The following is a 55,632-nucleotide window of genomic DNA, read 5'->3' as shown; positions in this document are numbered from 1 at the left end:
ACGTTAAAAATAACGTTAACTGAGTTTTTACCGGTAAAAAATATAACGGTAAAATTGGTGAAAAATACCGGTATCTAAAGTATCGTTACTCCAAAAATAACGTTATGCCGACCTTGGCAAATTAACGTTACCGAATTTTTAACGGTATTCCAAGCCCTAGTGGTAGTAAGCATTAAGAGCAATATTTCCGTTTTGTGAACGTCTGCGGTTTGTTAGCTGATGTTAGTTAAAAAATTTGGTTGTTATTTCTTAATTGCCTAGCCGCATTTCTATCAACCCTCATTTGTAATGTAATTATTTATAGTGTTATTTAAATGAAAAATGAATTATCCTTAACATTCTGAGGATTACCATTATATATCAGATAGCTTTATGCTGGTGAAACAAGCCCTGATTCTCGTTAGGTTTTTCTTACATTTTATTATTTAAAGGTTAGAGAGTTATCGATTCGTTTACTATATTTGGAGTTTATAAAAATTTAATTGTAATATTAAATAATAAAAAAAAAAAAACTTAACATTTACCATTTCCCTTCCGCTTTATCTTCATTACTTTAGTAATTAAATACGGATTATTTGAAATTGAAAATTGTGGAAGATCGAGAGCACTAAATTAATAACCTATTCGAAGAAAATTAACTACCAACACTGAGTTTCTTTTGATTAAAGTCGCAGTAGTTGCAATTATGGCTAGACCGAGTTAAATTTCTCTTGAGAATACCTTCTCTTCTATTGCGTATGTTTGTGGAAATTAATGTTTGATAATATTTCATATCTTACGTAGTTTAACGATTAAATTGAACAGTGTGTTTCATAATATGTACCCTAAAATTTAAAAGCTTAGTTTCTAAGAGAGAAGTTTAACGATAAGGAGGCCAGGTAATGTTTAACATTTATCATATTGTTAAATTATTAACTGTGTAAAAATCTTCGTGCTTATTTTTCCGAAAATTTTCAGTTTGGTAACATAAAAATGCAGAAAAAAATATATAAAGAAAACGGCGACGCTTATGATGAAAAGTTCGTGATATAAGTATAGGCAATAAGGCAATTAACGTTACTGTAACAAGAAAGGCCTTATGACATTATAATTTCAATAGCAGTATTGTAGTCAAATCGATTGATTTGATTGCGTTATCAAGAGATTGGTAAAGCGAAGGCTTGATTTAGTATCCGCAGTGAATATTACAATACAACTTCCTCACAGTTTAACGGTATTTCATAACTCAATGAAATTGTTTCTGTCTAGAGTAATTTGCTTCTCTTAGTTGTAACTATTGTATGTAATGTTGCGGATGAAAAAATGCTTCAAATCAACACATGATGAATGTTCTAATAAACAGTTTCGGGGATATAACATTCCTTTATCTACTGTATCTTTGCAAGAAATATAATAATTTACTCCGACTATAATGGGATTTTCTTAGGGATTTTATAAATACTTCAGTTTTTGTAATGTATGTAAATTTTAATAAAATTCGAGTTTTTTTTTCGTAAATTACAAATGCTAAACAAGCCCCTCCCCCTTGTTTGGCATTGGTACTGAGTGAGAAAAAGTATTGTGTGATTTTATACAATTTTCTAAAAATACTAAGATTGATCTACAATTTAATTTTCCACTTTTTGCTATCTAAGGCTTCAAATATTCAATTACATTGATGAAATTATTTGATAAATTTTTTACTTATAAAATTATTTAACTTCATACACTAAATACAACAAACGTTTAACTCAGAAACTCATTGCGATTTTTTTATCAATCCTTTTATAATAATTGAACAGTTATGTATGTTGATTAACAAAATTTTCATGAAAATTTACTTTTTATCCGAAATGAGTCTTAGTCGCGCCATCACGCGTGAACGGCTGGACCGATTTCGCTAGTTCTTTTTTTGTTGTGTTTTTTTTACTATCAGGAGAAGGATCTAATAAAAGGAAGGATTAAGAAAAATGCGCGGATAATTAGGAAATTTAAGAACCACCATACTACACCACCTTTTCTTTAAATATTTTTTTTATTAATTAACCAACTCAAATTAAATTTCACTCATCATCATTGGCCTTATTCCGTCTATTGCAGAAGATTTAGACAGTGTCAGATAGACGCTGTGTCGGCTAAATTTCACTAGTTGTGTGGCTACGGCATTAAAGAATATAGCCCCCTCTCTTCCCGTGGGTGTCGTAAGAGGCGTCTAAGGGATAACACAGTTCCACTACCACCTTGGAACTTATAAAGCCGACCGATGGCGGGATAACCATCCAACTGCTGGATTTGAAATAGATAGGCCGATGACGGGCAGCAGCGTCTTCAGAGCGACAAAGCCAGACCTGCGATCGCCAACCCGCCTGCCCGGCGTGAAGACTATGGGCAAGACACATGAGCTCACGCCATTTTTGGCGCGAACTTGTGGATGCCTATGTCTAGCAGTGGACTGCCATAGGCTGAAATGATGATGATGAAAAGTACACACTACGTTGTTCATACGTACTCTTGTAAGCTTTACTATAAACAGTAATTTTTACGAGGATGCACTTCATTAGTAAGATATATTATACTTTGATTATTGTTTGGCAAAAACTATTTTTTAGATATTGTTCTGCCTTGAGCGCCAAGAAATTTCAACTTAGAGAACAGATCAAGGAACCGTTATGAAATTTAAGATACAGCATTCTACCGCAAAACATATGTTTATAAAACTAAGTTCGCTATTATTTGTAAAAGTTATGATGTTTAAGGCATAGGCTTATCGTTATATTGACAAAGAAATACGCGTAGAACACGTACAAAAGTAACGTGGAGATAATCATAACACCATCGAGCATGTAAACCAAAACTGTTTACTTATCTAAAGAATCTAATTGCTGTCTATTTACGAACTAATGTATGGAAACATGTAAGCGTATATGATAAGCGACATTTTCATGTTGTAAAACCTACATTTTAGATTAATGCATTTGTATTAAAACAGTTCTGTGTGAAATAATTCTTATTGCCATTATTTACTTGCTTAATAATCTAAGAAAGAAAAAGAAATTAAATATATTTTAGGAAAACGATTACAAATTATTCATATTAAACTGATATCGCTCGATTAATCGGTTTCTTTTAGTATATTCCTCTCATTAGTTTCACTACTTGGTATAGGTTAGCCAAATTGGTTGCTTGAATAGCCAGAGATAATAACTAGTGTTAGCCTGAAAACGTGGAGTCGGTTGTCATGGTGAGTGACTTCAACGCACATCCTGGTGAAAGATGTTCGAGGAAGCTGCTAAGTACATATGCAGAACAATCGTGGTATTGTATGAACTCTGAATTTTTTACCTTGTGATACACAGACTTTCCTTTATCAGGCTAGTGCGACTCAGCGGTAGTTAGATCACTGTATAGTAACGAGTGCAGTGAGAAATATGTTTATAAAAGCGTCTGTTTTGTATGGAGTTTATAGTACATAACATTATGTGATCTGATTGCTTGTTTACGAGAAATCGTTTGTTATAACCCTTAAATCGATTCTTTTAATATAATCCTCATTTACATTGTGAATTTTTGTACACCTTGATGTGAAAACGATCGACGTTAAAATTTCCAAATAAAACTAAATCCTTTAGTATTTTCTTATTTGAGACACATATTTCAGCTAGTATTTCAAACTAAACATTTTTTTATAAATAGTCCTTAGACGTTTATAAAATAAACCTACCGTAATCTGAAGTGAGTTAAGCTTTTGTGACATTTCATTTTAGTTTTATCTTCAAAGAGAACTTCAAGAGCGCGCAACGAATTAAATTATAATAATCAACGAAAGCTATTTCATTTTTGAGAGAATTAATTACAACAATGTTTTAAATAGTCCTCGATTTTGAATTATAGCCAATCATTTGAGCTAGTTATACATACTACTTCAGCCTGTAATATCCCACTGCTGGGCATAGGCCTCTTTTCCAATGTAGGAGAAAGATCAGAGGTTAATCCACCACGCTGCTCCAATGAGGATTGGCGGATATATTCCCTACTATGAGTAAAGATCGCTATCAGTTGTACATGATAACAACCGGGACCGACGGTTTAACGTGCTCTCCAAGGCATGGTGGGGAGACCTACAAGGACTGCACAAACACACAGACCACAGCAAACATCTGTCCAATATAAATATTTGTCATGTTCGCGGATCGAACCCACAACCGCCAGCACAACAGCCGGAAACTAATGCTGTGACCGTTGCGCCAACGCGTCGTCATAAGTCGTTAACTAAATATATAAAGTTTAGATGTGAATCGTGTGATGAATTAGTACGGGAATAAAACGGTACGTGGGGTGCAATCTGTCGTCTACTCAACGCCATTTGAGCGAACATTTTAATATCACACTTTTTGATATCTCTGAGCGGAATCGATTTTATGCGATTTGATCATTTATATTTTCGTTCGTTTTTGCAAATATTTTAAAGCTTCAAAACATTGAAAGAAACTTTTTTGAATATTTAAACAAATAATATAGTATTTCATATTGTATAATATAAAAGGCTTTTGTGTATAATATAATCCACAACTATTTTATTAAACCTACATATCATAGTTACCGCTAGAAATCGTATCGGCTATCTACATATTTTGAAACTATAAAATAATTTTTAACAAAAAAAAAAACCGACTTCAAACAGGAAATTAAAAAGTGAAAAATAAATTTACTTAGTACAAAGTAATTCGTATTTTGATTTAGTTAATCAGAAATGATTAAATAAATATTTTATAATTTTGAAGTCGGTGCCAAGTAAAACAATAACTACTCTAGTATCTACTCGTAAGTTGTACTCAGTTTTCTTTCGTAATTTGTTTCATTGACTATTAGGTTGAATACTGTTATTATTCTGTTATTGTTTTGACATATCTAATAATATTTTTTGTACTTGTTTGTTGTGTGTGTGTTGTTTGTATTTGTTATTGTAACCAGGTTGTTGTAGTATTTACTTGGCACCGACTTCAAAATTATAAAATATTTATTTAATCATTTCTGATTAACTAAATCAAAATACGAATTACTTTGTACTAAGTAAATTTATTTTTCACTTTTTAGTTTCCTGTTTGAAGTCGGTTTTTTATTTAAAAATTATTTTATTTTACTATTTTTAGTGATGGGTAGACCTAACAAGGATGCTTTTTCTCTTGTGTCGGGGGACCGGAAACATACACAATACACAAGCACAAACACCCAGACAATGACAAACATCTATATGGCCAATACAAATATCTGTCGTGCGCGGAGATTGAACCCACTAACGCCAGCGCAACAGCCGGTGCTGTGACCGCTGCGCTAACGCGTCGACATACTATCAGTAAAGTTCGCTATCAGGTGTACGTAATAACAACCGGGACTGACAGCCTAGCGTGTTCTCTGAGGCTAGGTTGGGAGAACCACAAGGATTAACAACTAAACCGAAAATAAATATTTGTATAAACATAAATATCCACTCCGAGCGGGAATAGAACCCGCGACCGTCGGTGTTTAGGCGCCGCCGACACGGCACATGCACCATTATATCAAAGCGGTCGTCAAACAGCAAAAGGTAACTGCTGTAAATTGTTGAGAAATTCCCTCGAGTGTTTATGGGCTCCATCATCAAACCTGGTCCTGCGACACAGATGCTATAAATCGTTGAAAAGTTCCCTCGACTATCTTTCGTCTCCATCATCAGACTGTAATGGCACTTGTAACTCATATAGGTGCAAAGTTCTCATCAATAGAAACAAATTAAGTTCAAACAGCAGGTAATTGCTATAAGTCGTTGAAGAGTTCCCTCGACTATCTTTCGTCTCCATCATCAGACTGAAATGGCACTTATAACTCATACATATGCAAAGTTCTCATCAATAGAAACGAATTAAGTTCAAACAGCAGGTAATTGCTATAAATCGTTAAAGAGTTCCCTCGACTATCTTTTGTCTCCATCATCAGACTGTAATGGCACTTATAACTCATACAGGTGCAAAGTTCTCATCAATAGAAACGAATTAAGTTCAAAAACCAGGTAATTGCTATAAATTGTTGAGGAGTTCCTTCTACTATCTTTCTTCTCCATCATCAGATCAACTCCAGACCTTTATTAAATAGTAGTGCTTTATAGTACTTAATGAAAACATGATTAAATTTACTACTCACCCTTACGATTTTTGAAAGTTTCCCTCGATTCCTCTGGGATCCTATCATCAGATCCTGGTTTCCTTATCATGGTACCAAACTATGGATATCTCCTTTCCAACAAAAAAAGAATTATCAAAATCGGTTCATAAACGAAGAAGTTATCCCCGAACATACATAAAAAAAAATATATATACGGTCGAATTGAGTAACTTCCTCCTTTTTTTGAAATCGGTTAAAAAAAGAATAAATGTTGACAATTAATTTTAGTTTCCTGATCGCTTGAATTCCCATATTTCTCTTTTACTGTAACAAAAGACAATACCTTTATAACATTAAAAGGTATTACTTTTATTTTTCTTTACTTTTAATTAATTGAAATAAAGTAAGCCATTTAATCATGGAACAAAATTAGTAAGTTACTTGAACTTTTAAGGAATTCGGGAGTTGGGGAAAGAATTATTGATCGGTCTCGAGAGAGGAAGTGGGTATTGGTTTTATTGAATGAAAGATTTTGCTCAATCAACCAGCGAGAGACTAATGGAATAGTCTGCTAACGAACATGACACAGTACTTTATAAAACATATGTACATCTATCGAGTTCAGATTAAAGTTAAAAATCTCAAAATTGTTTTCAGCGTCTAAATGCTTTATGATAGAAAGAATTAAAATATTTTGTACTTTACGTTATTCAAAAAATATAGCGAATTAAATATAAACTCTAAAATAAAAAAGCCTGGAGAAGGCTTGTGCCGTATAAAAATTTCTTCTGATATTTACCTACTAAGCTTGTGCAGTAAAAATTAAAGACAAATGAGTCTCATTACTTAAATAAAATTGTCACACGTTTATTAACTTTTGAAAAAACATGAAGAGGTTCTCAATTCGACTCTATTTTTTTTATATATGTTACCTCGGAACTTTTGACGGGATGAACCGATTTCAATGATTTTTTTTTAAAAGAAAGATGTCATGTGATGCCATTTAAATAATTCAGATATGAAAAGTACTTTTTCTGTTATGCTTTATTGATTATGTTTGACTACATTTTGTTTGATACACCTACAAAAAATGCAGAACTAGATAAAATTTTAATTTTTTGATAAAAGAATAATTTTTCCTGTTTCATAACGTATTGTTATATATTATATGTACGGATATTACAACAAATAGTCTCTGAGGTAGGGCACAGCAGGAATTTCCTGCTCAAAACCTGGACGAGCCCGACTGGGGTAGCACCTCGACCTTACAGAAGACCACAGCTAAATAATACTGTTTTCAAGCAGTATTGTGTTCCTGTTGGTGAGTAAGGTGACCAGAGCTCCTGGGGGGATTGGGGATTGGGTCGGCAACGCGTTTGCGATGCTTCTGGTGTTGTAGGCGTCTATAAGCTACGGTAATCTCTTACCATCAGGTGAGCCGTACGCTTGTTTGCCGAACTAGTGATATAAAAAAAAATAGTATAATTTTTCTTTAGCACCGTATAGAAATTAGTTTGGTTGATGAAATATGATGTATGATTAGTTTATATACGAACACAATCGCAGTCATATCGTGTTCGATAGTAAGTGATTATTCGTGTTTCTAAACTACGCTTCTACAATATCGTAGATACAGTAGTAATCATATATAGAGCATAGGTTTTTGAAACAATGCAAACATGAAACGTAAAGTGAATGTCGTGCATGTATCGAAAATAGTCAAATAGGTTACTGTTATTTGGTGTTATATACTAAGTAATTTTCTCTGATACATAATCTAAATATAAACACGAATAAAGTACCTTCCACGAATAAAAAAGTCGATAGTTTATTTGTTTACGTGCACTTGTAATGTTTTATTTTCTCATTTGTGTTTCACAGTATGTCAAATCGAAAGAAAATTTCGGACCGCAGTCCTTCCATACACAGTACACAGTGGTGATATGTAGTAGATTTTTCTTATTTTATAAAGCACGAATAAATTGCATGTTTTCTGTGCATTTTACCTTTTACTTTAACGCAATTTTGAATACACTATCGTGCTTATTCTGAAGGTATCTAAAGAAGATACAAAATTCAATTTATTATCTTCTGTGTGATATACATATAAAAATGTCAAAAGATAGCAAGCAACAGTCTGACGCCAGGGTATTGAATGATTTATGTAGAAACAGTGTTAAATTATTACTAAATGTAAAGCTGTTTGTAGTTCAGCAAATACTCAACAATATTTTCATAAAATGTTAAAGGCTTTATATGTAAGTTCGATTCCACATACGAAAGTAATATGTAAACGTAACATAACATGAGTTTCATCGATTAATTTGTTTGTATTTCAATTATATATTTATATATTATTAAAAACAATCATTTATAATAATTATTATTATTTCCAACAAGTATTACATTAGTAGATTGTACCTATATATCTCAATGATATCTGATTTATTGCAGTTCAAAAGAAATTTATTATAGCATTATCTCTTCTATCTACTTATATTGTTGTATCTAATATTAAAAAGCTGAACATTTTGTTTGTTAAACACGTTACTCTCAGGAACTGCTGGCTTGGATTGAAAAAGTATTTTTATGTTAAATAGTCCATTCACCGAGGAAGGCTTAAGGCTATATAACACCACCCAACGACCAATAAGAGCTGAGCATAAATAAGAAATATTAAGAAAACGGGAAAAATATACTTTTTTAAAAGCTTCCGTTGGGTACGCTGCATAAACGGATAAACATACCCAAAAACTTATTCATGACAAAATTGATTTTCATTAAAAGTTATAAAAAGGTCTACGACAGCGTCTATTAAGGTTAACTCCTTATAAGTTTATTTGTGGTAATCAAGTTTATTCTAAATGTTTGTTCTAATGCACTATTTGGGAAGGTGGTTTTAGAGACATGATATAAATCCTTATTCAAATAAATACGTTTACAAATATACATAAGTTTTTTTAAATAAAACAATACCAAATACCAACATTTTTATTCTATTTTTCGTAACTTCGATACATTTCTTTTTTTTTTTTCTTTAATTTCAAATTACACCAATGACACGATTACTTAGAATTTTGATAAATTTTATGTTACTGATTTATTCATTAAATATTATAAATAATTTGTCTTTAATTATCTTTTAAAGTAGTTAAAATATTCTAAGTCATTTTAATAAAATAGTGGTAAATTGTTTATAGAATTTATGTATTTGTGGTGTGTTTTAACATTTTAGCCGGAGTACTGGCCTATTAATTACACCTTTAATAAACTTTGATACCCGTTATCCAAAGTAAGCGACAAAAAACGAGAAGCGACACGACACGATAAACTGGCCAAGTGCGAATCGGGCTCGAGGACATGGATACCGTAACATTGTACAGCATTGCATATTTTTTAAAAATAAATAATAATACTTAAAATAACTTGAATACACGGTATCATACTATGCCTTTATGATTGTACATTGTTTTGTTTTAGATTTGCCATATTTGTAGCTATAGTATCACATATTTTAACAAAATTTCAAATGTTTACCTATTACGATCTTCAAGAAACAGCCCTTTGATGCACGGACGGGCAATGGAATCTTAATAGAAAGGTTTTTAGCTACGGATTCCTAAAGTTCACGACGTGAATTATAACGGCAGCGTAGGATATATGTTCGGTGCAATAACTGTTGGATACTTTCGCATAGCATCGTGTCCCATCTCATTACCTCGTCTGTTGCTGAGCTAAGAATACGAATAAAAGTTTCATTTACTTTGGCATCTTTATCAATTTTCAGACTATTTTATTTCATTAAATATTGTGTTTTATGATATTTTTAAATACATATGAACTTATGTTTTTATTTATAAACTATAACTGAACTATAATATGAACACGTTCTTAAAGGAAATTTTCAAACTTGAGAAACTTGAGACAAACTGCTACCGTTATTCGGGACATGGAAGAAATATCTTTAGCCTATATTCTCTATGCACATAGCTCTGTATCCAGATTATGAACAAATCTAATGCACACAGTTAGATATAAACATTTATATGTCTACAAACATTAATGTAGGTATCCGTATATTTATTTTCTTAACAAACCTTTTTTCTACAAAATGTATTAATGGAATATACAAATCAATTTAGTATAACATTAACTATAAAGGTATTTTATATCTTTATAATTGTATCATTACTAACTAATATTATAATAAATGCATATAGGATAAAATTAATTGTTTCCGAACTTTTGATTTTATGAGTAAGTTAATCAGTCTTTGACAAGGTTACATGTCTAAGATAGGTAACCTATTTTTTAAATTTTACAATTTTATGAGCTTTTAATTTAATTTATAATATTTTTATATGATCAATAAATTTTATAGACACGTTGTATCGTATCTTGATAAGTGAAAATAATAATATATATATATATATATTGTACATCACATTTTCTTAGGCACCTACTAGTTACATAAATAGGTTACATACTAATTATCGTTTAGTGCAATACATTAAGTTTGGCCATTTAGACCTAAAACTATCTTATTTACAATTTTCATAATTACTTTAACCATAAATGAACAAGAAGACAATATCTACTTAGATATGTAATATGAATTTGTACAATGTAAAAGTTTAAAAGAAATGATTTAAGTCTTAATGTGTAAAACTTAGTTAAACTACATTTTAAAGAACTACCGAATACTGTATAAAAGTAAGGATATAAGAGATAAAAAACGCCAAAATCCGTATGAACCTGAAACAATATTTTTTCATATTATTTATGGGTTATATAAGTCTAGTAAATAGACTATGATTACTCTTATAGTACTTCTAAGAACAATTTATAATTTTGTAGGTGGTAATTTGTTATCGGACAGTAACTTTACGTTGTAAACTTTGCTAAATTTAATAACACTTACCTATAGCACTATTACGGACTCCCAACACCGAAGCAACTTCTGGCTGCTCCATATCGAAAATTAGTTCGGAGCGTGCCGCATACAGGTTGTATATACTTGCTATGCAGGTCAATCTCAGACTGCCTCGTACAAATGCTTCGTTACGAACTACAAATAAAACTTCGCCTACAGATGGCAATCTGTTATCGGGTCCCGATCTTTCTAATACTATCTTTGTTTCCTCTTTTGGAGGTCGTCGGATTTCCTCTTTATGAAGACTTATATATGACTCGTCCAAATACTGAATATTACTTTCATCATGGAATATGTTGAAATTGATATCGTCTTCGGGCTGCTCAGTCGTGGTCGTTTCTGATTTCGGCGGAGGATCCCATTTAAACCAATCCGGTAACTCGTGCACAAACGATTCCATATCGATCTGAGATAGAAGACAAAAATGAATAAGGAAATAATAACTTTAGGTAGAATGTATTATTTGTAGGAGATATTGTTGCCTGAAATAGACTTGTATTGTGTGTTATAGATATTGACTTGTTTAGTAAAAGCTAATGTTAGTTAGAGTTGCTTCGTGATTAATGACTCGCCTACACAGTAGGCAGCAAAAACTGTGGCGCCCTCAAAGCGAAGTAGAAAAGTACAGCTTCATTGTTCTGCAAACCTATTGGCATCTGTAGGTCGGACGTTTGTAAATTTTTTGCCTTTATTCTGTACCTAGAGGAACTTTTGTATAGTTGTGTTAACTAGATTTTTAAATGTATTGTATACTAGTATTTATATATTTTTGTAATGAATAAACAGTATAACTTACTTCTAGTCCATTAAGTGCAAAGGTAAGATTTGCTGGTGGATGCGCAGGAGGAGAAGCACAAGTTGCTCTTAGAGTCGATCCTACTCCATACCAAGATCGATCAGAGACGAGCTTTGGACCCCATTCTGGAGATTCTATAACAAAAGAACTATTTAAATATCTATAATATTTATTTTTATTATATAGAAGGTACTGATAAAATATAAAGATAAAAAATTTGAGCATAATATTTGATGCTACTGAATATTGTTATACATTTAAAAAAATATCCCTGTATTAATATTCAGGCTACTATATGCGTCAGAACAGTTCAATATACCTGGTAGACATAGCTTTTTAATTAGTCTGCTTAGACCTATTCAACCAAACTCCTTAATGGCCACTAGCTAAGTGATTGTATACAATGCTCATTAGACGGTGTTCAGCTCACTTGCCGAATGTCAATTTGTAATACATAATATGCGTTTGCTCTATTTGTATTATAATTGTGTTTGCACGCAAACGAAGAAAAACCGCCTTCAATTATATCGACAAGTAATACAACTTAGGTAGACAAAAAAAATTGTCGAGTAAATACGCATTGTCAAAGATTACTCCAAAAGTTGTAATCAGATCAATTAATTATTTTAAGTAATTTACTCAAGTATCTCGACGTCTACATACTAATATTAATATTATTCAAATAGTTGAGATACACAAATAACTATAAAACGTTCAAATAATAACATGTATAGCGAGTAGGTAAAATACGATATTTAAGTATAAAAATTGTCTTTGTTTTAAATTTAATTGACACGTATGTATTAATTAAAAGCTAAAACAGGTCGTAAAATAATATTTTTTTTCCATATTCTTTCATAATTTTAACCGTCCTAATTTCATGTTGGAGTTGTAAAAATTCGTATCGCCGCATTTTCGCAACACGGTAATACTGTTACCGTTTAATCAAGCATGTACAATCACATTCGGGTTTTCTCTAGAGGGCCTTTAAATTTTAAATTCGTAACAAATTTAATCAACCAGAAACGAAAAAAATAAAACATAAAAAAGGAAAGTCAACAAAACGGTCGTCTAATTCCTAAAACTTATATTCTCTTATTAACCATGGCGTTCATAGTCAACTTAACTCGTATAATATTTTTAAGTTTGCAAAACTAATCTATCAAGGAGGTCTTACCAAGTTTAAAATATCGTATCTGGGATAGAGTTACATAATGAAACCATCGATCTTCATCGGTTACGGAGCCAATATCGTCTGCTTAAATCCAAGTAACTTTAAGATAACTTTAGTTAAGTTAATATCTAATAATAGATATATATACACACTAGCTGTGCCCGCGACTTCGTCTGCGTAGAATTTATTAAAATAGTTATTGTTCAGTTAGCAGTTATAAAATAATAAAAAATCTAAAATAAAAGTGTTCTGTTTTAATTAAACTGTTCTAAGTTACTCCTTTTTACATCAGTTATCTACCAGTGAAAGTCTCGTCAAAGTCGGTCCATCCGTTTCAAAGATAGACAGACAAACAGACAGACAAAAATTATAAAAATATGTTATTTTGGTATATGTACCGTGTATAACATCCATATGAATTTAGTAAAAAGCGGTTATATTAACATCACGAACAGACACTCCAATTTTATTTATTTGTATATGTTGCAGTCAAAACTCTTAACCAGTCAAAAGCACCATTGACTAGCAAAATCAGTCAGAAGTACTTTTGACCGTTTGCTTTAGTCAATAATACTTTTGACTAAAATAACAGTTAAAAGTACTTTTGCCCAATGGAGCTGGTTAAAAGTACTTTTGACTAAATAATTCCGTCAAAAGTGGTTTTGACTGGTTTTATCAGTCAAAACTCTTAAAAAGTTAAGGTGGTCGATAAAAATAACGACAAACGCACATATAAACTTTTATATTACTCATTATTAGTGACTACGAAAAGAAAGAAGGCTTTTTGCAAAGAATTTTAGCGATGGAAGATATGAAAGATAGTCATTTCAATGTGATGACAAAAGAAAAATTTTAAAAGTTTGCAATGGATGTGGAAGACGCGAAATTTAATGAAAAGGAAACACCATTACAGTACAGTAGACTACAACGCTTTAACACATTGGAGTTTGTGAAAGAAATGATTAATATATATTTATCAATGTGCGAAGTATGCCAAAGGAAGAAAAGCAAGAAAAGGATGGGTCAGGTTTAGAAACTGATCCTGCACACTGAAATGAACAGCTGCTGCCAAGTCGCAAAAAGATCGCGGCTATAAATTTATTATGGTTTATCAGGATCATTTGACTAAATTTATTCACATCTAACGAGTTAATAGTGCTTTTGACTGACGCTTTTTTGCAGTTAAAAATACTTTTGACGGAGAGCGTCAGTCAAAAGTATTTTTAACCGCGAATTTGCAGTCAAAAGTACTAATAACCAATAATTTTCAGTCAAAACCACTTTTGACCAACTTGTCCAGTCAAAAGTACTTTTGACTGATTTCGCTAGTCAATAGTACTTTTGACTGGTTAGGAGTTTTGACTGCAACATATATATATGTATAAGACAAACATATTTATCTATAATATAAATAAACATAAAATATTATTCGAGGTACAAATTTTCAGACATGTTTTTTTTTAAATATGTTTATTTATTGTATATACTATTTATTTAAGAGCCATTTCACAAAAATCGGTAACAATCCGCGAAATTGTAATATTTTGAAATATAATAAAGCAACCTTTGTTGTAGTCCATAGTCGGATCAGAATTTTGATTTATATTAAGTGTATAAAATTATTAACCTTTTCATCAGCCTCCTCCCTGGGTAAACGGTCGCAATGTATACTTTGAAGTCCTACTTTTCAATAACCTCTACGTTGAAACCATTTTTAAAAAATATCATAATATGTGAAATATAATTTTGTTGCGCACTATCGCAGATTTTTATTCCATTTGTATCTCTATTAAACGATAAAAAAAATTTAAAGTTACGAATATTTTCCAAATAAGTACAATTTTAAAAGCGATATTTTTCTTAGAAAACTAAGAAATTTTAACGAACTATCTTTACAAAGTAAACTTACATTATTAAGGAATACAAAAAAAAAATAATTAAAAGATGTAATCATTTTTAATACATTTTATATTAAATAATAAAAAGATAGTATATATTACCACGCATCAAGCCCAGTAAATCAGTCGAGCGCTAGCGCTCTTAGAGGTAAGGTCCACGCCAAATTCTGCGGAGCCGTCTCTTTCGCTCACACGCGGCAATCGCCTGTTGTTATAGCGGATAAACCGCATTTGATACTTTTATAATAAAATATAAATAAAATAAACATATTACGAAAATGACTGTAAAATAATATAATGATAATTTCTGTAAACAAATGTATAATTTAATTTTCTTTTCTCACATTATCAATACAAATAGGAATTTCAATCTGTTTGTCTTGTTATTTGTTAATTAATATGTTTGTCGGTGTCGATGTCATAAAATGCTATTTTATTCATATCGTAAATATTAGATTCATTCGTAAACTGAAAAAACTAAATCAATTTTAAAAAATTTGTTTCATAAAATTGATTTTTTATTTTTATTTTAAATTTATTGACTGTTGTTATATAACATACTTGAAATTTTTAACAAATTAATTATGTAAAAAACATTTTATACCATAGTTATAATTTTTATTATACATCAGAAAATGATCAAGATGATCTTTTGGTTGTCACACTATACTTACTAGCACAAAGATCGCGAGGCTCGTACGACTCGCGCGATGCGACCAAATTTACCTAAACTTGCGGAGCGTAAAATTGTGAAATGGCTCTTAACGTTCAAAGAGTATCGCTTTCAAATTAGATAGGTACATACTTATATTTTGTACTTTGTATTTGTAAGTAACCGCGCAGTCAGTCAGTTCAGCCTATGGCAGGCCACTGCTGAGTATAGGCTTCCCCAATTTTGCACCAGACATCCAGGTTTTACGCAATTCTCATCCAGCCTGCACTGGCAATGTTACGTAGAACGTCGGTCTAGCGGACCGGAGGACGTACGTTGCGTTTGCCAACACACGGTCTCCACTCTGGGGCACAATTGCTACAGCGGCCATTGGTCCTGCGATACAGGTTACCAGCCCACTGCCACTTCAACTTGCGATTGTTTTTGCTGTGAGATATGTCAGTTACTTTCGTTTTCTCGCGGATAGTCTCATTTTCAATCCCATATTTGAGAGAGACTTTAAACTTGTAGACTAGTCCCTTTGTTAGTGTCCACATATCAGCACCGTATGTCAACAAAGGCAGGACGCATTGCTCGAAAACTTTTGTCTTCAAGAATTGCAGAATCTTTGAAGTGAAGACTCGAAAAAACCTGACAAACGCCGCCCAGCCCAACTGAATCCTCCTATTGGCTACCGTCTTGTAGTTATTTGGGCTAGTTAAATGGTATGGTATCCTACGTCTTAGAAAGAGCCTTCTATTTCGGTGAAGCTACTTAAGTGGCGCACATCTCGCACCTACATCACTTTTTTTTCGATTTCGTAGGCGAAAAGTGTTTGCGACTCAGTATACACACCGACTTCAACACGTTGTCGGTCATCTCGTCCACGTCACTAGTAGTTTCCAGTGTATCAAATCGATTTTGGAGTGACAGTTGAAATTCACGGAACCACATAATATTTGGAGCAGCGTAGGTTGGAGAGTAAATTTCATCAAGCGGGCTCGCTCTTTGCGTAGCCTGCACACGTAATAGCCGGTGTTAAACCTATTAACTGCCTTAAATTGCCTTTTATCTGCTATGATGAAATCTATTTCGTTTTTCGTCACAGTATTCGGGTTCTTCCATGTCCACCGCGTTATAGAAGGCCGAAGTAGTGCCATGTAAGGATCTCATCGTCAGAGTGTGCCGAAGTTAGTGCATACTTACCTGTATCACTTTCAGGGATATCTGTCAGCGAGCTTAAGTATAAGGTACGCTATCCGGGTCGACACACTGCTGACTTGCACTACGTTGCTAGTGAGAGTCTCATGGACAGAAAACCGACGCCACTTTGGGAAAGCCTATCACCTTCAAGGAAGTAAAACAAGAGCCCGGAGTCCAGAATCATCGTATCCCGAAGAAGCTGCCACCTTCTTCGGTCTGGGTATTTGAAACGCAGCACTCTTCAACAATCTTGAACAGTTCCAAGGTGGTACTGGAACTTTGCTGTGTAGTTACGGCAGTAAGAATATACCCACCCCCTCTCTTTCCGTAGGTCGCGTAAGAGGTGACTAAGGGATAACCATTACCGCCTTTGAATTTAAAAAGCCGACCGATGGCGGGATAACCATCTAACTGCTGGCTTTGAAATACACGGGCTGAAGACGGGCAGAGTGGTGACTATGGGCGAAACACATAATTTCACGCCATTTTTGGCATGAACCTGTGGAGGCCTATGTCCAGCAGTGGAATGTATTAGGCCGAAGTGATGATGATGATGAGTGGAACTTTATTATCCCTTAGTCACCTCTTACGACACCCGTGGGCAGAGAGCGGTTTGGCTATATTTTATATTGACGTAGCCAAACGACAAGAGTATTCGTAAGAGTAATCAAGCAGAAAATAAGTTTAATATCGCTAACATATCGAATTGAGTTTTATTTCTCTGGCTTTATTCAATCAATTTATATTGGCAGGTGAATTTTATTGCAATGGAGTAATGCGGAGCAAACCTATGTTCGGCACGTCCGTTTACATTCCTTTCGCCGCATTGTACTCAACATCTTGAATACAGTGGTATAAATAAACAACCACTGTAAATATCTTCAACGCGAATGAACATTTAATTTAATGTTAATTGTTTGGCTACGAAAACAACAAATGTTTTCAGACATTTATTCGTTACATCTTGTTAATAGCATTTTGTGCTAAGATTTAACATTAAAAAAAATCAGGTTTAAATAATTTTATATTTAAAATACATTATAAGTTATGAAGTTAAAGTAATTTGCTACTTTGATGACACTCCGGTAACTACCGTCATAATTTATTTAAACCACGGCGTTGGTCATGATGAAATGATTATATATTGTCAACGTCGTTTAAAATACCCTGGTTTTAAAAACCATCATTTTTTGTTTTAGTTTAAAAATGTGTTTGATTTTATCTTTGTATTCGCTCTAACGCTTTTTATAATTGTATAATTTACTTATGACTAAATTTTTGTTAAACACGGTCGCGACCAAGAAACTAACTTAAGATTAAATTATAATTTTTAATAAATATATTCTAAATTAAAAAGAGGCTATTCACATCTAAGCATAAACTAAAGACGATAACAAAGCATTGCCATAATATGTTCTACATTTTCGTGTAGCAGATTGAACGAGTCTTGTTTAGATCATTAGATGTACAACATTCTTGTACAACGAGATTTATATAATATATCGCAAACACAGTCTGATCTTGTAGCATTGCTACCCACAATCATTAGTATCGTATTACACAAGTTGTTATGTCCGTTCCCATTCTTAGTTAAGTATTGCGGTACAATTTCACGACTACCCTTGTTGTATTTGTTTTTGTAAATGTGACTGTTACAGTTTTTATATAGTGTAAATAGTGGTCGATTTATCGATTGTTTATAAATTTTATTCTGCCCATAAGTTACTTATATGTTTTATAAGATCTAACCGGATCTGATCTATTTTATCTCAGCTAAAAAATTGTAACTCTTATACTCACAGGTTGCAATTTAAAATGTAATAAGAATGATCTTGTATGTCCCTTGTTTTAGTTATTATTAAAGTTGTTACCCGTAAATCACTCTTATTTATAGTTACTTACCGACTACATCCAGCGGTGCGGAGCGTATTTCCGTATGGAAGGTAGGAGCGTCCGCTGACACTTCACAGCGGAAACGACCCGCCATCGCCGGCGTCGCCTCTTGCAGGACGACCCGCCTTGCTCCTGACCGCGATATCTAGCAATTTATTTCCATAATGTTCATTCTAATATGTACTTTAGTTAATATTTCGAATGTGATCATTTAATTTTAATATTCCAGTTTGCTGTTTTAATCATAAATGGTATAATTACGACAATTGTAACACCGAAAATAAAATTTAACGGAATGTTAAAGAATGTTACAATGCATAATTAGTAATATAAATATTTAATAAAGCTATGTATGTATTCATTATTTAAAAGACGAAAAAATATATAACTGTTAAATAATATTAATGGTAATTTTTAAACTTAATATAACTGTTACACCTTTCCTACAAATTTTAATGTAATAGAAGATATGACTATGAAAAACCAAAGAATAGTAAATAGATTTCTAAGAAAATATTTTATTAGTCACAACTAAGACTCACATCAACTTCAATTCCCGGTAAGGGAAAAACTCTTGTATGCGGTAGTTCTTTTGGTATGTATCGATAAAACTCTTCTCTGCCCCGGTACCATTTCACACTATATAACGTCTCTTCGTCTTCTAACTGCCATGTGCATTCCAGGGTCACTGTTTCTCCTACTAGAACAGCATTTGGTACGTTGATCTCCAAATTATGAAGTCCTCGAACACCTAAAGAAAATTTTTCTTGTTAATGCCATATTAAAATGTATATTAAATATGTTTTTTTTTATAGTATTTGAATTTTTTATAAAATTTACTTCTTAATTCTAAACTCAAAGTGTTTAATTTTTATTTATCTATATAAAATTCTGTAGGCAAACTAGTCCAAATGTCTAAGTATGTTGATTACGTTAAATATACAACTTCTACTAAGACAAGGAAATATTCTGGAAGTAAAAAGCTTCGACCAGAGAAAAACAATATATTATTGTCAACGCTATTCATTTCTATACTTCATTTTCTTTTGTTCCTATTTTTTATCCGAAACAACATTACACAGCATTATAAGCAATATAATTTGACAATATAATATAATCTGTATAGTGTACGTGATCACGCGTTTTTGAAAAATTATTTTTTTCTTCAGAAAAAAAGCAGCCGTGTCACTTAATGTCAATGATTTGATTGAATGAATTTGTCCCTTACTTATTTATTTTAGGAAGTAGAAAAGACCTAGAATATGAACAGGTCGGCTTCCAGCTCTAACGCTCGCTACATAAAATGCACATAAATAGCTAATTCACTCTCATTTTTCGCTTTGTTCTAGCCCATATTTGAGTTACTTTACTATAAAGAAACAATAAATACGAAAAAAAACGATTGAATCTGCAATATCCCACTGCTGGGTATAGGTCTCTTTCTCCGTGTAGGAGAAGGATCAGAGCTTAACACACCACACTGCTCCACTGCGGTTTGATGGATATACTCGTATTATGATTGATGTTATGAGTAACGATCACTATCAGGTGTATATGATAACACCACACTGGGACTGCTTAACGTGCTCTCCGAGGTATGGTGGTTCTCGTGACCCACAAGTACGAACATCTAAACCGGAAAGAAATATGTGTAAAAATATAAGTATCCATTCTGAGCGGGAATCGAATCTGCAAACCGAAGATGTTTTAGCCGCGTACATGACGCACGCACCAATACACCAGAGCTTTATTATATTGTCAATTAATTTAGATATTGCTCGGTACACGCTTGAATCGAGTCCCAGCTTAAGATGTTATAGTACAGGTTTTGCGTGGAAAGTTTTACAATTCTGTGAAACCATTATGTAGCCTTTCGATCGTGAAATCAAACTCCTATATATTTATATCTGAAGTCGTTTATGGAATATACGTAATACGCACGAAGTTCGTTCGATGAGTGGAATTAATAATGATAGTGTCATATTTGACCTAAATTTTATATTTTATAGACAATACTTTACGAAAAATAATAGACGTTGATTAAATAAATGCAGTATAATCCTCACGATAAACCTTCGTCTAATGATTAGGGTTAAACAAAAATAATCTTAACTCAAACGAGCTTTTGTAAACTCATATATTTAAGAAAGTCTATTTACATAAAACGTGACACATGTGGTCCCAAAAGCTATAAAAACTTAATAAATACAATTGATCACTTTCAATTCATCATACACAGGCCGAAGACCGGCATCAGTGTCTTTGGTGCGACAAAGCCAGCTGCGATCACCAACCCGTCTGCCCAGCGTGGTGACTATAGACGAAACACATTAGCTCTCGCCATTTTTAGTGCAAACTTGGGTAGGCCTATGTCCAGCAGTGGACTGCGATAAGCTGAAGTGATGAATTCGTCATATAAATTAAGTTGCAATTCGTATTTTAACTTTGTCTGTATGTCTACTTTTTTCATTCCAGCATCATACCAAAAAATTAAAAGGGAAAATACATTAAATTTAACCTTTTTATTATGACTGTGTCACGAATATATTTGTGTAATATTTCATAAAGAAAATTCCCAACAGTGTTTAACCCGAAGGTCGGAATTTTTTACTACAGTCCATTGCTTTTTTATGTTGATTGATTCTGTTTTTATCAAATTAACGTAGCTGTGGTCTATGTACATTTTTATGAACGTATGTGTACGTGTATATATTTTCACCTTCTTTATAAACATTTAGTCGTTGTTCAAATGAACTTACTTAAGTTAAATTATAAAAAAAAAAAAAGATTTGAAACTTAGTAAGTATACCTATTTATTATTATGAATATATGCCACGTTCTAAACAAAATAGATTTAAATTGTAATAGTCTTTAGTGTCTTAACTTTCCCGAGCTTCAACATTTCAGTAAGGGATGACAAAATCCCTTTTGTCGCCACAATTTAATTATTCCTTAAACTAATAACAAAAATCAATTACTATTATTAAGGTTGAATTTCACAATTTAGGTGTAAATTTAGCCTCATATTCTTAATTAAACAATTGGAATATTATCTTTAAAGTTTAGTTCGTTAAAAAAAACTCTTTATGAAAAAATAACTTGAAGGATAATTGTAAACAATGTTAGGTATAGTTACTTGAAAGGACTGATTAGAATTATTCAACCTTTGGATAAATATTCACATGTATGGTTTTGTTACGGATTAAGATGTATTAGTCTTGTTATAACGAACGTGCCGCATTTCGGATAAGCCGTAGAACTTAATAAGCTAATAATTACTAAACCCGTACATTTATTTACACAAATATTTTGTACTGAATTTTTCACGTAATAATTTAATTTGTAACGAACACAAGTTGTTCCTGTTACAAATATATAAATGTACTGAGTTACGTTAACTTGCATATGTAATTATTTAAGATTTAGTTATGACGACATATATCTACAAAGAAGATAATATGCACTTAACATACTGTATGCTAAGTGTTGCGGTTTGTGGCAAACCCTAACAACATTGTGTGTGTAATAAACACGACAATGAGAGACAAACAAGTAAATGGGCTGATAACTTGTTTAAACCACAATAAGATTGCTTACAGAGTATTTTTTTAACCAACTTCCAAAAAAGGAGGAGGTTCTCAATTCGACTGTATTTTTTTTTTTTTTTTTATGTATGTTACATCAGAACTTTTGCCCGCGTGGACCGATTTCGACAAATTTTGTTTTAATCGAAAGGTGGTGTGTGCCAATTGGTCCCATTTAAATTTATTTGAGATCTAACAACTACTTTTCGAGTTATATCTAATAATGTGTTTTTACTTGACGCTTTTTTCGTCGACCTACGTTGTATTATACCGCATAACTTTCTACTGGATGTACCGATTTTGATAATTCTTTTTTTGTTGGAAAGGGGATATCTTTAGTTTGGTACCGTGATAAGGAAACTAGGATCTGATGATGGGATCCCAGAGGAATCGAGGGAAACTCTCGAAAATCCGTAATAACTTTTTACTGGGTGTACCGATTTTGATAATTTTTAATTTAATCGAAAGCTGATGTTTATCATGTGGTCACATATAAATTTCATCGAGATCTGATAACTACTTTTTGAGTAATCTTTAATAACGCGTAGTAGCTTGACTATTTTTTCGTCGATCTACGTTGTATTACTTGTCGATGTAATTGAAGTCGGTTTTTTTTTCGTTTGCGAGCAAACACAATTTTGTATTTATCAGTGAAAGTAACCCAGTTAATATGATATTTAGGTATATATCATCTTACGAATATTTAATTTTCAATTCGGAATGATGTAATAGAGAAATAAAAACTGATCTTAAACCCTATGTGCAAAATTTGAAAAAAAAAATTGATATACATTTTAGTGTAAGAAAAGGTTTTAGTCATTCATTCTTCAGTTTCATTCAGATTTAGGAGATAGTCAACGATCATCGGCTTTCGTCAAACTATCCAATTTCAAAAACTTTTCAATGCGTGATCGGGTACAGGTATATATATCTGTGTGTGTGTGTGTGTGTATTGATGTGTGATTGATCAATTTTATTACGGTGTTCCGTGCTCTATAATTTTCAGATAAATTAGATTAGCATATTCAAATACTTACGCTTTACTACTTACTACAAATATATATTTTAATAAAAGGATAAATATATTTTTATATCAAAAACGGATTGAAAAATTATATTCATAGGTCAAGCTCGCTTTGTAGCTAAAAATTAAAATATAATAAATATTTAACTTGTAAGTAATTTTAATTCTGATTCTGTTCTTTTGACAATTTTTATACAAAAAGAAATACATTGATATTTTGTCTCAGATAAGAATAATTTTAACGCAATTTAAACAAAAAAAAAACACTTTACCCTTTTCCTGGTACGGTTGTCTCTAACCGTCTCACATATTATTATATTACTAAATATTAATATTAAAATATATATACAGGTTGTTGCCGTCAACATAACTATTTTATTAAAACGTCCCGAAGATATTCCTAGGCTAAATTTTCCCTTATTTCTCGCAATATTTATTGAGAATACTGTGTATATATCCATTTTCGAAAATGTTACTATTATATTAATTCGTTACTAGTTACACGCCATAATTAAACTAATATATGTATACTAGCTCACTCGGCAAACGTTGTCTTGCCGCTAAACGCTATTTAAAAATAGGGGTTGGTGGTAGACGTGTGAAAATTTAGGGTTGTATGTATTTTTCAACGTCAAATCATAATAAAATAAAAAATAAATAATTTATCTAAAAATAAAAATAAAAATTCTGGGGTGGACTACCCTTAACATTTAGGGGGATGAAAAATAGATGTTGTTCGATTCTCAGACCTAATCTATATGCACACAAAATTTCATGAGAATCGGTCAAGCCGTTTCGGAGGAGTTTAACTACAAACACTGCGACACGAGAATTTTATATATTAGATGTAATAAATATTGAATGTAGAAAATCAAAATGTAAAAAAAATATCGCCTCTACTTGTCAAATACAATGCTAACTTCATAATTAGCTTATTAGTTTATATGGCTTTTAGGGCACTGAAGACACGTGTTTACAAGATTATAATTATAATATATTAGCGACTGGTTCAGATTTCATCAAGTGATACTCCTTGTAGAATGTTTTATTTCATATTATTTTATTAACATAATAATCAATCACAGTTCCTTGCCAAGCAATCTCTTCGATCGTCCTCATCAATATCCAATATACTTACCCTTTCCTCCGAAACTCTTTCACCATTTTCTTGTTCCCTATAAATTTGTACGTTTGTTAATATATATTTAATACATTGTACATACGAATTATTTTTGATTCGATGTTTGTCGTGTAATATTTTTTTTTACATAGAATAACATTTTTTGCTTTACCATAACTATCACGCCTGCGTTTTTTTGTGTAGTTTAAAAAATATATAAAACTAACTTTGTGTAAAAAATTTCTGTCTATATATTAGTAATAAAAAATGTATTAAGAACAATAAAATAGTAACACTGTTTTACCGCATTTTTTTAAATTTAAAAATTTACATCCACGGTCTCAAAATGCCCATGCCTTTTGTTAACATGCATGCATTATTACTACCACAGGCTATTTTTCATTACAACTACAAATCGACAGTCCTGTGACTGCCTAGTAAAACTAGGACGTGGTCCGACGCTGACGGTTTTTTCCCCCTTGGAATTACTGTTTGATGGAAAAGTTTACACATCATTCATTAATTCGTAATTTCTGAACATATTATTATTTGTCTTATCTATGTCTATATTTGCACTTATTTGTTAGATATCATATATGTGCACTTATTTCCTAGTTACCATATAATTATGTACACTATGTTCTACTTACAATATCCACTTAACCTATGTTACTGTTAGTAAGGGTTTTTTTTTCTTATATTGATTTATAGTTATTATTAATATTTATCTATTTATTATTTATTTATTTCTGTTATTTACTTAAATTTTTAGCATACTTACCTAAATACACTTATATATTATATATCCATGTCTACTTTATTTGTATATCAAACGCCGCACTGTGTCACTACGCCCCACGCCTGCCCCCAGCATCTTGAGCAGAGCCCTTGCTAGCGACATATCACGCTTGTAGATGGGTCTTTTTAGGTTATGCTCCACAAGATGGTCTTCGTCGAGGCACCCAGCGCTCGGTTAACGAACCTGCCGATTGCGTCATCACCGTCGTCAGTGTAGTAGACACAGGTGTTAGAGTGTCTTGTCAACGCTACTACCGTATGAAGCACGCTGTCGTGGATTTGTAGCCACTCAGTCTTTGTCTGGACGATGATGACCTCGCCGTAGGTTTGCCCTTGTGCTTCATGAATGTTCATGACGCGCGATCCCTCTTCAGTGCCGTATCCCTGTTGTATCAGAATTTTTTTCTCTTTTTGCGTATAGAGCAAGTATAGGGTGTCGTTTTGAAGTTTAGGTATTTCCGCGCCAGTGTATCCATTCATTCTGAGGGAGTGGATGGTAGGATTTGACGAATACATATTTATGTATACCTCACAGATGGCATATACAACGTCCATGGGACTCCAGTATGTGCGGGACAACTCTCGTGACATGTTGATTGTTAGATAAGGTCTACAGTACCTCATTTCGAACCGATTTTCTCTGTCTATATAAGGCAACTGGTTGACATCTCTGATGAGAACAACTTTGTTTGCCCCCAAAAGTCGTGCCGCCATTACTTTAGCTCCAAAATGGTTCATAAGACCTTCATCTACTGTTAAACGGTTACATTTCGTGCCCTTTTTAAATCTATTTGTTAAAATGGAGGCCGTCATTGTAACGACTATTTCTACTATATGTGTTCTGACTATGTGTGTGGTTTTTCCGCAACCCAGAAATCCCATTTATCCACTTCACTATGGCAATTGCCGGCCCATGAGGCCCGCGTCGACATTAAGATCCCGTGAAATGGATTTCGCTATCTCAAGCATCCCGTCATCCAGCATTACTCTCGTGGACTTGGCAACCACCAAAACCGGGTTTCTCACAGGTGTTAAAAATTTTGGTGATGCGTTTTCTCGCCCCGCAGCCTCAACCGAGCCTAAAATGTGCCGCTATATGCTGCTTGACATAGAAACTTTAATAATCTGGGACGTGTCTGTATATGGCTGCCTCCGCCTCATCGAGCAGCACCATAAGTAGATTTTCGCTGCCTCGCTGGTAGGCCTGCCAGATCTTTTTGCATGTGGCCAATTTGACTTTACCGCATATTAACTTTTGCTAGAATAATATTTAGAATGCCTTATTACTTTGTATTAAAAGTAAAGGATTTCAATGTGATACTGGTTGCACTATATTTACACAACAACCTTACATTACCTAATTGGCTTATCATGACTGTAATTCCTTGATGATATGTTTTTATTATTTTTTGCTTTATTGCACTTTACTTTCTTTTTTTATTAATTAAAAATGCAATAAAATAAAAAAAAATTAAAACATCACACTGAACGGTAGTAGGATAAAATTCTTTGTTTGGGATCTGGAAACGTACGTGACATAAGTAAACCACCATAAACACCCTCATACAAACAACATGTCAAACTTAGTTTTAATACAACTAAGTTTTATTATATTGTTTACACAACGTTTAATGCTGTCAAAGAAGTACTGTCTTACACTTCTGTACTGTGTGCGCTATTCCCTAAATCGATTTTTGTCGTAAATACGTGTTTAATGTTCTGAAATATTCCGATGTTTTTTTAATAAGAATAGCTAGTTAAAATAATACAAAACTTGATCAAAAGTTTTCTTTTGACAATAAATTTAAAAATGAAATATTATAAGCTCTCATAAAACAAATATTGCGGCAACAGTAGTTCAATTAAAATATATGGTATGAAACATACGAAGATAACAGATTAAACCACAGTCAAAAGCTAATGTAATGTGAATAACACGCTATAAAATTGAAAACGTAATAAACGTTAAACCGGGTCATCAAATAACTATCGAGTTTGTGCGAATATTACACAACAATCTAGGGTCTTCAATTTGGTATTAAACAATGAAATTTATATACAGAAACCATTTCAATATTATCTTTACTGAAATGGGCAAAACCGGCGGTAGCCTTCGCTATTGCTATCTGCGCTATTATTTTCGGTGATTTCCTATAAAATTTATAATACTCTTTATTTCAGTTCGATATAAGAAATCACTGTGCATTTTTATTCATAATTATATCTTAAAAATATTTTGTTAATAATTACTTCTTGTATAGTTTGTATATTTAGAAATAAGATGAAATTTACACATAATGATTTATTTAGAGACACAAGTAACAACACACACGCAACAAAAACGCAATTACGGGCAAAATTTTATTTTAACACTCCCAGACATATAAAACTAACTTACAATTTTATAGTACATTTCATTAAAACTATTAACCAATACCATTGTGGAAGTTGAGCCTTATTACTCAGTTTCATATTTTCGTGTTTACTGTCGAGCCGGGATTGAGAATTTTAAGAAAAATGTGGTAAGAAAATTAGTAATAGCTTTTAAATATAAACTGACTACCTATTAATTATTAGTATATATATAATATTTAAATCGAATATAACAAGCGATTTTCTACCTATGACAGACTATTATTATCCGACGTCCGGATATTTTCCCCAACCTAGTAAACATCTTATTGGAGAGCCTTTCTCTGTTCGTCACTCCCGCATTGGTTGTAGATTGGTCCTTTGTAATCTTACTTTGTTTTTTGAAAAAATATTATTTACGTCAAAAAATTTATGTTTTATCTTTAAAATTAATTAACTAATAATGAACTATGGTGGTACAAAAATGATTTAATTGTAGCACATATTATAAGGCAAAAACGGTTATATAAGAAGAAATATTAAATACTTTATCAGTATAATTAAAATGATGCACCGATTTTTCAATTTACTTTATTACAAAACTTTTAATTAGTACATTGCAAGTAACATGTTCGAGTTGAAAGTTACCAACTAGGTACATGAAGCATCATTATTTTTAAAAATGGAAGCAGCTGTTGATAGAAATAATTTTACATCTATCTCATTAAGTACTAACTAATAATTAATTACAATGATAAAATATATAAATTTAATAATGATTAATTATGATGATATGAAAATGATTTAGTGTGAGCACGTTTTATATAGCAAAAACTAGATAAAAAGAAATATACATACTTTTAATTAGTATAATTAAAATAAGCCACACATCACTCATTTTTTTTAATTATAAAAGTTTGAATTACAATATTCGAAGTGACATGTTCTAGTGGAAAGTAACCTACTAGGTACAGGAGGCATAATTATTTTTAAAAGTTGCAGCAGCTACTGATAGAGATAATTACCCGACTGCCAAGGAAGGGTTATGTTTTTTTTTTACATCTATCTCGTCTTACTAGGTGTTAATCTAATTGTAAGTAAATCTAAAGTGGTCATTAAGTGGCGGTTTCATGATCTACATTTATTGCACACGTCTTAATATTTTTATCTTTTACTAGACGACCCTGTGAACGTAGTAATGTAGTAGTACGTTTGTACTTTAACAAGAAGTGGTTATTTTTTCAAAAAATGATGATTTTTCTGAAACTAACTGAGGTAGGGCACAGCACGTATTTCCTGTTCAAAATATGGAGCAGCCCGACTGGGGTAGTACCTCGACCTTACAGAAGATCACAGCAAAATAATACTGTTTTCAAGCAGTATTGTGTTCCTGTTGGTGAGTAAGGTGACCAGAGCTCCTGGAGGGATTGGGGATTGGGTCGGCAACGCACTTGCGATGCTTCTGATGTTGCAGGTGTCTATAAGCTACGGTAATCGCTTACCATCAGGTGAGCCGTACGCTTGTTTGCCGACCTAGTGACATTAAAAAAAACTACAAAAATTATTATAAACAAAGTATGAACATTTTTTTTTTTACTTTTATGGCGTGATGTTGTTAATTATGTATATAAGAAAGGCTTCCAAGGGAAGCAAAAATTTCTTACGACAATTATTTAAACATTTTTTTTTATTTACAATTGAGACGGAAGTTCGAGAAATTTTTTTTTAATTAGTAATTGTTTAACTTGTTGAAAAATTAACTTTACGTAAATTTTCCAGCGGGAATTAAATATTTAAGTATTCAGAATACACCATAATTTTTTCAAATTAAAAAAATTTAATACCTTAAATAAATTAATCAATGTGTCGTACTCGTTTCGACGCGCGTGCAACCGAAAAATGTCACGTGGAGACCCATTTTCAGCATTAAATTAAAATTATAAATAATTCAGAAATTTTTTATTCTCTTCTTTCAGAATCTTTTTTGAAATTTCTTAAATATTATAATAGCTTATGAAATTTAATTGTTTATAGCTTTTGCAATTTTTTATGTGCTAATACACGCTTATGGCACATTTTTTAGGCGTCCATCCGGATCCAATGAGCTATCAGACATAATTTTATGAGCAGTATCTCTATTATGGAACATTTTTAACTTGTCGACTAGATTATTACTTATATTTAAACTTCACTTTCATCATTAATTTTATCTATTTTTTCTGTTATTCAGATCTCAAGTTTTTCAGGGCCAACATCGATTAAACTACTCTCAACAAGAGAGTACTTGACGAGTAATAAATTAAATTTATTATTTTATGTTTGACAAAAAAAAAAACTTTTTTCTTGAATTGTGTTTATAACTTTAATAGATTATACTATTAAAAACAATCATTATATTTTTTGTTGTATGTATAAGTTTGTTTAATAAAATGTGTTGAACTTTACTTTGTAATAAGTATTTTATAAATTTGTATAATTCTCTGACGCTCTCCTGATAGTTGATTTCTTAAGCCAAATGTGTTAAACTAAATTTTAAATTGGCAAGTAATATTAGTCTACAACGAGGGCCGATGTGTGTTGTTTAGTGTGTGAGCTTTGTTTAGAATTCTATAAAATAGTAATTAAAATGACTAATAGAACAAATGCACTCCAGGTTTTGGAAGTAATTTGAAGCTGCACCCGTTAAAGTTTGACAGTTATAGTAAACTGTGTTGTACGCTTACGTAAGATTTATTTGCTAGAACAACAATCGGGCACGTAATTTAACTACTTTTTGTTAATTTACTACATCATTTTACCAGTGTTTGGTGTGCCAGTACTTATTATAAAATGAGAGAGATTGAGAACTTTTTCGAAACATTATTATTTATTTATTTATTTAATATTCGGAAAACCAACAGCACAAATAACAACACATAGCAAATTGAACTAAACAACATTTGGCTAATGAAAGGTCTTCACGTATAAGAACTAGTACATAAATAAACATATCATGCGGACAGAGTAGTTGCACGTCAAGATATTATTACATAACCTTTTTTGAACATTACATATACATATATCAACTAAACAATGCAAAGAAATTCTGGTTCAATAATCGCCTCGCCACCACCACACCCGAACAGAATACATCAAAATCGCTCTGTCTACACAAATTATTTAAGCCTTTACTCGCGCGCCACAGGAAAGCATTTTGACAGTAATTTGTGGATACCAGAGGTAGTTGAATAGGTGTGTAGTGCCGTACTGATTTCAATGGTACAATGAAATTAATTTTAGAAAGTAGTTCCGGAGAGTTAATTTTATTAGTAATAAGTTTTATTAAAAAAATAATGTCAGCAATTTCACGACGTTTGTATAAAGGAAGCAAGTGGAATCGTGCACATTGATTAAGGTAAATAGTAGAGGAGTACGGTAGCTTTAGACGAAAACACAAAAACTTAACAAATTTCATTTGTAGTTGCTCGATTCTATTTGTGTACTTTTTATAGCGGGGATTCCAGATCTCTGATCCATATTCTAAGATACTCCTAACAAACGTGCAGTATAAAATCTTAATAGTTTTAATGTCCTTAAAATTTTCTGAAGTTCGCATGATGAATCCCAGTGCTTTCGAGGCTTTCTTAATAATTTCATCAATATGCTCATCGAAGAGAAGCTTTGAATCGTGGATCACCCCAAGATCCCGCACTTTCGTAAGTCTCTGTAAATTCTGACCCTTTAGTCGATATTCTGATGGAATGTGGGCTGACTGACGACAGAATGACAAAAGTGAACACTTAGATGGATTAAGGTCCAATTTATTTAATTCGCAATAATTGCTCAGACGTAATAAATCCGCCTGAAGGTCAACCACGTCGGATCTGGTTGCGATTGTCTTGTAAATCTTCATGTCTTCAGCAAAACATAGCAATTTAGAGTGTCGAAAGCATGATCCAATATCATTTACAAAGATCAGAAACAGCAGTGGACCTAAGAGGGAACCCTGGGGCACACCACTAGGAACAACAACCCAACTAGATATGTAGTTGTTGATAACTACAGCCTGGGATCTGTTAGAAATATAGGACTCAAACCACCTAAGTAAGTCACCACAAATTCCAATATTTTCGAGCTTACGGATGAGGATAGGATGATGTATTCTATCAAAACATTTGCTGTAATCCGTATAAATAACATCCACTTGCCCTCCCCTCACCATACCACTAATTATAAATTCGTTTAACAAGATAAGGTTAGATACAGTTGACCGTTCTTTCAGAAAACCATGTTGGGAATCGGAAAAAGAGTTTTTAAGTGAAGAATATAATTGTTTATATACTATTTTTTCGAATACTTTAGCTACAACGCATAATTTTGAGACTGGTCTATAATTTGAAACATCGGATTTTGATCCTTTTTTGTGTATTGGTGTTATAAAAGCTGACTTCCATATGGATGGAATATTATTTTCTGACATAGATTTTACGAATAATAAATGAATAGGCTTAGAGATAGATGCGGCGCATTTAACAAAGAAAATAGGAGGCAAATAGTCGGGACCAGCTGACTTATTAATGTCCAATGATAAAAGAAGCTTAGAAACTTCATTTATGTTAATATAAACACTTAAAACGTTAGTTAATGCCGGGATATTACTGTCTAGGGCTTGATTTGTATATCCCGATGAGGAAGAGGGTTGAATAAAAGTTGAATAAAAAAACTCTGAAAAAAGATTAGCAATAGAAGTCCCATCTGTTGCAACCATGCTGCCAAAAATATTTAGGGTTGTCTTTAATTGATTTTTCAACACATGATATATAATTAAGATAACACTCAGATTCAAGGTGATTAACTCTTTTTTTGAGTAGCTTATAAGTGAGAAAGTCCGAAAGGTTACCATAGTTTTTAAACTTTTTATAATATTTATACTTTTCTTTTATACATTTTTTTAAGGACGGTGAATACCAAACAGGATATTTATTTTCTCGACAAATTTTAGAGGGTATATATAAATCTATTATTTTATTTATGAGTGAGTAAAAAATATGTACCACATAATGTCAAACATCAATTGTTTAACATTCGTACTTTTAGGCCAAAAACGTGCCAACGAATAGTATTTAAGTGTATTAATTAAATCAGTGTAGTAAGTAATATAAAAAATGTCAAAGCAATGATATACCATTGTTGATATTTATTTTTAACGTATACAAGTCATGTTAAGTATGTGGTGCGTTGTGCGGTAGTAATACATTATATCGAGAAAGTCATCCTTTTTTCTCCCTTCATTAGTGCCCCAAAAACATTTACAAAGGTGATTTACTAAATCGCACAAGCAAACGGCACATAGATTTTTTTTCCGCGGGTAAATGCTTTTACGCACCCCGCCGACAAGGCCGGCGGGAGTGTAGGACTCATGGACAACCCAAACTAACCACTAAACCCCAGCAGTGCCCTCATCGCCATAGCGGGGCGCTACGGTATCGCTTTCACACGCTACCGCGACGCCCCAAGGTTGGCCCGCCATGTGCGGGCCGCCTTCGTCCATAGAGCGCCCACGGGCACTGTGAGCGCTCTATCACCCCAGCGGCGAGTGGCAGTAATAGTGGTGCACTTCTCCCACTTTATTGCGAAGGGTGAAGGAGCGCATAACGGCGTCTTCTTTCCCTTAGTCGTCTCCTGCGGAGCGGGTTGGCGTGAGCGTCAGCCTCGCGCTGTCACTCCGCAGCCTCCTTTAACACTATGACCTCCTCGCAGAAGAAGGTTACGGCCGACCAGTACCTCTTGTCTATTACGGCAACCAGGGCGCAGCGCTGGGGCCCCAAGCGTACAGTCCTCGAGAGTGTGACGCGTGACAGGCAGGGGTGGCCTCCCTACCCACGATCTGATACAGGTACTTACCGAAGCATCCGTGCCCGGTAAGTACCTGTTTCAGTCTAAAGGGTAGCATCCCGTGCCGTCTTTTGACCCAGCAACATAGGTGATGACGTATGGCATCCACCGTCGCATGACCCGCCGCTGGAGACTCCAGATCCTTCATCCACCAACCGATCAAGGCTCTCTGAACCTGAGCCCTGATCCTACGAATCTGGTACGCACTCGGAATTTATCCTCGAGCTCGAAGGCTCGACCGGTACCGGTACACTCCGCAAGCATCTGCGCCTGGAGTTCCCAAGGCGGATCGCTCGCAAGAAGTGTCGCCGCCGTCCGTGACACCGTACGGTACCCACGTATGGCTCTCGCCACTAAGATCCTCTGCGGTCTCCTCAAGAGGATTATGTTCTGGGCGATGAGAGCGTCTGCAAAAACGGGGGCACCATATAGTGCCATACTTCGCACGATACCAGCATAGAGACGGCACGTCGTACCCGGCCCTCCTACATTGGACACGCCATATAGATGTGCGAAGATTTCTCATTCATATTTAAGTAATGATACTAACACGAGAGAAAATCGATAAAAAGCATTTATATATATCTATACATAGTATAAGCGTGTTAACATACATTGAATCAACGTAATCAATCACTATACGCATTCATCAGACCGACTCAAAGATACCTACTGCCTTAATTGAATTCGTGACAATAATCGCACTTACGATCAAAATATACGAGTAAATAGGTTAGCGTTTGTTCGGTGAAGTTATGATACAATTTGAATAGAGTGCTATACAGCGATCAATCACTCGACACTTTGAGAACTTTGAACTGAATATTGATGACTTGGGACCTAAAGATATATATGTGTACTCCAAATCGAACTTGCTATGAATCGATCTTTTATTGTTACTATGACAAACAAATTAATGAAGGCGTAATAAGCATAATAATAGCGATTATTTGCTGATAGCTGTTATATTTTTTTATTCCATAAGGATGTTTATTATTTACAATTCAATAAGAGAGAGTAATTTTAAGTATCTATTATTATCCTAACTATTTTATTACTAAAAAAGTAAAGACTATGTTTCTGTTATCGTTAAAATTGCTAACTATAATTATTTACTATTTTGAAAAAAAAATCAACAGTTTTACTTCATAACTATACCTTTAATTTATAAAAAAAGCTTAAGAACATAAAAGGTATAGTTTATTTAGATTTAGAGATAATTATTATTATATTATTATTAGATTTAGGAATAAAACTTATATTACGAGTTGACTTAACGTGCTTAACTTAAGCACGCTGACCGTCTAGCCTTTATAATTTTGATAACTTGTGAATATTGTTCTGCGTCTTACTATTTAAGCTACTATATTTCATTGCAATAATTTCTCCAGGGATCTTGATAAAATTGAGGTCTTTGTTACGTACAACCCTTTCGTAACTCTAACGAGAAGTTATATATAAATCGAAGAAATATACGAGTACAAAGCTGACCTTCACGGTTTTTTAACGTAAATTTGAACTTAGGCACAATGTTACTCGTTATCTTTTAAAATAGGTGTACTATAAAATCGTGTCGTTCGGTTCGTACGTTGAAAGGGAATGAATTTTTTAATTTATATTCTTCCCGTTGATCATTCATTTTATTTCCTATGTTATTATTTTTAAATGAACAACAGAACATTATAGTACCCTTAAAAAAAATAATAAGACTATTAATTAATACAAAATTCGTAAAGAGATTTTTTTCTATTATACAGCCAATATTTTTTTAAACTACATTATAATTGGCATATAGTTTATTGCACAACAATATCGCTCACCATACATTTATTTAAAACCTACTTATACTTAGCTATACCTTGGCTATTCGGTTGATATAATTTGCAGTGACCCTGCTTTTGGCCGGAGGTTGTAGGGTCGAAGACTTTTTTATTAGAACCTCTCATCTATTTTTTAATAATAGATCTGAGATATTAATTATATTTTTTATACTGTAAAGGTGGCAAACAAGCGTTCGATCCGCCTGTTGGTAAGCAGATAACATTGCTTGGAAACTGCAACAACAGGAGCACTACAAGCGTGTTGCTAACCCTATCCTCGAACGTTTTCGGGAACTCTGATTACACTTACTCTGCCACAGGAACACAATAGTACTCGAGAGCAGTGTTGCTTACCGAAACATAATAATTAATGGAATAATTATGTTCAAAATAGTTAAAAAAAAACAACATATGAAATTTACGCACTTAAACCATTAATTGTCACCCAATACTATATTGTATGTTCAATGTATATATTATTTATTGTATGTTACGTTTATTCGTTTAAAACACTTTATTGATCAATAAAATTACACATTTGTAACAAAAGGTAGAGTTTACGCCTGAAGGTGTTTTCTCCCAGCAAACAACGAGGCCAAACAGAATATCGCGAATAACTTATAAGCAACGAATACAATAAAAACATATTTCGGTATTTCAATTCTCTTTATTAATTTATTTGACGGTATTTTACTAGCAAAGAAAATAGTGAATATTTTAATATCGAAATACTAAATTTATTCGACCTAAAAAATACAATTATTTCATGAAAGTTATATAAAAATAATAATAAGTACATATTCAAGTACCTACTATTCGACATAATTTTTTCTTATTACCTTTGGTATTTGTGTAAAATTCTATATACATTCAAGTAGATTCTTAACAACAATAGTTTATTAAATAATTTTATACATATTTACAATTCGCAACTTAAGAACTAAATATTTACAGATAGTTTTGGTATAAATCATGTCTGCGTGGAATTATGCCAAGAATGCTGGCAGCATTTCCCCGTTGAATCGCTATGTCGATTCCCTGGGCAAAAAGTGCACCAGTCCTCTTGTCACCAGTGAAGGCTATAATAAGGCGTGGAGTTATCTCATTTAAAATTTTTTTAGCAATGCTACTCCAAATGTTTCGACTGCAAACGGCACAAAGATGTAATTTGGAATTAGTGACGAATATTTGTGCCGTTTAGTCGTTTCAGCTTTTTCCGCTGCGGCTCCCGCTTTTAAGGCTGTTTCCCTGACATGAGACGGAGCAAGTGTGTCCACGCAGGTTGCGTCCCACAAAAGCGCCCGTCCCCTTTCCCAGGGAACCAACGTCAATCCATCAGGTCTCTTGCCATCATTGCGACTAATTCCAGTAGGCTCGATAAGAGCAGGAACGTCGATGGTGGCAAGAGCTCTTTTTATGGTATCGTTTAGGGAACCGTGGCGGGAAAACCTACCTGAACTCTAGTAGATTTGTATTAATTTTTTTCTTAAAAATACTGCTCATTATCGGGAGTGATTCTAAATTATTTTACGGCTTTTGGACAAATTAAATAGAATATCGCGTAAATATTAACAACTCTACAATTAAATCATGATACATCTGTGTGTAACATTTTTTTGAAAAGTATTAAATATTTAACTTTAAAAAAAACATATACATACTTAAGCAGAAATTATTCAGAAACGCTCGTGTCTACTCAAATCTTATTACAATATTCCAACTCGATCAACAAATAAAATCAAACTAGAATCAGAAATTAACATTGAACAAACAAAATTATATTTGCTTTTGCAATTAATTACAATAAAATAAATTTTCCAAATAAAGGTTTAAAATGATTGATTTTTATGGCCGTTGGAAGGATTAAAGACAAGCATATACAATATAGAATTAATTTTACAAATAATATCTTGACGGTTTTTTTATATCATACATTACTCTCGCCATTCATTATAGCTGCGTTGAGAGATAAGAGTTCTAGTGTCACGTTCTATTAACGACAGAGGTCTTAATGTAGGCTTCAAACAACAACAAAGATATAAAGATAAATTTTTATTTGATATTGTAAAACCTTGCAATGCTTGGAAATTGACCACAACTCATATTATAACTGCTCCACTGGGCGAGAAATATAAATTCTTCAATCGAGGTAAAACTACTTAGAAGTGTTTTGTACGTAAATATATAAATTTGAAGCCAAAAATCACAATCTCTACTTATTTTCTACTCTAGTTTGACGATCACTATTTCATTTATTTATTGAAAACATACTATATACCTACTCGTAGTTTCACTTTTAAGAGTTGTGCTATTTAAATTAAAGGTAAATCAGATATATTTCCGTATTAAAATGTATATGAGTGTATAGTTTTAGTAAACTAATACTTCACACATCCCTCACAAAAATGATAAGACCAAAAAAAACAATTGAAAATTACAATTAAATAAAAATACATAATAATACTCATAATTAGGACGAAATTTAAATATTCCATGAATTAAGTAAAACGGGAGTTATAAAATAAATCGTATTGAATTTCTTGAAATAAATATCACATGCGTGGTAAATACATACATTATGTCTTTGTTTGAAGTAAATTAAATAGAGTGGCGCTGTGGTTGCTAAGGTTGGAGCACTTAAAACTAATAATAACTTTTTCCTGTATGGACTATCAATATAAATAACACTTTTTTGATTGTTTGATTCCTGCTAGGATGGATATTTGTATTTTGTACGAATATTTCTTACCGGTTTGGATATCTCTCCTTGTGACCCCTCACCGTGCCTCGGAGAACACGTTAAGTTTCTCCTAAATGGAGAAACGGGCCTATGACCAGCAGTGGGATGTTACAGGTTGAATCGTCGTGATGGATTATCAATATCAATAACCCTTTTCATTGAAAGTATGTCATACTTTATAAATAGACATCAAAACCAAATATTCGATTAGGTAAGCTAATATAAATTTGAAATGCCTGATTTTATAGTTTTCCATACAAAAAAAAGGTTAAGTGCTGTCGATCGACCCTTCAATATTTTAAACAAAGAATGTCGAGAAAACACGTTTCCTCTTTTTTGTACATAATTAAATTTATTAGTTACTAGCGGTGCCCGCGACTTCGTCCGTGTGGAATTAAAAAAAAATATTGTTCAGTTCGCAGAGTTACAAAATAAATAAATTCCTAAAATATAATTGTGTTTGAAGGCAAACTAAAAAAATGGACTTCAATTATATCGACAAGTACTACATAAATAAAAAAGTAGACGAAAAAATAGTCAGTAAATACGCATTATCAAAGATTACTCCAAAATTTGTAATCAGATCTTGATGAAATTTAAATGTAACCACATAATAAACATCGGCTTTCGATTAAATTAAAAATTATCAAAATCGGTACACGCAGTAAAAAGTTATTACGGACTTTCGAGAATTTCCCTCGATTTCTCTGGGATCCCATCATCAGATCCTGGTTTCTTTATCATGGTACTACACCAGGGATATCTCCTTTCCAACAAAAAGAATTATCAAAATCGGTTCACAAACGACGAAGTTATCCCTGAACATACATAAAAAATTCGAAATTGTCTACGAATTCGGTCGAACTGAGTAACCTCTTCCTTTTTGAAGTCGGCTAAAAAGTAGCCTAAGTGACTCCTTATTACATCAGCTCTCTGAAAACGTCAAAATCGGTCCAGCCGTTTCAGAGATTAGTTGGAACAAATAAACAGACAGACAGATAGACAGACAAAAGTTCTAAAACATGTTATATACCAATATATGTAGCGACTATACATTCATACGAATTTAATAAAAAGCGCTTATTTTGCTATTACAAACAGACACTCCAATTTTATTTATTTGCATCGATTAGCTACAATAGTAGTCATTACTAAAACTTCCAATTTCATCATTGATGTCAATTGAACAAAATATAAGATATAACAAAATTATCTTAACGAAAAATAAATCTTATTAACCACATATATTTCTTTATAATTAGAAAATAACAAAAAATAGTATACGAGTATCTTCTCACTTGGAATATGAAACATATTTTTAGCCATCCGTATAAGTTGATTTACTGAGTCTGATTTATGTTATTAATTGATTTTATTAGCTTTTTCATTTATTTATATACATAAAAGGGCTAACACCTACAGTACCCATCATTTGAAGAAATAAAGTAAGGAGTCGAATATATATCGCTGTCCACTGCTGGATCTAGGCCTCCTCAAGTTCGCGCCAGACATCCCGGTTTTCCGCAATCCTCATCCAGCCTACACCGTCAATCTTACATGGATCGTTTGTTCAGCGGGTCAGAGGACGTCCCACACTGTTTTATTGTATATATAATTGTTGGACCATTGGCTCATCACTCTCTCCCATCTCTCTCTCAATCTCAAAAACAACTGGATGCTTAAAGATGAAAGGAGATGGAAACGATTCCATACATTGTTGGGCCAAAATATAATAGAATGAAAATGGTATCAAATTGTTAATGTATTTGGTCTTATTGAACCCTCGCTGAATATGCTCTATGTTTAGGCTATCTGAGAACGTTATTACTCGTTTTGTGAAAGTGAGTGTCTATAAAAAAACCGATCACTAAATTCTTAAAGCACTCATGTTTATTATATTTAGTGAAGAATATTTGAAAACTCATTACAAATATCAATAACTTGAAACCATAAATAAATATCGGGAAAGGACTCAGAACGCATCAGAAAACAATAACATGAAACGAGTGACGAGACACGGGAGGAGATGGTGCGGTGGCCTGTGCAGAAAATAAGCGGCTAGAGTATTGACTCTAGCCGCTTATTTTCTGTACTACTATTCTACTCTTTCTTCTACTCTCTCTCTTGTCAGTTAGGTGTCAAAGCTGTCAATAAAAATATGATTTATTTTCAATCAATACGAAATCATTTTCGTTTATCGGTTGATATTTTCGCTATTAATATGTAGCTTTATTTAAATGCAATTTGTTGTTTACAACTTCAATTGTGCGTCTCAATACTTTCAGTTAATTATTTAGTGCAAACCTTTTCTTTTCGAATCTGTAATTGATTATAGTTGAATCGATACCCAATTTATTTGAAGAAAACTATCTTTTTCATTTTTCTTCGCTTCCAAATTTAGAATTGAGCTGATTTTTTTTTTATATTTTAAATTAAAAATATATGACTAAATTTTTAACCATATCTCTATTTATTACATTTTGGCCCACTAGTCTCCATCTCCTTTGGTAGGGAGGTACTTTTACTTAGTAGACGTCCACTAAGAACGGATTTTTCGATAGGGCTGGATTAAAGAGATTTAAGGATTCTTACAAGTTTGTATGAAAGTTCTTAATTTTTTATGCTACAAGCTTGAAATTTGGCAGGTAGATAGTTAAATAGTTAGTAAACGTTCGCTAAAAATGGAATTTTTGACAGGACTGGATTCAGGTAGTTTAAGGACAAGAACAAGTTTATATATATATATATATATATATATATATATATATATATATATATATATATATATATATATATATATATATATATATATATATATATATATATATATATGTGTGTGTGTGTGTGTGTGTGTGTGTATGAATAAATGTTGCTTTATTGTTTTCTTTTTACTCTCTACTCCTTTAAAGTTATTGACATTTCAACTTAGGTACGGGTGACGACGCGGTAAGACCTAGTAAATAACAAGATCGCATTTCTGAAAAACGAGTCCACATCACTTAAAGTAATATTGACCTCTGAAATTAATCTCAATAAATCGTTTCGGTAGTTTAGCAAAGTAAATAGACTGCTTATGGAGACGGTAAAATAACTTTTAAAGGGTAGTAAAAATTTTATCACTGACGTGACTTGACTTGATAGTTATCTAGCTTCGAGATATTGCAGGTTAAGAAAAATTGAAAAGATTTTGTTTTGGTCTATTTTTTCTGAATAAGAAATTATTTATCAAACTTTCTTTTTATGTTATACTAAACCAAGTTACTTTTTTTTTAATTTTCTTACTCGAGTTGGTTTCAATAATTACCTTTATTTTTATATTAGCATTATGTAAGATTATTATTTAAAACCTAGGATGTTCCTACTCTTTCTTAGTATAAATCTCATTTAAAAAAATTGTTTACGTTTTCTCATTCTAAATAATTCATTTTCAATCTTGCATTTTCTTTTCAGTTTACTTCAATTTTTTTTCCTATTCGAATATCCTTGCGGTGATATGTAGATAGATTGTTTTATTTTTTTACTAACTTATAAATTCTTAAACTAGTAATAGTTGAAATATATAATTGTTACGATATGAGGTTTAATTTTTTCATAACTGGCAACAATTTTTCAAATTATATTACGTTGCAATGGGTTAGTATAAATACGAGTATGTGTGGTTTATATGCAATACATACAAGCATTGATATCTCAATTACATTAAGTATGCGGTTGGAGTCGGCCGGCAATCTACGTGTAACGTAGTATTACAATATATGTATACAACTCATTTGGACGTTGTTACCTATATTACCAAACTTAAATGTCTGACCTGATAACATATTATTATTCGATTAAGCATTTATATCACTTGAGCGAAGTAACCATTACCGCCATAAAACAAATCCTAAACGACGTAACGCAAATGCAATATAAAAGTATTAACGCTCACTAAAAATATTTTGTACATAGCAAATGCAACGTTCAGAGAATTTCGTTTAAATAATACAACGATAAGCGGTCACACGAGTGGCGTGTAGAATCGCGATATTTTCGCCCGTCACCAGAACGAACAGAAATCAAATTTGACGCTTGATTGAGTAGAGTTATTTGATATATTCAGTGAATAATTTACCAGGATCCGACAAATATGTTTACCTTCAAATCAAAAGGAAGCTGAAATGCATTTATATACAACCTTACTCAAATGTTAAATTACAAAATTAATTAAAATTATGTTACTTATATATTAATTAATTTAGTAAAAGACGTTTGGGTTTTAAATGTAATTTGATTGTATTTTTGATATGGAGTTAACGTTTCTTACTCAAATTCGTATTAATCATCATAAAACCAACTTGATTAATGATTTAGCGACACAAATATACTCGTACAATTTTGACAAAATATCAGTGACATATACTTCACACACAACACACGACTATAATGTACATTTTTTTTACAAAATATATTTATATTTTACGTAACATTTCGTTTTTTTTTTGTTCGTAAAATTTACACATTCTATAGTTTTACCCATCAACTGTGAACATAAATGAAACAAAATTGTGATTTATCGTTAATCTATAAAACGTATTTAAAAACCATAACAAATATTTTGTGACCTACATACTTCAATATATCACTTGTATTAAATTCAAATCACTATCTCAATTGTAATTAAATGTTTGTTAATTATAAAGTGTTAACAAAACTAAGCTTAACTTAATTTCAGTGATTCAACATAAACAACGCAATATATTTTTATTTCATTATTCAGATGTCTGTCTCGCTTGTCACTGCCGGCAAAATGAGATCCTTTCGCCCAATTGCGAGAATATTTCGCTTCATTCCATTATTTTGAATAGGGAGCGCTCATTCGTTACTTTAGTCATGCCTTGTAAAGCGGAAATTTTAGTAAGGCTTAGTTTGGATTACGCAATTTTATACGCAATCTTATTGTTGGTTATTAAAGTCAAAGACATTTTATCCCTTTCAATATTTCCCTCCATAAAATCCTTAATACTAAAGTATGGATGCTGGGCTTGGATAATGTCAAATAAGTACCTGAAGCAACGATGTCACATTTTGATCACATTATATATAGTACAACTACATATGTATATTGTGCGAAAAAATCTATGAAACTTTATGATTTTTTTACTAAATCCATTTATCTAACAATCGTTATTATTCAATATCTAACAACCACTCTGGTGTAGTGGTGCGTGCGCCATGTACGCTCTTAAAAACCATCGGTTTGTGGGTCAATTCTTGTTCGCAATAAATATTTGTAATTGTATAAATATTTCTTCCCGGTTTGCATATCTGTCCCCATCATGTCTCGGAAAGCGCGTTAAGCTATCGGTTCTGGTTGTTATAATATACACTTGATATCGATCATTAATCATAGTAGGGAATATTTCCGCCAACCTGCAGCGTGGTGGATGAAGCTCATATCCTACTTCTACATGGAAAAAAAGGCCTATGCCCAGCAGTAGGATATTACAGGCTCAATCGTGATCTATTTATGTTTTGTATTTCAAGAATCAAAGAACATATTTTTGATGAAAATACGCGTCTCCCGGCTGGCGGATAGGGGAACGCCACTCGCATCTTAAGGGTTTTCGGAACCCCGTGGACCAAAACCAGCAGAAGAGGGCGCGAAAGTGCATCGGGGCGCTGAGGCCGCAGTTCGAGGTGTAAGGACTGTGGCCATATATATATATATATATATATATATATACGGTCGCATTGAGTAACCTCCTCCTTTTTTTGAAGTCGGTTAAAAAAAATTAATCAATATCATTCATTCCTCCTTTCGCTCGTCGCTATCATCCATATTGTACCTATCATGCTGAAGTTAATAATGGAGTGTTGTGTGGAAATCACATTACGGTATATATATTAATCGTTTAGAGAACGTACAGAAACGAGTTTTATGGCATGTGTCCTACAGTTGTAACAGGGCTAGAAATCTTCCTAATTATATCGATTGCCTAGTTCACTTTAACATTAAAACACTTCGACATCGTAGGGAGCTGCAGGAAATCATGTTTGTGTACAAACTCGTCAATGGATGTTAGAATGGAATGATTCTATATACTCCTAACATATTATCTACATTAAATTTTGCTATCCCTAAATTACCTCAACGACATAAAAATCTTCTTTTTAAAAGTAGATGTGCTAAGTCTAATTTAGGCCAGTTTACTCCGCTTCACCGATCTGTAAGGATTTATAATACGACTAACAATTTAAAATTTACTAATAGTAATGTAATTGATGTTTTCTCGAACTACCCTAAACTTTTCAAAAAGTTAGCGAGCTTTAGATAAACTCATTGGTGATTGAGGTTTAAAGAAAAGTAATGTATATTTTATTAAGTAGCTGTAGTGGTAACAATGTTCAAAAGTTCTTTACTCTTTTTGAAGTGAAACTTCTTTAGGCGCATGAGGGGTAAAATTTTTAACGGATCAAACGGCATTATGAATTTTAAACGTCCATTGCGTGTTGAATTCAAATTCGGTCTAAGTCCATCTGAGTATGCCAAAGATGTACAAGAGAGTGGGCATGACTCAGGCGTTATAGGCTCGGACCTTGTTGGCTGCAGACAAATAGCTCCAAAGAATTTTGTCAGCCGTCTAAAAAGGATTTCGCAAACTGCCTGTTTCATATCCACTTCCTTCACCCCTATGCATTGTGACATACCCAGATACCGCTAAGATTCAGCTTCGGAAAGGGTCTTGAATGATGTTAATTCGAGACTAAGCTGCGACGATTAAGGCGCCTGACCCCTGTCCACATACACAACCGCACACTTATCCACTCCAAGCTGCATCCTGATGGAACTGCTGAACTCCGTAGTGATTTTCAGCAGTTCCTGCAGGCGTGCAGCGTTAGGTGCCAGCAATTTGAGGTCATCCATATAGAGAAGGTGGAAGACTTTAGTACCTCCTCTGCGAAACTGAAAGCCTGTCCCCGAACGCTCCAGCAGGGTGCTTAGAGGTTTCAAGGACAAGCAGAACTATAGTGGCCTCAAGCAATCACTCTGGAAAATACCCCTCCGTATTCTAATTGGGTCATTCGCACCCGTCAGTCGCTCGCCCTGAAGACAGAGGATCGTGCTCCATAGCCCCATGCACACTCCAAGGAAGTCTCGAACTGCCTTGTCAATCTTGTACCCTCAGGAGCCATGAATGAGGTACCGAGTCGAAAGCCTTTTGATTATTATTATTAATAAAAAACTATAATACTATCAGATTTATGTTGCGGATTTTTATTTATTTGTATAGAAATTTAATGCGATACTGTAATGTGTATGTATTTCTGACTAAAGTAAGTTACAGTAGTAAATTATATTAAAATGATTATTTAATATTTAAATCGATTCAATTATTGTTTTTTATACCTAATGTGAATGACTAGAATCATCATAATGGATTTTGTCTTTAAAAATGAGGTTTAAAATGGCGTGCCTAGCAAAACTTTTTTATAATGAAAATTCCTTGAAAAATTGAAAATTAAGTAACTATTTGTGAGTACAACATATGAATTTTATTGAAAATGTATTTGTTGACACTTGTAATCAACGTAGCTATATATCGCATCTGAGTTTTCAACATAATACGGGTTTTCTTAAACGAAAATGAATAACATACTTTAAATTTTAGTTGTAGTACACTTTTTTTTTTTTTTTTAACGTTACCAATTTATTTCTATTTGTATACAATGCAGCATTTTGATTTCTAACAAATTAATAAGAAAATAAATTTATTTACTTTGAGTCAAATTTATAAAGATGGAATGATGTTGCGGTATTCGTTGGTTATTATTTACCTAGTTAAGTTATGTAAATGCAGAGGCTTCACATTGCTAAAATGTCGTTATTGGGATTGAAACTTTGTGATTGTTTGTGAAACAATGAAAATGTTAATTAATATTTAAGGCTGTGCTCCTCCCATAAGCAGTCTGTTTATTTGGCAGATATTAAGTACCTACTTCTTAGTGAGCAAAATGCGATTTGTACAGTCTTTGTTAATTTTCTTTTATGAGCATGTTTATTATTTCTACTTATGAATCAGATATACAGGTTAATAACATATGTTTTATTTTTATGTATATTTATAGACTAGCTGTGCCCGCGGCTTCGCCCGCGTTGAATTTTAGTGTGTCACAAAGTTTTCCCGGAAAACTTCCAGTAAACTCTCATCAAAATCGGCTTAGCCGTTCCGTAAAGCTTTCTCTTGAAGCCCTCTCTCCATTGGTGAAAGATCACAAATGCTTTTGGGAATTTTGTTTTATAATACATTAACTGTTGCCCGCGACTACGTCCGCGTGGTTATGAAGATATCTATTACTATTAAGATGCTTAACGCAAATTATTTTTTTATTTCTGTCACTTGAAATGCTTATCAGACTGAGTAACTTTTTAAAAGACACAATTTAGTATAATTTAATAGTTATTTTATAATACCTCTCTATACACCACATTTTTAGTTTTATTTTCAGGCTGCAGTATAAATAACCTATCAGGCGAACTTATAGCTGCTGTATATGTTTCATACAAACTATCAACCCCAATTAAACCACCTTAGCGGTGGAATATCGCAGTCCATTCTTAGCGGACGTCGACTAACTATAATCTACCTCCCTGCCAAATTTCATCTTTGTACATCCTGGATGGATGGACCGTCCAGCGGTTTTTGAGTTCTCGTGATGAGTGAGTCAGTGACCTTTCTCTTTTATATATATAGATTACAATGCATTATTTGGACACCTCCTCACCATTTATAGAGCACACATTTTAAATTTCAAGTCTCTTACTTCAAAAACATAGGACTTTCATACAAACTTTCAATCCCTGTTCAACCCCTTAGGGGTCGAGTTTCGTAAAATTCGTTCTTAGCGGATGTCTACGACCTATAAGGAACCTACCTGCCAAATGTCAAGTTTGTATCTGTTATAGTTTCACAGATTTCGTGACGAATGAATCAACCTACGATCCTCCGTTTTAACCCCAAAAGGGAGTCGGTTTCTAAAGGTACATTATTTGGACACCTCCTTACCATCTATAGAGCACACATTTTAAACTTCAAGTTTCTTACTTCAAAAACATAGGACTTTCATACAAACTTCCAACCCCCGTTTTATTCCCTTAGGGGTCGAGTTTCGTAAAATCCGTTCTCAGTGGATGTTTACGCCCTATAAGGAACATATTTGCTAAATTTCAAGTTAATAGCTGTTATAGTTTCGGAGATTTCGTGATGAGTGACTCAACCTACCATCCCCCGTTTTAACCCCAAAAGGGAGTTGATTTCTAAAGTTTCATTATTTGGACACCTTCTCACCATCTATAGAGCATACATTTTAAATTTCAAGTCTCTTACTTCAAAAACATAGGTCTTTTATACAAACTTCCAACCCCCGTTTTATTCCCTTAGGGGTCGAATTTCGTAAAAATCGTTCTTAGCGGATGTTTACACCCTATAAAGAACCTACTTACCAAATTTCAAGTTTGTAGCTGTTATAGTTTCGGATATTTCGTGATGAGTGAGTCAACCTACCATCCCCCGTTTTAACCCCAAAAAGGAGTTGATTTCTAAAGATACATTATTTTGACACCTTCTCACCATATATAGAGCATAAATTTTAAATTTCAAGTCTCTTACTTCATAACTTCATAGACATAGGACTTTTATAGAAACTTCCAACCCCAATTTACCCTCTTAGGGGTCGAGTTTCGTAAAATCCATTCTTAACAGTAATTTACGCCCTATAAGGAGCATACCTGCTAAATTTCAAGTTTGTAGGTGTTATAGTTTCGGAGATTTCGTGATCAGTGAGTCAACCTACGATCCCCCGTTTTAACCCCTAAAAGGAGTTGATTTGTAAAGATACATTATTTGGATACCTTTTTACTATCTATACATACATTTTAAATTTCAAATCTCTTACTTCAAAAACATAGGACTTTCATACAAAGTTCCAACCCCCGTTTTACCCCTTGAAGGGTCGAGTTACGTTAAATCAGTTCTTAGCATATGACTACGCTTTATATGGAACCTACCTGCCAAATTTCAAATTTGTAGCTGTTATAGTTTCGGAGATTTCGTGATGAGTGGGTCAACGTAACATCCCCCGTTTTAACCCCAAAAGGGAGTTGATTTCTAAGAAACATTATTTGGGCACCTTGTTACCATCTATAGAGCATACATTTTAAATTTCAAGTCTCTTACTTCAAAAACATGGGACTTTCATACAAACTTCCAACCCCCGTTTTACCCCCTTAGGGGTCGAGTTTCGTCAAATCCATTCTTAGCAATAGATTACTCCTTATAAGGAGCCTACCTGCTAAATTTCAAGTTTGTAAGCATTATAGTTTCGGAGATTTCGTGATGAGTGAGTCAACCTACCATCCCCCGTTTTAACCCCAAAAGGGAGTTTATTTCTAAAGATACATTATTTGGACACCTTTTCACCATCTATAGAGCATACATTTTAAATTTCAAGTCTCAACTTCAAAAACATAGGACTTTCATACAAACTTGCAACCCCCGTTTTACCCCCTTAGCGGTCGAGTTTCGTAAAATCCGTTCTTAGCGGATGCCTACGCTCTATAAGGAATCTACCTGCCAAATTTCAAGTTTCTAGGTGTTATAGTTTCGGAGATTTCGTGATGAATGACCTTTCGCGTTTATATATATTATAGATAAAGCACGTGATTGTACACGTTTACTGCTACTGTTCCGTATCCGTAAATCGTTGTGTTGTTTAACGCTTCTATAATAGGGAAAATGCCTAAAATTTTCTAATGCATAATTTATTTTAAAAAACGAATGAAAGAGACTTAATAGAAACTTGAAATTTGTTAGGAATATTCCTTTTTCCGAGTAGAGGTCAGCTAAGAACGGATTTTAAGAAATTCCACTGACAAGAGTGGGGTTTCGGTGGCGTTAATAATGGAAAATTCCCGTTTTTTAAACTATAGATCCTATCGACTCCAAATAGGATAGGAATCTCCTATATATGATGTTGAAATGATCAATAAGCGGATTTTATGATAAATCATCCCCAATAAGGACTGTGGGGGGTTAACAATGAAAATTTTAAATGTATGTAACTCCGAAACTACTAAACCAATTTTTATCAAATTTTGTAAGCATCTGTAATTTGGTCTGACATGGGAGATAGAGTAGTTTTTATCTCAATCGGACCCGGTAGGTGGCGCTACTATTAGTATGTAACTCCGAAACTACTGAACCAATTTTTATCAAGTTTTGTAAGCATCTGTAATTTGGTCCACCTTGGAAGATAGGGTAGTTTTTATCTCTATATATTGATATTTTATTTTATTGTATTAATTGCATTTTTATCATGTATTTAATTGGATTTTATTTTTACTGACTAGGCTTAAATTTATTTATTGGTTTTAATTTATTTTATTTTTAATGAAAAATAATTAAATTGACGAAATTATTATAGTTTTCATTAATATAGATTATGTAATTTGACTATGTATTGTGAATTTTTAATAATAACTTAGTTTTATTTTGTTAAATGAAATAATGGAATTGAATGTGATGTCAATTTTTATATTTGTATCTTCATATGACATGTATTTAAACCGACAACGACACTAACGCATTAGGATAATATCCTGTAATGTTAGATGTATGATGGAATAAATAAATAAATAAATAAATAAATAAATAAATAAATAAATAAATAAATAAATAAATCTCAATCGAACCCGGTAGGTGGAGCTACTATAGGTATGTAGCTTCGAAACTACTTACCCAAATTTTATCAAATTTTGTAAGCATCTGTAATTTGGTCTAATTTGGGAGACAGGTAGTTTTATCTCAATTGGACTCGGGAGGTGGCGCTGCTATCTGTATGTCTCATTGCCCATAGTCCGTCTATTGCAGACGATTTAGACAGTGTCAGACAGACAATGTGTTACCTAGGTCACTCTTCAGGAAAACTCAGAGTTGCCTAAGCTCTCCGCCACCCTCTCGACCTCACTGGCAAGGCCCACTGGAACAAAGTGTCGATACGTGTGGAGCCAGTTTGGCTGCAGGAGTCTTTCGCATTTTAGAGCTATGCCATGAATGCTTGACGGAGACCCCATTTCGGGTTTCAAACTAAGTTTTCCTTCTCCAGGACCCTGATGATTTTGGACCAGATTTATCCTTCGGTCGTCTTTTACGACCCCCACGGAAAGAAAGGGGGTGGTGCTATTCTACTCGGCCGGCACCACACGGTATCGGTATGTAAGCTATCAAATTTGGTAGCTGTTTTCCGGGTAAGACAACGTCTGCCGGCTACTGCTATTTGACCGAGCTTTTGTATTTTGGAAGTATGTTTAGATCACATCGGGGTCATCAGTTTGGGCGTGTGATGGATAGGGTGTTAAGTTCCTCATCCCCCATTGAAAAGGGAGGATCCTCCGACCAGACGGATATTGAGTCTGGTGGGCTAACGGTTGCTGTCGGGTTCTTCTATATACTCAATCGCTCTGATAACTTTGATATCGCGATGTAGAATATGTCAGTTCTTAGTTCGTAGATCGTATGTTGCGCGATAGATGTCGCTACAGTATATATATATATATATATAAATGAATGTTTGTTTATATGTCCTTTAACGCGCGCCCCTACGCGCGCAGGGTACAGCTAGTCTAGAATAAGAGTTATTGCCATTGCAGTCTCAATGACAGTAATTAATTACTATAGTTTATGTATGATTTTATTTTCATATACAGCTGAATATTAGCGAGAGGCATTAAATTAACCACAGGTATTGCATAATATTTAGAAAAATAAATGTCATTACAAAAATTGAACAAATAATTTTTCAAAAATTAATCTATTCACATCAATAACTACTGAAACAACTACTATCTTAATTTTTACTAATATGGCTCAAAAGCGTACGGTCCGCCTGATAGTCAGTGATTTCGTAATTTCGTCCGATTTTAATACGTATGCACACACTTGCTTACGCTCATGAGCGCACTTGTTCGCCATATTATATACTTAAGAGCAGTAACGTTTAATATATGTACGTTTTAATAAAATTTATGGTCACGAAAGCAACAAAATAGTTTTCAACGTAAAGTGCAATTAAAGCGTAAACAAACACCCATGCTATAATAGAATACAATCAATTAGGTTTTCATAAATTTCTTGTTAATGTACGAATATCGAAATTGTTACGTTGTATATAGAACCACCGACTATTTTAACGTTTCAAATTATCACAAAAGAAATTTAACCAAACATTAATAAAAACCACTTAAATATAGTAGTTGCTTAGTGATTTTTTCTAGGACTATTTATAAACTTACCCATTCCCCAAAAGGCGGTAGCGACAAAGGCCACGAAAATGCGGCTCCCTGTTGACAGAATCACCTCCATACCACCTGATATTCGATACCTCCAACGTCTCATATAGCACTTTGTTTAACTTTAATCTTCGTTAGTATGAGTCACACACTTTCAAGTACGATTATATTGATAGTTCGCCACACACTCGTTCATTCTATTACCTCATCGCTTCGGTGTATACCTGAAGAACAAACAGAGAACTTTATTTAGTCTGAATAATCGTACATTTTTCATCATGCAGATAAATTAACAATTAGTACAAAGTAAAATGAGCAATACCATAAAACGTCGTGATATTTTATATAAAAGCTAGCACATTTTCTTCCGCGTCTACTGTTAGTGGACTACTACGATACTAATAGACCTAATTGCATGGTTCGCAAATAATTTGCTGTCATCCGTTAAGAGGTTCATTACTTCAACTCGGATGGCTTAATTTGATTATAACTAACCCCGAAGGACATTTTTTTCTCTACGATAATATCGCTTTTTCATTACCACGCTTTTATTAGCTTGGGTTGTGTGTATGTATGTATGTATGTTTAACTGAGGTAGGGCACAGCAGAAATTCCCTGCTCAAAATATGGAGCGGCCCGACTGGGGAAGTACCTCGACCTTACAGAATATCATAGCTAAATAATACTGTTTTCAAACAGTATTGTGTTCCTGTTGGTGAGTAAGGTGACCAGAGCTCCTGGGGGGGGGGGGGGGGGGGGATTGGGGATTGGGTCGGCAACGCGCTTGCGATACTTTCAGGTGAGCCGTACGCTTGTTTGCCGACCTAGTGATATAAAAAAAAATTAATGGAATCTTTGAGCATAATTTTCACCAATTTCCAGATGTTTGATTGATTTAACACTTTGCACACGTATCAAGGACCGATGACAACGTAATAATTCAATAACAGTTTCCCAATATCCTTATTAGGACCACCCGGATAAATAAATTCTTTCGTGGATCCTCTGTAAGGAAGTAAGAGGGATAAAGCTAGCGCGCGATCTGCGCATGCTTGAAGTTTCGGACTTACTCTTTCCCTTGGGCACTTTTTCAGGCTAGTTGCATTTTTACCTTGTTTATTACTTACTAGCTCTTTCCCGCCCGCTTCGCGTGGCGAAAGTTCGTGGCTTCGCTCCGCGCGGAGTAGTTATTCTTTTATAGTTTATATTAATAATGAAAACTATCACATGTCCACAAATAATTATTTGAAAAATCGAACTAGAAAAAATAAAAATAAATTGTAGTTAAAAAAAAACTAAAAACCACGCTTTTATAGCTAATCGAACTAAAAAGTAGAAAATATAATTTTTAATTAAAAATAGTTTATATTACTGAATTAACCGACTTCCAAAAAAAGAGAAGGTTTTCATTTCGATTGTATTTTTTTTAAATGTATTAACGTTACTTCAGAACTTTTGACTGGGTGGACCGATTTCGACGATTTTTTTTTAACCGAAAGGCAGTGTGTGTCTTTTGGTCTCATTTAAATTTATTTGAGATCTAACAACTACTTTTTGATTTATATCTAATAATGCGTTTTTACTTGACGCTTTTTTCGTCGACCTACGTTGTATTATACCGCATAACTTCGTCGTTTGTGAATCGATTTTGATAATTCTTTTTTTGTTGAAAAGGAGATATCCCTGGTGTAGTACCATGATAAAGAAATCAGGATCTGATGATGGGATCTCAGAGAAATTGAGGGAAACTCTCGAAAATCCGCGGAACTTTTTACTGGGTGTACCGATTTTTATGATTTTTAATGTAATCGAAAGCTGATGTTTATTTTGTGGTCACATTTAAATTTTATTGAGATCTGATTACAATTTTTTTGAGTGATCTTTGATAACGTGTATTTACTTGACTATTTTTTCGTCTACCTACGTTGTATTACTTGTCGATGTAATTGAAGTCGGTTTTTTTTTCGTTTGCGAGCAAATACAATTATTAATTACTTCAAAATAAAATTATAATAAAATTTAAGTTATTAAGAGAATAATTCAATTCAGTGTAAAAAGCGTGGGGTGCTTGATATATTAAATGTAACAATTATTCTATTTGCTACTATCTATGTACGGAGAGTTATAAAAAGTTAGTAAAAAGTTATGAAAATATAATAAAATGCATACCGCGTTTCTTTACTCTGAATTTAAGTGTAAAATGGTACGACTAAAGTGTAATTAAAAATTTAAGAGTTAATAACTTATTCCTTGTATTGTTGTATGTTTTACGCAACAACAAACAAGTTTCGTTGTCTTTAGTATTATATGTTTACTGTTTCAAGTATTTGTTTCAAAGTTTTACAATGATTTTTCTGTCGCAGCTGTCGCCAAACGCAAGTGACGAGACTCGCTAACACGCTTTTGTTTGTTTGCGTTTTATGGAGTCCCGGCCTTTCTGAGCTCTTATCATATTGACACAGACGAAGAGCCTAATCCTTCAATTTAGACAACCTTTCCGATCTCGGCCAAAGCGAGATAAACTTGGAAACAATCAACGATAATATTTTAAATGAAAAAATTTAATGAGTTTGAATTTAATAATTTATAAAGACTCGAAGAACGTTAATCAATCTTGTGAAGTGTGAATTACGTAAAGTTAAATAAAATCTCAATATAAAAAACAAGTTGACCCGGTGCACTTCGTACTACTAAAGTTTTCACCCAAAGTCAACTCAATCTCTCAATTAGATTTATTTTTTTACTTTTTCTCAGTGTACTGATATCGGTGATTCTTTTTTTTTAATCGAAAGTTGATGCTTGCTATGTAATCTCACCTAAATATAATCGAGATCTGACAGTTAATTTTTCAGTGGGGATATATAATAAGGATACCTATTAATGTGTATTTAATTGATTATTTTCTCGACTTCCTACGTTGTATTACTTGTTGACTTAAATTGAAAAGGGCAAGCTAAATTCGTCTAAAAAGTAATTTAATAATATTAAATATGTTTAGTATATACTCCTCCCGGCCGATTACGGCCACGGCGACTGCATTCAACTCCGTTTTTGTCTTTGGTGTGCTCGCGCGTGGCTTATGTAGCCAATTTTTTGTGTAAAAGTCCTCGCACACTGCGGACACGCTAGCACACCGTTAACATAATTATAGCTAAAGGTCGCTGGTGGTCGGACCTTTAGTTCATCTCGCTTGGCGTCCAGCTCATAGAGCCGCCTATCCTCAAAGTTCTGGACGCTAGCTTTAACTAGCGCCCTCCACTCTGGCCGTCCGGCTGCCTGCTGCTCCCATTGCAGCGGGTCGATGCTGCAATTTTTCATATGTCGCTTGAGCACATCTTTGTACCTGAGGAGTTGACCGCCATGCTTACGCTTGCCTTCCTCAAGTTCCGAGTAGAAGATGCGCTTAGCGACTCTTTGCTCCGCCATACGCGACACGTGTCCGCACCACCGAAGCCGACGCCGCATAAGATAAGCCTCAATGCCATCCACATTGGCTCTTCGCAGCACTTCGGTGTTCCGTACACGATCAGACCATCGAATATTGAGTATTTTACGTAGACAATTGAGGTGGAATCGGTCGAGCGTTTGTATATGACGGCGGTACACGGTCCATGTTTCGGCAGAGTAAAGAATATTGGGCAGCACAACAGCCATGTAGACGGAGATCTTAGTCGCCAGCCTCAGATCATGGGAGCTGAAGACTTTCGCATCCAACTTGCCGAACGATGCAGCAGCAGCGCCGATTCTGCTGTTGATTTCCGCATCTAGGTCACATTTAGATGAAATTGTGCTCCCCAGATAACGGAACTTGTCAACCTGCTTCAGCTCCTCCCCACCGAGTTTTATAACCAGTGTCTCATGACCTTGTATGTCTAAAGACATTATTTCCGTCTTTTTGACACTGATTTTTAAACCGAATTTTCGGCACGACTCGTCGAAAATGGACATCAGCAGCTGCAGGCCGTCTGGGGACTCTGCAACAAAGCATAGGTCATCGGCGTACATCATTTCGGTGATCAGAGCATGCGACACTTTGGTGCGGGCCTTCAGTCGAGTCAGATTAAATATACCGCCGTCCGTACGGAAACGGATGCGGACCCCTTCAGAGGTTAATTGTATGACCTCCTGTACTACAGCTGCAAAGTACAGCGCGAATAGTGTGGGTGCTAAGACACATCCCTGTTTCACCCCACAGGTAACTGCGAAAAAATCGGACTGGTCATCGTTGACAGCGACACAGCACTCCATGTCGTCATGCAGAAGTCTCAGGAGCCTCACAAACTTCTCTGTACACCCGATCTTCGCAAGTACAATCCAGAGGGCTTCT

The 55,632-nt window shown here is 33.5% G+C and overlaps 1 protein-coding gene across 1 annotated transcript; it reads right to left on the bottom strand.

Moving 5' to 3' along the window:
- Window positions 1-10,810: 10,810 nt before the first annotated feature.
- LOC123654724 lies at window positions 10,811-51,378 on the bottom strand. Its single transcript, XM_045590610.1, has 6 exons — window positions 51,309-51,378; window positions 19,209-19,417; window positions 18,676-18,811; window positions 11,847-11,980; window positions 11,039-11,456; window positions 10,811-10,872 (listed from the first exon to the last, which is right to left on the bottom strand). The coding sequence occupies exons 1-6, from the start codon at window positions 51,376-51,378 to the stop codon at window positions 10,811-10,813; spliced, it is 1,029 nt and encodes a 342-aa protein (XP_045446566.1).
- Window positions 51,379-55,632: the final 4,254 nt, after the last annotated feature.

This window comes from Melitaea cinxia, chromosome 6, assembly GCF_905220565.1.
Source record: "Melitaea cinxia chromosome 6, ilMelCinx1.1, whole genome shotgun sequence".
Lineage (NCBI taxonomy): Eukaryota > Metazoa > Arthropoda > Insecta > Lepidoptera > Nymphalidae > Melitaea > Melitaea cinxia.
This window is presented reverse-complemented; position numbering and strand designations above follow the sequence as displayed.

Coding starts and splice junctions, on each gene's coding strand:
- LOC123654724 (XM_045590610.1), bottom strand. CDS start 51,378: ATGGAGGTGATTCTGTCAACAGGGAGCCGCATTTTCGTGGCCTTTGTC. Junction 19,418..51,308: donor TACCGCCTTTTGGGGAATGG/GTAAGTTTATAA, acceptor AATTTTCTTTAG/GTGTTCGAGGACTTCATAAT. Junction 10,873..11,038: donor AGTCCGTAATAGTGCTATAG/GTAAGTGTTATT, acceptor ATATTGTTTCAG/GTTCATACGGATTTTGGCGT.